This window comes from Paramormyrops kingsleyae, chromosome 24 (assembly GCF_048594095.1).
Source record: "Paramormyrops kingsleyae isolate MSU_618 chromosome 24, PKINGS_0.4, whole genome shotgun sequence".
In the NCBI taxonomy this organism is placed as follows: Eukaryota; Metazoa; Chordata; class Actinopteri; order Osteoglossiformes; family Mormyridae; genus Paramormyrops; species Paramormyrops kingsleyae.
In genome coordinates this window covers 23,799,392-23,871,480 of record NC_132820.1, presented here as the reverse complement: position 1 = coordinate 23,871,480, position 72,089 = coordinate 23,799,392, and the positions used below count along the sequence as shown (strand labels likewise).

Sequence of the window (72,089 nt, the reverse complement as noted above, 5' to 3'; positions counted from 1 at the left end):
TGCTTGCTGGTGCCCTGACTGATCCACATATATCCCGGAGCAGTTCGGAGACCACTGGGACTCCTTTTGTAGTCCCCACTTCAGCTCCAAGCTGTTTCCCGCCCCCTCCTCCTCCTCCACCTGCTAGTATCCAGGGCCCCAAGCAGAGTCATCGTCAGGGAAGTGGCGCAGGAACCACCAAAGGCCCCAACATGGTGGATGTCCTGGCGGAGCTGCCCCGTGTTAAACTGCGCCTGGTGCTGAGGTCGCCAGGTGGGACGCCAGTGCCAAGGAGGGGACTGACACAGGGGACGCCCATGGCCTCAGACGACATTACCTCCATCTTATCAGAGGCTCTGAAAAAGAAGTTCAGGCACCAGAACCACTCTGATGAGTAGGAGAAGCGGTCCTCTGAGCCCTTAAACTTTTTATACTCATATCATTTTTATACTTGATTTTTATACTTATATACTTTATATACTTAAACTTTATATACTTATACTTTATGTACTTACATGCTTTATATGCTTATATTTATATACTTATACTTTGTGTACTGATTCTATATACTTATGAATAAATAATATATTTATATCACTATTATTTTTAAAAGATTTGCTGATTTTGTAATACTGCTGCAGCATTCTCCACATACTAATCACGGCCCCACATCGAATTGGCACTTTGCTCTGCCACATATCACTTCACTACCCCCTGTTGAATGTTGCATCGTATGTTGTTAGATATCTCGTAGTAGTAAGTACTTCATTATTAGGCTGCACAATATTGGAAAAGATGTATTTCTGCAATGAGTATTGCAGTATTTATTTAAATTTAAAATGCTTAAAACAAACCAATTTCTCACAAACACATCTATTCATGAGTGATTTAAATGGCAAGGATGAAAATGATTAGGATTAGCTCTTATGATTAGCTCTTATGATTAGCTCTTATGATTAGCTCTTGCCAAAATAGGGCTTGTAAACTTTTGTGCTAGTCAGAATTAACCCAAACAACTATGACTATACCCCACGGAAATCTTTAGTAAAAAGCGAAAGATTTATACGGGATGAAGAGAGACCCGAGTCGATATGGGGCTGCCGCTTACCGGGTCGCCGTTAGCTGGGTCTCCGTGCCCCCCCCGCTCAGAGTAGAATGCCCAGGGGTGTCGCAGCCGCCAGTGTCGGGGCCCCGACTCCTCCCTGTCCTCCTGTCCTCTCAAGAAACAGCAATCATTTAAATAAACATGAGGGAAAATTCCAAAAGGCAAAGATGATGTCATGCCTTACCTCAGCACAGCTGCCCACCGCACAAACAGCGTGTCACCTTACTTTAAAAAATAAAAATAAAAAAAAAAGAAAACCGGCAGGAAACGAGGGCCACGCACGGATAGGGCCCTTCCCTTACAGCACATGCGGCTAATTAGCTGGCCATCCAGAGGCACTCAGTCTATTAGTCACCCACTCAGTCAGTCAGTCAGTCAGTTCTGCCTTTGAACAACAGGGGGCAGTAGAGGTGCAGCGTTCCTGGAAGCACTGCAATACCGGGTCAATGCCTGGAGCAGACGGGGCAAGCCCCACTTCCGGCTCCCTGTTCCAAAAATCTGTTTAATATGTGGTCCCCTCCATGGGGGACGTATCAAAATAACCTTTTCATACCAAAACACAATGTAAATCAGCTCAAATACATGAATAATAAATATTATGCTTGTACTACTTACATTAACACATAATCACAATCTATAAAGCTGAAACATTCCCACACTATGCAAATCATGCCAACACAGTACAATAAGACTTTCAAAGATAATATTAAACAAACAGAACTACCTGCAGAACTATTACCAATAAAACAGGAAAAGGGCAATAAGACCAGCAAATACAATTATACACCATTTAAACCTAATTACAATTATATGGTCAATAAAACAATTAAAATGTCACCTTATATGCATGCTATTAAAAAGTTAAGACCTCTAACCCTCTGGAGTCGACGGCATCGTCGGCAATGCCGCGATCTTTCTTGTGTATTTCAGTTCATAACTCGCTGAAATCTTATTATAGAAACATGAAAAAAATGCTGACTAAATCTGTAATCTGCATTCTTTTCAAAATGTCCATTGTTGGAAGTATTAAACTTTTTAAAATTAGGTTAAATTGGCAAAAAAGTAAACCATGTCACCTTACTTTGTTTTATCTGCATTGGGGGTGTGTAGTACCGCTCTCACCCGAAGATCGCTATTCACATTCTAAATAGCTGCATTAGCGCGTATTCTGATTGCATTCGCATGGTAATTTGATGAACAACGCAACGGTGAAACGCGATCCAGATACGTCCCCATCAGCGCCATAAAAGGGGGAGGGAAGTGGCCAGGTGACAATGGCTCATTCATTCACATGAAAGTTGCTACATATTCAATGAAAGGAGCCAGAAATAGTTACATGAGTTAGGTTTTTCTTGTTTATTTATCCAAATAAATATTGCAACTACACCAGTTAGTCATCTTCATGTAGCCAAGACTTTGGTGATCAGATATCTGGGATCAAAACAAACTGCCAGCATTGCTTACAATGTAGTTTTATAATGTTTCTGCAAGTGTTCCAAACTGCATTTTGCAATGTCTATACTTTGAATATCATATTACAAACTTCACATAAATCTAACATATTTACAAAGTACACTAAGATTAAGATGAGTTTGTTGCCAAACCAAATATATAAGAAATAATTTATTTGCCAGGAATTAAGTTTTTGATATTGAATGAAATGTGTGAGCATGCCCCAGTTAGTGAAAGTGTGTTTCCTACCCCTAGACTCCAGAGGGTTAAAAAGGAACACATCCGCAGACTTCCAAGCTCTGCACAAGAGTTGGGCTAAAACGGCATCATACACCTTCCCAAAACACATAAAATCAGTAACCTTGGGAATAAAATAGGTTAATCGCACAATAAACAGCACAACAGATCAAAATGTTAATAAATATTAATAAAGTTAACATTGATGAATAAGTGCTAACAGTGATCAACCAAAACAGTGCTCAGTAAAATCTTTACATGTCAATAAATAAAATCCATACCAAATAAAACACACGCACAGAAAAACAAAACACACTTACCTAAAACCCGACGTGTCCTCTGTGTGCTTCAGGAAAATGCATCATGTCAACCCTGTAGGATGGAGTGTCACCACCTAGACGTACCGGGGCAGCTTTCGCCTAGGATCAAGGCAGTTGGATGGATGTCAACTTACCTCTGGGGGTAGGTCGTTTAAGTAGATGGCAGCTTCCTTCTGGGGCCTGGGGGTTTGGGTGAATGTCAGCTTACTTCTGTGATCAGGGTGTTTGGGTGGAAGCGAGCTTACCTCTGGGGTCAGGGGATTGAGTTGAAAGCAGCTTGCCTCTGGGGTTGGAACATTTGGGTGGATGTGAGCTTACATGAGGGGCCTGCATTTTTGGATGGACAGCAGCTTGCCACTGGGGTTAGGGCATTTTGGTGGATGTGAGCTTACCTCAGGGGCCTGCGTGTTTGGGTAGACTGCAGCTTGCCTCTGGGATCAGCATGGTTGGGTGAATGGCTGATTACTGGGAACAATGTGTTTAAGTGGATGGCAGCCTACATCTGGGATCAGGGTGTTTGGGCGGACAGCGGCTTGCCTGTCTGATCAGGGTGCTTGGATGAACAGCAGCTTACCTCTGTGGTTGGGCCGGTTGCGTGTTTGGGAGCTTACCTCTAGGGCCAGGGCGCTTGGTGGACGGCAGCTTACCTCTGGGATCAAGGCGTCTGAGTGGATGAAAGCTTACCTCTATTATCAGGGTGTTTGGGTTTATGTCATCTTAACTCTGGGGTCAAGGCGCTTGGTTGGATGCAGTTGGTTGGATTGGAGCTTTACCTCTGGAATTAGGGCATTTGAGTAGATGACAGCTTAACTCTGTGATCATTGTGTTTGGGTACATGTCAGCTTACCTCTGGGGTCAGAGCGTTTGTGTGTAGGGCAGCTTATCACAGCTAACTATCGATTAGTTTAACTGAATTTATCCAAAAATTATTATTATTTCTATACCTGACAGACAAAATATTGTGACTTACATATAATGTGACATGTTGTTAATGCAACCAGTAATCAGAAGACAGTGTGACACGTGCTGCACACCAGGGCAATTTCAGAATCACTAATCAGATCTGCAGTTAACACCAAGTTATGGTAAACCAAGTGACGCCTATATAATATACATGTATGGAAATCACACAATCCGAAAAATAGTTTCCCGAAATATTAACACAGAGGTATTTCTCACTCACTATAAAACACGATGTAAATTTCCCTGTAGTAATTAATAGATTAACAGACAAAAAACCCAGAGTCACACCAACGAAAACACAACGCAATGCTAGGGCCAACTAGCAAGAACTGGCTAACCAGGTAAAAATTCGCAATTAACTTCTAAATTATCGAAACTCAGTTACATCAATAAGTACATAAGTTACCACGAAACATACATGTATTAGTTTAATAAAGTCTAAGCAGAAATTATCAAAATAAATACGGTTTTGGTTTTGTTTGCCGGAGCTCAAACGTCGGACATCTCCCTTAGTAAAAGGGTGTGGACTCTGGCCGTTGACAACCACGTGCCGCTCGCGCCACACAACGTCGTTGACCGCAGTCTGTCATACTCTCGCGTGTTACGTCTGACTGACGCGCGCCGCAATAGTGAGATTTAGCAGTACTAACGTTAAAAAAAGCTCTTACTGACCTCATTTTACTGTATCATATGCGCAGTAATTTATCTTGCTTTCTTAAAATAACCAATACATTTTGGTGCTACTGCTCTGTTTGAGTCCATGAATTATGTCCTGCATAGAAATGTGTAGTGGCAGAACATTTAAACAACTGGATCGCATTTTAAAACATAATCTTATGTAGACATCACACCTCTCCCGAAAGACTCCCGCAAATGAACCACAGCTCCCTCACACCCCCGAATAATGTGCAGCATCCTGGAAATTTGTCCACACAGAAATAAAAGCAATCAAACGCAGGGAAGTGGCCACGTGCCTACAGATCGTATGTTGGGCGTGGCTACGGATCGTCTGTCGCCGCCCCCCAACTTTCACAGTCAGCACCCCCTCCCTTCCCTAAGGTGGGATAATTCAGACATCCCAACCTGCAAAAACTCAATTCAGGGAGGTGCCCCCAACCCCCCGACAAGGAGGGAGATAACTTCAACAAACTTGATTTCACAGTTTAATTTGTTCATTAATTTCCTCTAGGCAGCGCACTAAATTACGAAGGTCAAAATTATGTATTTTGACAATAATATAAGTAGATTATTTTACCATTTATGCAAATTCCTTAATTTTATTCCATTGCTACTTTACAAAAGTCTTCAAGGAGTCTTTCATGACAGCATTAGCAACTAACCAAGTGTCTAACTAGTGTAGACCTGAATAATACAGCACATGAAATGACACTTGTTAAACTCACCTCAACATGCCTTTTACAATCGTTTAAACCGTCATGGGCAATGCTGAAATCACTGTTGCAAACAGTACAGCCTACTTTAATGTAAAATCAGACAGATTGCTTAACTTGCAGCTGCCCAATTACACGTACATATTTTATTGCTGCAGATAATTAAGGCAGGTAATACAACGCTGAAGGTTAGAGGTATAGTACGATTACATATGTACAACGTGGTCATTTCAGTCAGACAAACGTTTAAAATGGAAAACCAGCTTTTACCGGCAATTTCCAGAGCACGTCCTAGTCGAAGTACTACACTGCCATCTATTGGACAAGTCAGGTTACTGAATCGTGAAATGTGTCTGTACTGAAATGGATAAAACAAACATAATATCTTCAGTCATGTTTTCTTTTAGGACCACTACAAGAGGATTATCAGTATGAAGGTTTATCAATAAAAATAATTTATTAAAATAAATATTACAGGGCTCTCCCTGAAAATAAGATGCTCTTAGCTTCCAAAGCCAAGGACACATTCTAGTGATTTTCCAGGAGACTGGACCTAACTAACCTGGGGCCTTATGAAAAACAATCAATCAGTTCATGTTGAAGCTCACAAGGTGTGGAGAACAAGAAACACAAGTAAGGGAGAAAGGCAAGGTGCAAAGCATACACAAGCAGTGTAACGACATATCAGTTACAATGTATGATTAAACATACATCATTTCTCACAGTATGAATAGTGGCCCGTTGCTCCTACTATAGCCTCACGCCTCCAGGGTCATGGGTTCAATCTGCACCCCTGCTGTAATAAACAGTGACATTATTACAGTAACATACTGTTTAAAATAGTACAATACTGTAGAAAAAATGATTTCTGGGCAATATTTATGAGAACCTTGCCGATAAAATACTGTAATGTACTGTAATTCTGTGCATGAACTTCAAAAAAATAAACTGTAGAATTTACTCAGATTGAATGATGTAACAATTTGCACTCACTTTTTTGGGTTGACTTTAAACCCTTTTTAAGTAAAGTATACCCAATTCTAGGAAACATTTTAAATAAATAAAGCTATAATCTACCTACTGTCACAGTACCATCCTATAAGATTTACTCAAATCAATTAATATTTTAATATTAATATTAATTAATTTGAATATTAACATTAATTAATATTTCAAATCAATATTTGTACTCACTCATTTGGGTAAATTGGGGTATTATTTTTTATGAGTAAAGTAAACCCAAGTTTATCAAATAACATACCTAATGTATTTAAAGGGCCCTTTTCAGCATTCAACGCAAAGTGGTACCAGGTTTGAAACAAGGGTCTTTGCCAGCATGGCCTGATACAGTTTTCTGTCCCTTTGGGAGTAAAGGTCTTTGCTCAAGAGCTCATTAATGTGGCTATTCTGCCAAGACTGGGCTTTTCTGCAGCTGTGGTATATTTCACCCACCGTCATGAAGGAAACTCTCCCAAATACTGACCTTGCAAGATGTTCTCTGTTGAGATAAAAAAAAAATGGAATAGCTGTGATTGCTCATGTAATGCTTTTTTGGGGTGATGTATTTGTTAATGTAAGGCCATTTTGATTACCCACACTTGGCCTTGTAGCCTTATATTTGCAGAAAAGAGCCTGAGCTGTATGTATATGTATATTTGCATAGCATGACATGGTACTGCCTTTGATTTAGTAGATTTTTAATTCACTGTTATGATGTTGAATAGGACAAGCGCATAAAACCTCAAATATATTGGCTACCACAGCTAAAATGGATCTTGGTGGTTCGTATTCTATGGAGTGATCTTGGGTGGGAGGCTAAGATTGGATGTAGATAGAATAAATAATCTCAATGTCTTCTAACATCCCCCCCATAAGAACACACATTAAGTCCTGCTCATACTAATTCTGGTATCTAAACCATCAGCTTTTCAGGACTCTTTGGCAATTATACATCTCAAAACACACCAAGCCAACTGATACAGAGCAATCAATTTAAACAACCAAAGGAATCCTGAAATAAAACAAGCAATGATATGTCGTGGAGACTAATATCTGTGGCATTCCATTCTCAACTGCGGTGGGATTCTAAATATTATGTAAACATGGATATCCAAAAATGAAGCCTAATTAAAATCGAAATATTAAATGAGCAAAATTAATAAATTTGTTGTTGTATCCCAAGTTGTGATTAAAAAGCAATGAGGCTGCCACCCATTATATCTGCTCTAGGGAAATGCACTTCTGCAGCCACTAGGGGAGCTCTCACCTTCTCTCAGTCCTGCTAAATAATGTTGCATAGTCTAACAAGCGTTATAATTTGTGTCAATGAGCACTGCCTTACCGGAAATGCTTTCCCTGGGAATTATTGTAAACATGTATTACGTATTATAGGAGAAATACTTGTAAATGAATTAGATTTATTAACTGGCTCCTGAAATTAAGAACTGTAAATGAACTGATCGTAATGAGTATTAATTAAATTAATTCAGAGACATTGCAGTTCATTCCACATGAAAAGTTACAACTTAAGCTAAATCCGCTTAAATCATTTAGAATGTTTAATAACACATAATACACAAAAACATAACACATAAAAACAAATAATGATGAACTCAAAGTAATGGCTATATTTCCAGCTCCTGAAGGCGTACTTCTCACTCGCTATGCTCACTTTGTTTTTGTTTGAGCTGGTTTCTCATGCATGTAGGTCTCCCGTAGATGACGTCGCGCGTGCGACTGTCAGACAGACATCTGCCTGCCGCTGACAGGTTACTGTGAATTATTATTTCTGTTTTTACAATATAGATGTTAAAGCACTTGATTTTATTGGTAACGCAGCGGTAACATAAAGTTACTTGAAATTGTAACAGTAATCTCATTATCAATTTTAAAATTATAACGCGTTAAATTACTCCGTTACTAAAAACGAATCAAATTCCAGCAACACGTTACTATAAGTGACAATGTAAGAGACAATAAAAAGCAAATGTAACCATTATGTAAATATTTCAGATATTTTACTGAAAGGTATATCACAGGGTACAAAAAACAAACAGCACTGTTAACATGACAAAATACAAGACAGCATATGAAAGCTCACAGAGAAATGTCCAGTCAGGTGGCAGTCCAGGCTTTTGAGTTGAGTACAGACTTTCATTGTCCAGTTGCCCATGCCTTGACAAGCGACATTCTGTTGGTTTACCAAGAATTAACCCACACGGAACAACTGATCAATACTTCCACACACAGATAAGGGAATAACTTTCTCAAAAAGTTTGTTCTCCTTAACTCTCCGGATACACGTTTCGACATGAACCCGCAAACGGGCGATGGACTGTGTTTGTTCAACATCCTGTTTACTCATCTGAGTTTTCTTTGACAGGACAGCAGGCCGGTAAACCTTGCAGGGTACAAGAGTGTGCACAAGAAACCCCATGTCCACCATAATGCCCATGTCAGCTGTGCAGAACAAGAGATGATGGTGTTTGACAAAAGATTTCTGTACAGTCCAGCATCACTTGTGTGTTTGCATATGGGGAAAACTCTGGTGGTAATTGAGCTTGTATGGCTTCTTTTGGTAGCTACAGACAGATAGAACCAAGCAGGTGGTACCAAAAGTGTGTCCAGGTCGTTATAATTCTGCTGGCAGTGGTGCGGTGGATACCAAAATGGTTGGCATGATCGCAGAGAGGCAGAGCCACGGAGAGATGCATTAGGAACAGAAGCAACTCGTCTATGGGCGCAAGTTTCTGTTAGAGATAAGAAAGAAAGTTAACTAAAATTAGCAAAAGTAGAAGCTACACAAGCTAATATCACAGGCAAACGGTACAGTTTACCCACCACAATAACAAAGCGGCCATTGGGGTCCAATATTGTTTCAGAAGCTTCAAATGATACTGATTTGTTGATCAAGATTCCAGCCCCCCTGGCCCTACTCCGAAAGGTTGAATGGAACACTTGTCCAACCCAGCTTCTTTTTAAACTCAAATGATCTGACCTGCGCATGTGCGTCTCAGTTAAGAAGGCTATATCCGTTTTTAAAAACTTAAGATGAGCAAGGACCTTGGTGCGTTTGATAGGATGATTTAGGCCTTTCACATTCCAATTAGTAAACTTAACTGACTGGCCACTCCTCCCAGGAGCCATATTTGAATTAGCCATATTTAATACTGGTAATATCCAGCAGACATAATCTGAGTTGCAGTAAATTAATTCTGTGACTCTGGTAGATGTCATGTTCGAAACAAAGTGTAACCACTAATGGACAAAATGAAAGACAAAAAAAACAACAAAATAAAAAAGAGACTTTAAGTACAATAACACCACCACCCCCACCCCCCAGCACTATCCCGAACACAGTGCATATCCCAAGAGCAAAACACTGCAAAATTCTAACTTGGGTCTCTAATTTAACCAAAAACTACCCAAAGCACAGCGAGCAATCACATTCAGAAATATATATACGGTGGTACCTCGGTTCTCAAACTCACTAGAACTCGAATTTCTTGAAAGTCGAACAAACCAGTTTGACCTAGAACTCGATCTGAATATCAGAAGTCGAACCATGAACACTGACCTAATATAAATTGTACGTGCCATGAGTCATACTACAATGCAATTCTTACTTGAATGCCTTCTTCCCAGACTGGATGATTAACCAAATAAAACAGCGCAACATTACAGTAATAATAAATAAACCACTAACTTACGTGTACTATTAGAGCATTTATGTCATTTATTTAAACTTTATTTTACCAGGTAAATTAACTGAAAACCACTTCTCACTGCTTTACGTGATATTCGGGAGAAATAGCAGATTACGCATCAGAACTGCCTAGGATACAAACGTCATGCATGTAACTAAACTCTTCAGCCAATAAGGGCAAAGGTGTGTCGTCACGGAGGCGGTTCCAGTTTGTGCAGCCGGGTGAGAGGTCGCAATGCATCTAATCGTAATGCATTGCGTCAGGATCAGAATGCGTTGCTTTAAGCCAGCGCTGTAAGCAAGTCGAACGCACCCAATGACCGGACTGGGGAAACAAAATTTACAAGCGGACTTAATACAGAGGACTAATGACAACAACCAGAAACAGCTGATCACATGGGGATCCCACACGAGCTTAACGAGGGGGCGTGGCACACGGAAGGAGCGGACGATCGGGGCAGGACAGGGGTAATGTTGGGATAATATCTTTATCGTTTTGGAAGTCATTAAGAAAAAAAATGCTCTTCTTGTTTTATCCTGTTCATTTTGTGTTGAAATGCTTAAAAACACACACACACACACATATTTAGGTGTAATTTTGGGGGGCCGGGAACCAATTAATTGGTTTTCCATTATTTCTTATGGGAAAAATTAGATCAGAACTCAAACTTTTTAGGATTCGATCTGGAGTCCGGAACGGATTAAGTTCGAGAACCGAGATACCACTGTATAGTGCAAAATACCATGTATTTTGTAATGTCTCAAATGAAGTAGGCCTAAACTAATATTAGGCCACTAAACATAGTGTACTATCAAAGAGCAGCCCATTGGTTTTCAATTCAGTAGCCTAATGTGAAATACTATGGTTTAATGGTTTAAAATTATAGTAAACAAAAGCAGCTCAAGAAAATCAACTATTCATATGTTATAGCCCATTTATATGAGGAAGAGAACAAGAATTCCCGGCATGTTGAAAAAAGTGCCTACACCAAACCTTTCCATAGACTAATAAGAACCGAGAGAAAAAAGGGAAAATAAATGTCTTTCTCATAAATTGAGCAACATAGCACTGTCTGCATTTAGTAGGCTATAGACCTGGTTAATTCAACTTTGACACTGACGGTGAAATAAACCTGTACAGTTCGGTCACTTAAAAAACACTGACCGTTTTTGAAAGTTATGTCTGTACCTGATCATGATGGAGGAGAATGGTAGTCTTTATATACGAGATGGCCCGATGGGGATCGGTAAAGATTTTTTCCTCGCCATCAAATGTGATACGGAATGTAGCTGGATAACGGAGACCAAATTTCACATCCTTAGCAGTTCTAAAGCTGAAAATTCTGATTATTAGGTAGCTGATTATGAGAAAGACCTTGGTGTGTATGTTGATGTTTCCATGTCTCATTCTCGCCAGTGCGGGGAAGCAATAAAAAAGGCCAATAGGATGTTGGGGTATATCTCCAGGTCAGAGCATGTGAGCGGAGTGGAGGGGTGAGAATTTCCGCTCCTCGCTCACGAGGCTGTTGGCTCCGCCCGCTCCTCCGCTCTAATTCGCTCCGCTCAACACCGCTCCTCGCTCCACTAAAATTTCCTCCCGCTCCAGTCAAATCGCTCCACGCTCGCTCCAATTTAAAAGAGGGACAAATAATCTGCATGCCTAACAACTGTCACCTTAAACCGATGCCTTATATCATAAAGAAATGTGAGCAACGGCACTCAGAAAAGAAAATATTTATTTTTAAACAACATATAGGCAACAACGGACAGGTTTGGCAATGGCATTCCACACAATATAGGCTTTAAAATAAAGGAATCAGTGGGCTTAATAGCCTAAAGAATATACAGGCTAAGCGCATCCACGTTTAAATTCCTGTTATTTTCTGTTGATGCTGCTGCTGCATCTATCTCTATAAAATAAAATTTCACTGACAGGGTTACGTAAATTTAAAAAATCCTGTTAAACCTAATTTGAATGACAAACAAATTTATTTGATTACCAAATTATAGGCTTTTATAATTTTATTTACTTTATAGACTTGATATGCTACAACCATATGAATTCTGGGAAGATTTGTACACGCCTCAGAGTCGTAGTGTGAGCGGTATCGGAGCGAAATTGGAGCGAGACAGAGCGACCGCTCCAGCCTTAATTAAAAAACCGCTCCGCGCTCTGACCAAATTCCGCCCGCTCCGCTCCTCGCTCACGCTCCACTGCACTCCGCTCACATGCTCTGCTCCAGGTTGTAACAATGTGATCATGTGACTCATGTTGTAGCACGGACTCTTTAGTAGGTGACACTGTTTTTAGGAAGGTAACATGGCTGTTCAGTAAACCGAATGTTATAACCGTCCTGGTAGTTGCCTGAGTTATTTATATATTCACTCTTGAGAATGGGACGAGTGAAACATGGTGGCAGCGGTGGGATTTCCTTTTTCTTTTTTCTTTTCTCTCTTCTCCCCGACCGCGACTAAGTTGAGTTTTAGTGCTTAGCCGTGCAGAGCAGAGTTAGCCGAAAAACAAAAACGTGCTTGTGAAGATACGAATCCTGAAGCGCTGATACGAGTCTCGTCGGACAAGATGGACGGCACACTCGGACTAAAACCACCGCCAACATTGACGCTGGACTCAAGCAATCTGGCAAAGACATGGAAGGCGTGGAAAGAGGAATTTCAGCTGTACCTGGATCTGACCCTGTCAGGGGCGTCGGAAAGCACGAAGGTAAAACTCTTTTATTACTTGGTAGGAGAAACAGGTAGAGAGTTATGCGAAACCTTACTGGGCTCATCAACGGAGGGCAGGACAGTGAAGTCACTAATAGAAGCTTTTGATCTACACTGCAACCCAAAATTAAATGAAACCGTTGAGAGATATCGTTTCTTTATGAGAAATCAAGGAACGGATGAAGGATTCGACAAGTATGTGACTGAACTGAAAATGCTTGCTAGCACATGTAATTTTGGCGACATAAAAGATTCTCTAATACGGGACAGGATTGTGTGCGGCACGAATAGCCCAAATCTGAGAGAGAGATTGTTGAGAGAGGAAAATTTGACTCTGCAAAAGTGTGTACAGGTTTGCAGGGCTGCTGAGTTGTCCAGAGAGAACAGCAAAACCATTGAGGGAAAAGTGGTGGAGGAAATTCATGTTTTAAAGCGGGTACAGGCACACAGGACAGGGAAAGATGACCAACAGAAAACGGTCATTAGTTGCAAATTCTGCGGGAAGACGCACGAAAGAGACAAACGGAAATGTCCAGCTTATGGGAAAACATGTCGGAAATGTGGCAAAGATAATCATTTCGCCGCCTTGTGCAAATTAAAACGTGAACAGGGAAAAGTTGTACACAATTTAATGGAAACTGGGAGTGAGCAATATGAGGATATATGGAGCGTCACGACGGCAGCTGTGAACAAAGTTACTAAGAGCCAAGATGGGAGGCCGTGTCAACTGTTCGCCGCTATGCTGCTCGAAAACAGTTTAGTCAAATTCCAGTTGGATTGCGGTGCAACGTGTAACATTATCCCAATAAATTTAGTAAATCCAGATGTACAAATACGGAAGACGGACCAAGTGCTTGTGATGTACAACAAAAGTACACTAAAGCCAGTAGGCAAATGCCATCTGAAATTGAGAAATCCGTGTAACAAAAAACTGTACAGACTGGAGTTTATGGTCGTTGATGCACACTCTGCAGTACCGTTACTAGGAAGCAGAGCAGTCCAGGGCATGAAGCTGGTTGAAGTACAATCGGAGAATATCCTGGAGGTGGATAATGTTATGACAAGGTTGGACAGTGATGACACGGTCGGGCAATGGACAGTGAAACAAATTACAGGAGAGTTCATTGACGTTTTCACAGGAGATGGCTGTCTACCAGGCCACTATAAGATAGAGATAGATAAGGGGGTGGAGCCAGTGAAACTGCCAAAACGGAGAGTACCAGTTGCAATGATGGGACCACTAAAGGAGGAGCTGAACAGTCTCCAGGAACGAGGTATAGTCACACCGGTAGAACGGAGCACGGACTGGATAAGCAGTCTGGTTGTCGTGAAGAAACCCAGCGGCAAGTTGAGGATCTGTATAGATCCTAGACCGTTGAACAAGGCTTTAAAAAGGAGCCACTTCCCTCTGCCCACAATTGAGGACATTTTACCTGAGCTGTCAAAGGCAAAAGTATTTACGGTCAGCGATGTAAAGAACGGTTTCTGGCATGTCCAATTGGACGATCCGTCGAGTTATCTTACAACGTTTGCAACGCCCTATGGGAGATACAGGTGGTTGAGAATGCCTATGGGAATAAGCCCAGCACCTGAGGTCTTCCAGAGAATGCTGAATCAGGCATTAGAAGGACTTCCAGGTGTACACATAATCGCAGATGATGTGTTGATAACGGGGGAAGGTGAGACACAGGAAATGGCGTGTAAGGACCATAATGACAAATTGAGATTGTTTTTAGGCAGATGCCGAGAGAAGAATATTAAGTTGAACGTCGACAAATTCAGACTTAGACAAAGTGAAGTGACATACATGGGACATTTGCTCACGTCGGAAGGCCTAAAAGTAGATCCAGAGAAAGTAAGGGCCATAAAGGAAATGCCAAGACCAACTGATGTGAAGGGTGTACAGAGAATTCTGGGCATGGTAAATTATCTGTCCAAGTTTTGCGGACACCTTTCAGATCACTGTGAAGTGCTCAGACAGCTGACACACAAGGACAGTTTGTGGGACTGGTCTGAGGTCCATGAAGAGGCCTTCGAGAACATAAGAGACCTCATAACCAAGGCACCGGTATTGCGCTACTACAGTCTCATGGAACAGCTGGTTCTACAGTGCGATGCCTCGGAAACAGGCCTTGGTGCAGCATTATTGCAAGGTGGAGAACCTCTTGCTTTTGGAAGCCGCTCACTGTCTCTGACTGAAAGGGGCTACGCCCAAATAGAAAAGGAGTGCCTAGCCATAGTGTACGGCATGGAGAAATTTCACCAGTACACATATGGACGACCGGTGATCATACAGTCTGACCATAAACCTCTCAAGAATATTGTCAAGAAGCCACTGCTGAGTGCACCCAGGAGGCTTCAAAGGATGTTAATGAGATTGCAGAAATATGACTTCACCATTACATATGTTCCAGGAAAGGAGATGCTGCTGGCTGATGCGTTGAGCCGAGCGTATCTGGAGGACACAGCACAGGAAGGATCTGTGGAAAAAGAGATCGAAAGTGTGAACATGATTCAATTCCTCCCAATATCGGAAGAGAGAATAAAGGCGATCAGAAGTGAAACGGACAAAGATGACACACTTCAGACGCTAATACAGACAATAAGAGACGGATGGCCAACAAACAAAAGAACTATACCAGGTACAATAGATCACTACTACTCAATCCAGGACGAACTGTCCATACAGGATGGTATTGTGTTCAGAGGGGAAAGAGTTGTGATACCAGATGCTCTCAGGACTGACATGATACAACGAGTTCACTCAGCACACCTGGGTATTGAAGGATGCTTGAGGAGAGCGAGAGAATGCCTCTATTGGCCTGGAATGAATGCGCAGATAAAGAGATACATAGAGAAGTGCGATCTGTGTAGAGCACTGGGAGTAAAACAACAGAAAGAATCACTCTGCCCACATGAAGTGCCTGAAAGACCATGGTCTAAAGTGGGCACTGATCTGTTTGTTTTCAATAACCGTGATTATCTGATCACTGTGGACTATTTTTCAAATTTCTGGGAGGTGGACTACTTGCAAGACACAAAGTCTTCCACTGTGATTAACAAGTTGAAAGCCCATTTTGCCAGGCAGGGCATACCGGACATTGTGTTTTCAGACAATGGGCCACAATATACGTCAACCGAATTTCAACATTTTAGTAGACGTTGGGAGTTCCAGCATAAAACGTCCTCACCTACTCACCCGCAGAGTAATGGGAAGGCGGAGTCGGCTGTCAAAACAGCAAAACGTCTGATGCAGAGAGCCAAGATAGCGGGACAAGATCCCTACCTTGCGATGTTGGATCACCGAAACACTCCGTCACAGGGTCTAAATGCAAGCCCTGCTCAGAGACTGCTAAGCAGGAGGACACGGACGCTACTCCCGACACACAACGATCTGTTGAAGCCGAAAGTGATAGACACAACACAGGGACTGAGACAGAATCTACAACGACAAGCAATGTACTACAACAGACACGCGAAGGACATGACCACACTGAAGCCAGGGGACCACGTAAGAGTGCAACCGACACAGCCACAGAGGGTCTGGCAGGAAGCTACAGTTATAGAACCGGTCAACACCCGGTCTTACAGGATTGAACTGGACTGTGGAGGTGTTCTGAGGAGGAACCGCAGGTACCTAAAGCACACGGGCCGTCGAGACCCGGTTATGGGACAAGAACAGTGTGCTGAGAGCACTAGCTCAAAGGATCCTGGTACGCCACCCAGTGGTGACACTAGAGATGCTGTTACTACCAGATCGGGGCGGATTTGTGCCAGGCCACAGTATTTGAAGGACTATGTTACATAAGTTATGTGTTGACTGTTGTTTGGTTTTGTAGTTTCTGACAGTGTACAGTATGTATACAAGTTGAGAAAAAAAAAAAAAAAAAAAAGGAAGGATGTAACAATGTGATCATGTGACTCATGTTGTAGCACGGACTCTTTAGTAGGTGACACTGTTTTTAGGAAGGTAACATGGCTGTTCAGTAAACCGAATGTTATAACCGTCCTGGTAGTTGCCTGAGTTATTTATATATTCACTCTTGAGAATGGGACGAGTGAAACACAGGTGTGTGGAGTTTAAGTCAAGGGAGGTAATGCTAAGATTATACAATTCCTTGGTGAGACCTCACCTAGAATATTGTGTGCAGGTTTGGTCACCATATCTTAAAAAGGACATTGCGGCCTTAGAAAAGGTGCAGCGTAGGGCCACAAGAATGATTCCTGGTCTTAGAGGAATGTCATACGAGGAAAGGTTAGTTGAGCTAAATCTGTTCAGCCTCAAGCAAAGGAGACTGAGGGGGGACATGATCCAGGTCTATAAGATTCTAACAGGTTTAGATGCTGTTCAACCGAATAGTTACTTCAGCATTAGTTCAAATACAAGAACTCGTGGCCATAGGTAGAAATTAGCGGGAGAACATTTTAAAACAAATTTGAGGAAGCACTTCTTTACACAGCGTGTAGTCAGAGTATGGAATAGTCTTCCTGATAACGTAGTGCAAGCTGAATCCTTGGGTTCCTTTAAATCAGAGCTAGATAAGATTTGAACAACTCTGAGCTATTAGTTAAGTTCTCCCCAAGCGAGCTCGATGGGCCGAATGGCCTCCTCTCTTTTGTATAGTTCTTATGTTCTTATGTACCAGTAGTTTGCTTTAAATTTACATGACAATTTTTTGCATATATTTTAAGGGGCCAGGCTGCAGCTGAGGGCAGCGTGTGGCTCAGCAGACTAAGTATCTGACCATATGATCCAAAGGTTCATATCCAGCCTCAGCTGAGTAACTCCATGTCTTTGGACTCTTGAGCAAAGCCCTTGATTCCCAATGGGGCAGAAAATGTGCATCAGGCTTGTGTGAGCAAAGACACTTACATCATGCCTGGTACCACTTTGTATCAGATGCTGATTATGGTCCTTTAATTGGCATTGGGGAAATTGGGGAAAGCATTTGGGTTTATTGTACTGATAAAAAAAGATTTACCCAAATTTCCCAAAATTTGCGAGTGCAAAAAATGTTGCCTTAATTAATATGAGTAAATCCTAGAGGATATTTTTTTCAGTGTGGTACACCCTCCATGCACAAGATGGCGCCTCTAATGTTCGAAATCTGTGTGGTGGGCGGGGGTACTTCCTGACCCTGATAGCGAGATGGAAGTAACGTTACCACTGGACCATGACTATCCTGTAACTCTTAATGCTTGAATTAAGACTTAATGCTGTAACTCCATGACTATCCTGCATCCGACTTGGCAGAAGAGAATTAAATTTTGAAGAAAAAAATTCAGGAGCTACAACTGCAGTCAAGATTTGGCCTAGAACATCTTGCCGGGTCTGATGAGGACATTCGTTTTTACACAAGGAAGGTCCATGTCCTGAAAAATCGTTTTGTTATCAAGACGTCCCTCATTGCATCGAATTAATGTATATTGTTAATATAAAGTTAAATTAACCCCAATGTAACTGTTTCATTGCTAGATTTGCATCATGTCAGCATAACTGCTTTGGCTCTCAGCGGAGGAGGACGCACTTCTCTCCCTCTCCCTCCCCTCATCTTCCCTGCTTTGCTCCTCTCGTCTCGTCTAGTCTACTGTCTTTTATTTTGAGAGACTCTCTCAGCCCTGCTCTCCAAACTAAGAAAAATCATGGATTTGATCAACTGGTCTCTCAGCGCAATTGACACCATCTTCTCGGGGGAACCTGACTGTCCTGCAGGAACGTACGCAGCTGGCTACACGATGGACGGATGGGAGAAGTGGAGGGTCGTGTGTCTGGCAGCTCTTTCTGAGGAGGAAAGGCACTCCTTCGACCATTAAGATAGCTCTCACCTTTCCTCAGCCCTTTTATACCAGAGATGGTTCTCAAGAAAGCTGGTTCTTTCATACCCTAACTGAAGACACCTTATTGATGCTCGAATATAAACATTTATAACAACAGCTTTTCAATATATTCCAACTTACATGAGCACAGTTCTTTGGGTATAAAGAGCTGAACTGGGGGGGGGACTTGCATAAAAAGAGAAAAGGCTATGTTGGTCTGAATCTTTCTCATATTGGTGGGTAAATCTGGGCTGGCTCTTCTGATGAAAATGGCGCCCCTCGAGGCAGACGTGTTTGCTTGCTCCGCTCTCAAATGCCGGTTTTCTTTAGTCTTTTGTGTGTTTTTTGTTCTTTTTGCACTGGATAAATGTTGTGCACTGGTAACTTACACAAGACAGGCACTACTGGACATCGGTAACTCACACAATGATCTGGACTTTACTGTTTTCATACCACCGGAGCTTCATCGTCACCACCGCCACCCCCACTCCCGGGTATACCCCGAGGCGTCGAGTCCTGGCGAGCCGGCTGACCCCAGGAGAGCGCTTCGGAGACGGCGACGCAAGCGAGGCAAGAGGGGGGGGCTACATGCTAGGCTAAAGGCTCGGGCTAGCCGACCACCGCTACCCAGCCTCTTACTGGCCAACGTGCGGTCCCTGGAAAACAAACTGGACGAACTACGAGCCAGGATCACAACGCAACGGGAAATAAGAGAATGTTGCGCTCTTATTTTCACTGAGACCTGGCTTTCAGACAAAGTTCCGGAATGCGCCGTTCAGCTACAAACACACTCAGTACACCGGGGAGATCGCACTGCAGCCTCCGGTAAGGCTATTGGGGGAGGTGTGTGTGCATTTATTAACAACTCGTGGTGTGTAGATGTACAGACTGTCCACAAGTACTGTTCGCCAGACTTGGAGCTTTTAATGCTGAAATGCCGCCCCTATTATCTGCCACGGGAGCTCTCGGCTGTGTTTTTGGGCATTGTTTACATCCAGCCGCGAGCTAACTGCACAGCGGCACTCGGCAAACTCCACGACGTCATCAGCTCGTTAGAGTCAACTCATTTAGACGCTGCTTTTATCGTCGCTGGTGACTTTAATAAGTGCAACTTACGGACTGTACTTCCAAAATACTACCAACATGTGGACATTCCCACACGGGACAAGAACACCTTAGACCACGTCTACAGTAACATACGCGGTTCATACAGGGCTGTACAGCGCCCCCCCTTTGGACAGTCAGACCACATCTCTCTGTTTATGTACCCAGCTTACAGACAGAAGCTGAAACAATCAAACCCTGTCATCAAACCTGTTACACGCTGGAGCTCAGAGACTGAGAGCATCCTGCAGGACTGTTTTGCCCAGACAGACTGGGATGTGTTTGAAACTGCAGCCACTATGGAGGACTGTTCTATTAACATACAGGACTATGCTGAGTGCGTGACTGGGTACATCAGCTTTTGTGTTGACAATATCGTGCCCACCACACAAGTGAGGAAGTTCCCCAATCAGAAGCCCTGGATTAACAGTCAGGTACGACATATGCTGCGCGCTCGCTCTCTTGCATTCAGATCAGGCAATGAGATGGAGTACAAAGCTGCGAAGTACAGACTGCGGAAAGCAATCACAGAGGCTAAGAGGCGGTACAGAGAGAAGCTGGATGGCTTCTACTCTTCTGCTGACCCCGGGAGGATGTGGCAAGGCCTGCAGCACATCACAGAGTATAAGGCCACTACCAGCACCATCAGTTCTGCAGGCAGCCTGCTGGATGACCTCAATGTGTTCTATACTCGTTTTGAGACCTCCCAGACCTCCAAGAACTGCCAGACTTCTCAGACTCTTCGGAACCAGACCTCCCAGAACCTCCAGATCACCCAATCCTCCCCCCCAGTACTTACAACAGACCAAGTATGCAGAGCCCTGAGGAGAATCAACCCCCGCAAAGCAACAGGACCAGACAACATTCCTGGACGGGCCCTTAAAGCATGTGTTAATGAGCTGGCTGATGTTCTCACCTCCATTTTTAATCTTTCCCTCAGCCAGAGCACCGTTCCCACATGCTTCAAGACAACAACCATTGTCCCCCTCCCCAAGAAAAGCCCAGCCACTTGCCTAAATGACTATAGACCAGTTGCACTCACTCCTATCATTGCAAAATGTTTTGAGAGAGTGGTGCTGGCCTACATCCAGAGCAACATCCCAGACACTCTGGACCCTCTGCAGTATGCCTACCAGCCTAATAGGTCCATATCAGACGCTATTGCTGCTGTCCTTCATTACTTCCTCTCCCACCTGGAAAACAAAGACTCCTACATTAGGGTACTTTTTGTTGATTACAGCTCTGCCTTTAACACAGTCATACCCCACAAACTCACCCACAAACTGACCACGCTCGGCCTGCACCCCACCCTCTGTGACTGGCTACAGGACTTTTTGACTGGCAGACCTCAATCTGTCAGGATTGGCAACAGGACTTCAGCCAGCATTATTACAAACACTGGCGTCCCGCAGGGCTGTGTCCTCAGCCCCATCCTCTACACCCTGTTCACCCACGACTGTGTCGCCACCAGTAAGGACAACATCATCCTGAAGTTCGCGGATGACACTGCAGTGATCGGTCGCATCACTGGAGGGGACGAAACGGCTTACAGGAGAGAGGTGGCCGGCCTGGTATCATGGTGTGAGGACAATAACCTCACCCTCAACACTGACAAGACAAAGGAGATGATAGTGGACATGGGGAAGACGAGGAGCCCCCGCCTGCCACTGTTTATCCGGGAGCTTGAAGTGGAGAGGGTGAGCAGCTTTAAATACCTGGGCATCTACATCTGTGAGGACCTCACCTGGACACTGAACACCACACAGCTGGTCAAGAAAGCTCAACAGCGGCTGTATTTCCTGAGGAGGCTGAGGAAGTTTGGCATGTCACGCAAGATCCTCACCAATTTCTACAGCTGCATTGTGGAGAGCACACTGACCAGCTGTATCACCGCATGGTATGGCAGCACAACTGCTATGGACCGCAAACGCCTGCAGAGAGTGATAACAACTGCGGAGAAGATCATTAGGACTCCACTACCCTCTTTGCAGTGCATTTACCATCGCAGAGCACTGAGGAGAGCTGCCTCCATCCTCAAAGACCCGACACACCCCCAACATGGACTGTTCACACTCCTGCCCTCGGGACGAAGGTTCAGAAGTGTGAAATCTAGAACATCCCGGCTAAACAACTCTTTCTTCCCTACTACAATCAGACTCCTAAATAGACGACCTACCTCATTTACATAACAGATCACTTTGCATATCATGACCTACCTCATTTGCACAACAGGTCACTTTGCACTTTAAGCTCTTTTTGCACTATTTTTTCTCAAGTATGCTCTTTGTACTTGTAATTTAATTTAACCTGGCATTTGTGAGTGGGCAGCAAAGTAAGAATTTCATTGTACTGAGAAATACTACTTTTTCTGTACATATGATAATAAACGCTTTGAATCTTGAATCTTGATCCTCATGACTTGTGCGCATATTAAAATGGGGCAGATGTTTGGAGGTGGAGACTCATTGACTTACCTTATGGTGTAAATTAAACACTATTAGAGTTAATAAAGATTAATACTTTAACTCAATTGTTCAAGTTGCTGCCAAAGCAAAACATCTGTGCAACCACTGTCCACTATTGAATTAAGTAAATCCAACATGTTCTTTTTTTCAGTGTACAGTATATGGAGCCCATCAAGGGCTCATCATTAGCAAGGTTATTATAGTTTTGCATTTTTAAATTCGTTTTTATTTTAATATCGTTTTCAAATTTGCTATGAATTTTAGTTTAGTTTTAGTTTGTTTCATTAATGGTTTTCTTAGTTTTCGTTTCGTTTTTATTTTGTGAAAACATTTCTATTTTATTTTTATATATTTAGTTTCAGTTTTAGTTTTAGTAATTATAGTTTGGCACAGTTAGCAGAACACTTCCAGTATGCAGACCAAAGACAGGTATTTATTTCAGCAACATTTAGTGTTTGCACAGTTGACATTTAACTGTGGTTAACTCTGAATAACAAAAATAACATAAGGGTTTAAGATACAAAAAAAGAACCAAACAAATTCAACTTAAAAGTATAAAAGAAAAGCATGAAAAAAAAATAGATGAATACATCATAACAATGAAATCCTGTAAAAAATGTAGTTTCCATTTTTACATGTACAGTATAACAGTATCAGTGTGACCACTGGTATATCAGTAAATATTTAAAGTCAGCTACAACAAAAACAACCTGCTGTAAAGTGAAATTAAGTAATGAACAGTTTGTGCATTGTGTTTGTATGTCTATAGTGTTCAATATTACTTAAGCAAGAACAGACTAGAACACAATCTTCCAAAGTTTCAAATGTGTATATGCACTTTTAATATTACTTGAACAGACTAGAACATTTTCTTCAAATAAGTCAAGTGTGTGTGTGAAGTGTTTGATTTTACTCAAGCACAAACAAACCAGAATAGAATCTTCAGAATCATCAAATGTGCTTTTCTTCATTAGATGTATTGTGGTTGGTATTTTCTGATTATATTTTAGTTACAGAATTTTCTGTTAACTTTTAAGAAGACTCTTTGCTCCAGGGAGGTGGTCATTCTGTTTCTCAGTCCAGATGAAAGCTGTCCACAAACAGAAAATATTCTTTCTACAAAGGCTTGAGATGCAGGGGCACATACCAAATCCATTGCAACAGGGGCAAGTTTTGGATACACAGTTATCCGTCCTTGCCAGTACTGTAGTGGCTTGAGTCCAGTGTTGTCGTGCTTCACTTCATTTTGGTATTTTTGCATTTCATGCATTGCATTGCCAGAATTATTAACTGGATTCACCTGGTTAGTAGTACTGAAGATCTTTGTAGCGAGGAACGTGTATTTCTGAAGGGCTTTGTTGGTGCCTCCAGAAGTTGATGGTATTTCTGTCATGCCCCGCTCCGTCCGATCCTAATGTGTGCCACGCCCCCTCGTTAACCTCATGTGGAATCCCAGTGTTTTACAGCTGTTTTGGATTGTTGTCATTAGTTCAGTGTATTTAGTCTGCGTTTCCGTTTGTATCCCCAGTCCGGTCATTGACGTTGTGACGTTGTTTTGTTGTGTGCTCTGTGTTTTGGAATTAAAACTCCGTATTTCCCGATCCCTGGCTTCTGTTCGCCTGCTTCCCCGCGCCGTGCTACACACGCCGTGACAATTTCACATGCATCATATTCCATTGTGGCTGAAGTTTGGCTGTATCTTAAAGCTTGATCCAGGACAAACATCTCTGCTGCTCTCTTTAGATGCTGCATCTCTGGAGATGTAAGAGCTAGGGAGACCAATGGGTCCATAAGAGATGCTGCAGCTGCTGTTGGATCAAACTTTTCATGTGTGGGATCAAGTATGCCTGCAAAGCGCTGCCGCATCGACCTAAGGAGGACTTGAACGGTCTGTTTTTCCACTGTGGTAGCCTGCAGATGTGCTTCCAGATTGAGCAGGGATGGCACTACTTCAGATAGGGACTGGCTATCTGTCTGAAGCTGATCGGTGTGTGTAGCAAATGGTTCCAGTACTTTCAGGAGATTTTCTAGCTTTGCCCATTCACTGGTCAGGAGAGTGTCAATCCCAAGCTCTTGTAGGATTTCATTGAGGATAGGTCTGGTTTCAGTCAGTCGTTTGATCATGTCAAACGAACTATTCCACCATGTGGGGCAATCACGGATGAGTGTTCGTCCACACCTTAAAAAAAATGAATATAAAAATCATTTTCCGCTCTACAAACTATTGTTGTAGATGTCTTTTATATCAGATGCATATCAGTTATTGTATTAATAAAATAATGCATATATTTAATTTTTAAACTTTAAAATGATTTAAGTAAATTATGTAAATTCATGTTAAATGTTGTGTGTCTGTGTGTAAGATTTAACAACTATGGTTTGTGAGGACACTTAGATGTTACAAATGTAATTGCTAATAACTGCAATACCACCTGGATTTTGTCATCTCTAACAGTGGTCTGTTTTCGCAGTGATTGCAGAGAGTAAATATGGTCTATGGAGAGTCTTCATAATCATAATTTTTGAAATATAAAATATAAACCTTACCTTTGAATCATTCGTTCATTTGCCACTGAAGACTTCCGTACAGCATGAACAATTGCCCTTGCCTTGCTGAGAATGGTACTTGTGCTAGGAACTTTCAGTGCATCCTTAACTGCAAGTTGCAACGTGTGTGCCATGCATGGCATGCGTTGAAACTTCAAGTCCCCATCTTGAAAAAGGTCAGTCAAGGCTGTCATAAAAGAAAGTTAAACACATTTAAGGTCTATACTGTACATGTCAAGTCAAGTCACTATTATTTATATAGCACGTTTAACAATACAGATTTTGTCAAAGCAGTTTTACAGCATTAAATAGGAAAATAATGTGTCAATAATGCAAAAGGACAATAGTACACACTCAAAAGTATAGTAAACATATATTTTGTACATGCTGTTCTTTTCTAACCCTTACAGTTGTAATGTCACAATATAGCAATAAAGTTAATAAAAGTTGTTAAATAGTAACAAACTTACCTTGATCCTCATCAGTAGCACATTCATCCTCTGAGTCTGATTCAGATGTATCCAAGTCATCCAAAATATCATGCTGTGCCACTTCTGTGCTGTCCCTGTTTCTCTTTTTTAGAAGCTCCACAGCTTTAATCATGTTTGAGCCATTATCAGTTACAATGAGCAGTATCTTGCTCTCTGGAATATCCCATTCATTCAAGGTGCATTCCATGCAATTGGCTATTGTTTCTCCATTATGTGGATGACAAATGCGATGCAAATTTAGCAAAGCATGCTGTGATTGGTTCGAAGGCCAATGGTAAAAGCACGCAGAGATACCCAAAAATGAAGCGGTCAAACCTTTTTTGCTCCATCCGTCTACACATATAGTGACTTTGCGGCTCTCTCTCAGCATTTCTTTCACACGCCGAGTTGCGGTTTGCATTTTTAGTGCAATCAAGGAATTGATTCGTGCAGCGTTGGGGGTAATGAATCTTCGGTCTAGAGCAGCATTAAAAGTTTTGAAGGCTACCGAATCACAAAATCTAGTAGACATGCCAGTTTCAACAAACAAATCTACAAGTGCGTTTTCACGTTTCTTATATTTATGTGAATTTGTTGGCCAAACCTCCGCTTTTTGTAAGCACGATGTCAGAGTCTGCTGCTTGCCAAGTTGAATTTGAGAGCTAGCACTCTCGCCGACTTTATCATCAGTAGTTTTCCTTTCTGAATCTTTTGCCATGAACGACTTGTATTCTTCCCGATGGTTAGTTTGGAGATGTACTTTAAGGTTTGTGGGGTTTTTACCCTTAATTTCAACACCACAGTTTGTGTTGTTGAACATAACAATGCATTTGCTTTTTCTAGTTTCTAAATTGAATTCGAAATAGTCCCAAACAGGACTCTGTCGTTTCCTACCGGCAGCCATCATTCATGTCCGTCTTCTTTATCTATCAGTTAACTAATCTCGCTGTCAGCCTCAGTTGCATCATTCGCCATCTACAGGTGATGCACAAATAAAGCAGCCTGTTGGTTTAAACTAAACAGACACACGTCCGATTTTCCGAAGTGGATGAACGCTTATTAATTACGAAAACGATTATTTATTTTTTGGCAATTATTATTTTATTTTAGTTATTTTTTTAATAGCTGTTGCTAGTTTCGTTTAGTTTTAGTTTTTCAGTTATTATGAATTTTTAATTTTATTTCAGTTTACGAAAATGTTTTTTAACCAATAGTTTTCGTCTTAGTTTCAGTTTTCGTTTACGAAAATAACCTTGGTCTCTCCTACATTCATCTTACCGTCCGTCCATGCCTACTTTAATGTAAAATCAGACAGATTGCTTAACTTGCAGCTGTCCAATTACGCGTTTTATTGTTGCAGATAATTAAGGTAGGTAATACAACGCTGAAGGTTAGATGTATAGTACGATTACATATGTACAACATGTGGTCATTTCAGTCAGACAAACGTTTAAAATGGAAAACGAGCTTTCCGTTTTTACCGGCAATTTCCATAGCACGTCTTAGTCGAAGTACTACAAGTCAGGTTACTGAATCGTGAAATGTGTCTGTACTGAAATGGATAAAACAAACATAATATCTTCAGTCATGTTTTCTTTTAGGACCACTACAAGAGGATTATCAGTATGAAGGTTTATCAATAAAAATAATTTATTAAAATAAATATTACAGGGCTCTCCCTGAAAATAAGATGCTCTTAGCTTCCAAAGCCAAGGACACATTCTAGTGATTTTCCAGGAGACTGGACCTAACTAACCTGGGGCCTTATGAAAAACAATCAATCAGTTCATGTTGAAGCTCGCAAGGTGTGGAGAACAAGAAACACAAGTAAGGGAGAAAGGCAAGGTGCAAAGCATACACAAGCAGTGTAACGACATATCAGTTACAATGTATGATTAAACATACATCATTCTCACAGTATGAATAGTGGCCCGTTGCTCCTACTATAGCCTCACGCCTCCAGGGTCATGGGTTCAATCTGCATCCCTGCTGTAATAAACAGTGACATTATTACAGTAACACACTGTTTATCAGTAAAATCGTACAGTACTGTAGAAAAAATGATTTCTGGGCAATATTTATGAGAACCTTGCCGATAAAATACTGTAATGTACTGTAATTCTGTACATGAACTGCAAAAAAATAAACTGTAGAATTTACTCAGATTGAATGATGTAACAATTTGCACTCACTTTTTTGGGTTGACTTTAAACCAGGGGTGGCCAATCTTATCCGCAAAGGGCCGGTGTGTATGCAGGTTTTTTGGATAACCTGTAGGTCAGCTGTTCAAACCCAGGTGTGAGGACTCTTCAGCCAATCAGTCCTCTAATTAATGTCCTAATTAGGGAGTTGCAGCAAAAACTTGCATACACACCGGCCCTTTGCGGATAAGATTGGCCACCTCTGCTTTAAACCCTTTTTAAGTAAAGTATACCCAATTCTAGGAAATATTTTAAATAAATGAAGCTAAAGTCTACCTACTATCTGTCAGGGTCAGCCCCTGCTGTGGTCCTACCGTGTCCCTTCCCCGTTTGACCAGCAGGCGTTGCTGGTCATCCTGTCCTTCATGTTTGTCTTTGAGTTTCCCCTGTTCTGTTGGTCTCGTGGCTCAACACCTTGAGCGTCCGGTTGTCTTTGTACCTTCTGTCCTGTGTTTGAATCCCACCTCCTGTTTTTGTATTTTGCTCCCTAGTGTTTCAGTTGAGTTTGTCTAGTTATTGTATTTGGTGATTTTGTATATGGGTTTTGGTTTTGTTCCTTCTGCCCCTGCTTGTGTCTTTACCTGTTTAAATTCCCTAGTGTTGGTTTCTGTTTCCCTGTGTCCCTGTTTAGTTCCTTTGAGTTTATTAGTTTCACCTGTGCCCTGTTTCCCTGGTCTTTGTTAATTAGTCTCACCTGTCCTGTGTTAGTCTCGTTACCCCTTTAGTATTTTAGTTCCTGCTTCTGTTTAGTTCCTCAGTGGTTCATTGTTTTTGTGTGATTTGTTGTTTGCGATGTTCAATGGTTTTGCTATTTTCAGTGTTTGATGTGTATTTGGTTTTTGTGATTTAGTCTTAGTTTATTCCCTTTAGTTTTTGACCCCTCGTGGTCCTTTTTGGTTTGTTTGGTTTTGTAGCTTTTTCTGTTTTATTTAATAAACCCTGTTTGTTTTTCTTTGAGCCGCAAGTGGGTCGTCCACCCTTTTTTGTGCCTGCACCATGCCTCGCTCCCGTGCCCGAGCCGCCCGCAACCTTGACACTATCACAGTACCATCCTATAATATTTACTCAAATCAATTAATATTTCAATATTAATATTAATTAATTTCAATATTAACAATTAATATTTCAAATCAAAATTTGTACTCACTCGTTTGGGTAAATTGGGGTATTATTTTTTATGAGTAAAATAAACCCAAGTTTATCAAATAACATACCTAATGTATTTAATGGGCCCTTTTCAGCATTCAACGCAAAGTGGTACCAGGTTTGAAACAAGGGTCTTTGCCAGCATGGCCTGATACAGTTTTCTGTCCCTTTGGGAGTAAAGGTCTTTGCTCGAGCTCATTATTGTGGCTATTCTGCCAAGACTGGGCTGTTCTGCAGCTGTGGTAGAGACTAATATCTGTGGCATTCCATTCTCAATTGTGGTGGGATTCTAAATATTATGTAAACATGGATATCCAAAAATTAAGCCTAATTAAAATCGAAATATTAAATGAGCAAAATTATTAAATTTGTTGTTCTATCCCAAGTCTTGATTAAAAAGCACTTCTCACTCGCTATGCTCACTTTGTTTTTGTTTGAGCTGGTTTCTCATGCATATAGGTCTCCCGTAGATGACGTCGCGCGTGCGACTGTCAGACAGACATCTGCCTGCCGCTGACAGGTTACTGTGAATTATTATTTCTGTTTTTACAATATAGATGTTAAAGCACTTGATTTTATTGGTAACGCAGCGGTAACGTAAAGTTACTTGAAATTGTAACAGTAATCTAATTATCAATTATCAAACGCGTTAAATTACTCTGTTATTAAAAAAGAATCAAATTCCAGTAAAACGTTACTATAAGTGACAATGTAAGAGACAATAAAAAGCAAATGTAACCATTATGTAAATATTTCAGATATTTTACTGAAAGGTATATCACAGGGTACAAAAAACAAACAGCACTGTTAACATGACAAAATACAAAACAGCATATGAAAGCTCACAGAGAAATGTCCAGTCAGGTGGCAGTCCAGGCTTTTGAGTTGAGTACAGACTTTCATTGTCCAGTTGCCCATGCCTTGACAAGCGACATTCTGTTGGTTTACCAAGAATTAACCCACACGGAACAACTGATCAATACTTCCACACACAGATAAGGGAATAACTTTCTCAAAAAGTTTGTTCTCCTTAACTCTCCGGATACACTTTTCGACATGAACCCGCAAACGGCGATGGACTGTGTTTGTTCAACATCCTGTTTACTCATCTGAGTTTTCTTTGACAGGACAGCAGGCCGGTAAACCTTGCAGGGTACAAGAGTGTCCACAAGAAACCCCATGTCCACCATAATGCCCATGTCAGCTGTGCAGAACAAGAGATGATGGTGTTTGACAAAAGATTTCTGTACAGTCCAGCATCACTTGTGTGTTTGCATATGGGGAAAACTCTGGTGGTAATTGAGCTTGTATGGCTTCTTTTGCTAGCTACAGACAGATAGAACCAAGCAGGTGGTACCAAAAGTGTGTCCAGGTCGTTATAATTCTGCTGACAGTGGTGCGGTGGATACCAAAATGGTTGGCATGATCGCAGAGAGGCAGAGCCACGGAGAGATGCATTAGGAACAGAAGCAACTCGTCTATGGGCGCAAGTTTCTGTTAGAGATAAGAAAGAAAGTTAACTAAAATTAGCAAAAGTACTGCAAACGTACAATTAGTTTTACTGCTTATATAAAAGTATATTTACCACCTAAATGAAATAGTTAAAGATGAAACTTAAATGGCTTGGGGCTATATAACATGATTAATTGCAGCCTTTGTGATCACCTTTGCATTAGTTCATATTTCCATTAAGCACCAATAGGCTAAGCTTTCAGGCTAAAGTCTTATTTAGTGTAGTATGCATTAATCCACGAGACCCTGATAACACAGCTTAGCTGCACTGGCCCTGGTGACCCGCACCATCTTGGTCTTCAAGGCTGGCTGCACAAGTTGCCAAAAGGCCTGGAAGTGATGATGATGATGATGACGATGATGATGATGACGAAACCCTTTATTGCTGTTGCAATACACCATGTTACTAGTCACAAGTACAAGTGAAAATAACTGCCCATCAACCCGACCATACATATACACAAACATCACATTGTAGGGGGTAGACAGGTCAGGAAGACAGGGGATATAGGAAGAACAGAGAAAACAGAATTACATGAGAAGAGAGGAGGAGAATTAAAACAGCCCCCAGACTGTACTCCAGTAGGGAGGACATTGTAGGAACAGAAAAAACACATAGAACATAAGAACATAAGAACTATACAAACGAGAGGAGGCCATTCGGCCCATCGAGCTCGCTTGGGGAGAACTTAACTAATAGCTCAGAGTTGTTAAAATCTTATCTAGCTCTTATTTAAAGGAACCCAAGGATTCAGCTTGCACTACGTTATCAGGAAGACTATTCCATACTCTGACTACACGCTGTGTAAAGAAGTGCTTCCTTAAATCCAGTTTGAAATGTTCTCCTGCTAATTTCCACCTATGGCCACGAGTTCTTGTATTTGAACTAATGCTGAAGTAACTATTCGGTTGAACAGCATCCAAACCTGTTAGAATCTTATAGACATGGATCATGTCTCCTTTGCTTGAGGCTGAACAGATTTAGCTCAAATAACCTTTCCTCGTATGACATTCCTCTAAGACCAGGAATCATTCTTGTGGCCCTATGCTGCACCTTTTCTAAGGCCGCAATGTCCTTTTTAAGATATGGTGACCAAATCTGCACACAATATTCTAGGTGAGGTCTGACCAAGGAATTGTATAATCTTAGCATTACCTCCCTTGAAAGGTTACCCCCGAAATCACAGAATACACCTCAAATATTGAAGACCACAATGCAGTCATACTTGGACATGACCAAAAAGTGTGAAAGAGAGTAGCAGGTGCTTGTCTACATCTGTCACAAATAGGATTAACCCCCGGGTAAATCTTGGATAACTAAACCCCAGACATGTGAAGTCTATGTACAATCTTGAACTGAATGAGGCAGTGCCTCGCACAAATAGAGGAGGAGTGGATTCTTTGAAGTATGTTAGACCATTGACCATCATTAATAGTTGTACCCATATCCTTCTCCCAATTTACTTTTACTATTGTCAGTGAAGAACCTTCCATGTCAAATATATTTGTGTACAGCTTTGAGACGGTTCCCCTAACCTCTGGCTGAGTTTCTATGATTGAATCAAGAAATGATGTCTGAGGTACAGTAGTGAAGGAAAATGACTGACGTTATTCTGTGTGAAATGTCTAACTTGTAGGTATCTGAAAAAGTGATTTGCTGGCAGAGCAAACTCCTGTCTAACCTGATCAAATGACATGAAGACGCCATCCTTATATAACGTCTTAATATTCAACACTCCATTTTTAAACCATTGTCTGAATGCATTATCTAATAGAGAAGCTGGAAATAGCAGGTTGGCCATGACAGGGACGTAAACAGACATGGAGGCTAGGCCATAATGTTTACGAAATTGAGACCAGATCCTTAGTGCAGGGCTTAAAGTATTCCGGCACCGTGCCGGATCTCCGGCGTGCGGCCGTGAGGAAAAAAATAATAATATTTTAGAGCCTGCGCATGCGGTTTAATATTTTCGAGCCAATTTATTTCACCTACCAATCATATGAGAGGAACGCAGCTTTAACTAACGTTACAAGCCTATCAGAAGTAGAGAAGGGCGGGTCCTTGCAACACGGTATGATTGACACCCATACGTCAATGTCACGTTAGCGTTGTCGGAGAAAAAAAAATGGAGCGCAAGTTTATGAAGCCTGGGGATGATGTCCTAGCAATTTATAAAGGACTCAAAAATAAATGGCGCTGGGCGTGGATTGAAGAAAGTAGAGATGGCGAGCCTTTTGGCAGTTGGTTCGCTTTTTTGATAATGAAAGCAACAGAGTAATAACACAACATCTGGCAAGCAGAAAAGTCAACATTGCAAATGCCCCAAACCTTATGCTGGAACTTAAAGATGTCATGCAGACTTATGGTCTTGAGTGGAGACAAGTTACCAGCATCCTCCTTGACAACTGTGCAGTCATGAGAGGAAAAAAGTCTGGCCTTGAAACTCAAGCAAGGAAGGAGAACCCATACCTCCTTGATGTATCTGGAGACACCGTGCACATGGTTTCCAATGCTGCCAAGGCCCTCATGAGTCCGTTCAGCACAGAAGTGGAAAATTTCTGCTCCGATGTCTATTATGATATTGAGAAGTCACCAAAACAGAAGGAGATTTTCTCAGAGTTTCAGAGTCTGCTCCATCTTCCTTCCAAGAGCTTGATAAGACCTATTAGCAACAGATTTCTTCAGATGCTGGAGGTGTGCACCAGGCTGAATGAACTCATGGATGTACTGGTGGTGCATTATTACTATGTGCTGGATCCAAATGAAGAACACAAATACAGGTAATGCTAATCATTTTGTAGTATAAATTAAGTATTTTTTAATGTGCTGTCTCTGCAGTTAACTATTTTTATTGTATTATATTGCATGTAGAGTGATGTGCTAGTTTAGTGTTGTTAGGTTTTATGTAGGAATAAGCAATGAAAATAGCCACAGTGGTGTGTGTGTGTGTTTGTGTGATACAGAAGGCTTCTTAACGAAGTGCTGACGAGATATGCACTAACAGTTGAGGAAAAGACCAGAATAGAAATTCTTCAACAAGAACAAGCCACAACATCCCGAATGGGAACACAAGCCAACCTTGACCGGAAGGCACGAATCTCTGTGTTTGAGTTTGACCGATTCAAAGTCACGGTCGACATGTTCAGAGGTATCTTGTAGCAGGCTAACTTGTGTAGGCAAAAACTTTAGGCTAAATGTAATGAAAGTTAATAACAGTTGTTGTTTTTTACAAAGGGAACAGCCAGGTCTCTACTACAGCAATCATAACCAGCTTTAGAAGTTATGCAGAGTTATATAGAAGTGTTCAAATAAATAGCAGTTTATAGTTAAAAAAAAAGTGAATAAAGTGAAATTATTTTTAATCAGTATGTTATTTCCATATTTCAAATGTAATGGAAAGATTAGACATTCAATTCCAAGGCAAAAAATGTAAAATACTTTATTAAGTCTGCATTTTTTTTTACAGGAAATGAAGAAAAGGAATATTTATCTTAAGAAAAAAATATAGCAGTGTTGCGAATTTTTTCTTTTCTCTTCAGCCACAAACATTGACATACACTTAAAACATTTTAAAGATTTAACTGATAACATCTGATTATGATCTGATTAAAATCTGACAAAAACAATGATTATGCACCAAAATATTACTTCAGTAATTTAAGTTAAGTTAAATCTTGAAAAAAAGACTTTCAACATTTCAGGGATTTTTAAAAAAAATGCAACATGAAAAACCAATGGCGCGCTTGCTGCACGTGGAGATGGTGGCCCTAGTTCGAGAGCTCCTCAGCAAATTTATGAAGCTGGAAGCCATCCCACTGAGTGCAAAGGATATCATCAAGGTTGATGTCCGGAGTAAAGATTTGCAACTATAAGACAAAAGGTTGTCTGTTGGAAGATACTGCTACTCTGCACTAAACAAGGCCCGTGTGGAGAGGAAGATATGGGTGAGAAACATTTACAACTCTCTCAGATAAGGATACATGAAGTCATCAGAGTTCCTTCTCAAAAACCTTCCTCTGGACAACAAGATAATCACCTCACTTTCTGCACTCACTCCCTCTCTGATTCAAGATGACTCCATCTGTGGGGCTTTTATCACATTAGGAGAGGCCTTGCCTAATGTGGTCGCACCAGAAGAGATTGGTCAGGTGGAGGAAGAGATACGGGCGTACCAAATAGAGGTGGACCTGGTAACGTGTGCCCAGAACTACATTGAAGAGGAAGGCCGAGTTGATGTAGATTGGTGGAGCAGAGTTGTATCCATGAAAAATCCAGAGAGAGGTGTGAGATTTCCCATTCTGGGTCAGCTGGTCAAAGCACTACTTAGCATTTTCACAGGCCCCCTGGTTGAGGGATCATTTAATCTCATGGGTGATATTCTTGAAGCAGACAGATGCTCCATGAATGTGGAAACTTATGAGAGCCTTGCAATTGTAAAATCCACGATTAAAGCAAGGGAGTGGACAGCATCGGCAATGACAATAGACCAGCCATTAAGGTGGTCTTGCCTGTCATCGTATCAAACATATCAAAAACATCTGCAGAAAAAGAAAGAGGCACAACAGGCACAAAAGAAGAAAAGGGTGAGTGAGGCAGCAAGGATTCACAGATGGCAAACAAACTCATACAGCAGGCCAGGAATATCGCTGGATCAGCCAAAGCCTCCTCTAGACGAGCCAAACACTCATCCTCCTCCACTGGACCATCCAAACCCTCACCAACCTCCTCTGGACCAGCCAGACCCTCACCAACCTCCACTGTACGATCCAGACCCTCACCAACCTCCACTGGACCATCCAGACCTTTTTCAACCTCCTCTGGACCAGCCAGACCCTCAGCCTCCTTCTCTGGACCATTCAGACCACAAGCAACCCGGCAGCAGGGAGCCCCCCCCCCCCCCCCCCCAGGCGCAGACCGGGAGAGACCCACCCCACCACGCCCGATGAGACCCCAGCTAGCAGCCAAGGACGGGACAACCCCAGACCCCCCGGCAAACGGGGAGCCGGTCCAGCCAGGCGGGGTGACCCCCGCCCCCCGGCCACCCCAGGCCCCCCCCCAGGCGAGGCAGAGGCTCCCCCCACCGCCCCCCCCAAACCACCCCACAGTGTCCGAGGGCCCCGCACCGGAATCGCCAACGGCAGACAACGACCCACCCCCACCAGGCAACGGGCCCGGGCAGACCAAGCCCCCCAGCATGCGGGCGACCACCCGCCTGGGAGCCGGAGCAGCGGCCCCAGCAGATAGAGCCCACGCCCCCAAACCCACGCACCCCAGGCGGAACCCAGAGGCCCCACCCCCCGATCCCCCCCCAGCGCACCACCCACCCCGGGGGGGCAGAACCTCCCATCCCCCGCTCCGCCCCCAACAGGCCAGGCCAGCGGCCACCCAGAGACACTGACCACGCGCCCTCAGCCAAGAGAAACACCAGAGGACCCCAACAACCCAGCCCCCAACCCGGGACGGTGACGGCAAGGCCCCACCACCCGTGACGACATTACATTAAAAAATTAATTATTGGAGTCCAACTGTCTTCAACTGTCTTCATCGATCAAATGATTTTTCTTACAGGCAGACATCCTCTCCATGGAAACATAATCCAAGAGTAGATTTTTTAACAGATTTATGTTTAAATTCTCTTTTGACTTCCAGTTCAGGAGGATTGTTTTCTTAGCAACGGTTAGTACTGTGAGAAGCATGCAAGATTTATTCGTGTCCATATTAGTGTTAGTGAGGTCCCCAAGCAGGCAGAGTGAGGGGGAGGGTGGGATGGGATGCCCTAGGTGTGTAGATGAGTCTTCACAAATCCTTTGCCAGAATTCGTTGACCGGTGTGCAATACCAGAAAGCATGCAGGTAATTATCTGGTGCATCCTTCTTACAAGTTAGGCATATGTCAGTATCTCTGATACCCATCTGGAACATCCTCTGCCCTGTGTAGTGTGTTCTGTGTAAAATTTTGTACTGTAATAGCTGCAGGTTGGAGTTACTTGGCAGATGAAATTTAACACAGATAAATGTAAGGTAATCCATGCAGGGAACAGAAATATTCAGTACAGATATTTTATGGGTTCCACTGAAATAAAGGTAGCTGATTACGAGAAAGATCTCGGTATGTATGTTGATGCTTCCATGTCCCACTCTCGCCAATGTGGGGAAGCAATAAAAAAGGCGAACAGAATGTTGGGTTATATCTCTAGATGTGTGGAGTTTAAGTCAAGGGAGGTGATGTTACACTTATATAATTCCTTGGTAAGACCCCACCTAGAATACTGTGTGCAGGTTTGGTCACCATACCTCAAGAAGGACATTGCTGCCTTAGAAAAGGTGCAACGAAGAGCTACAAGAATGATTCCAGGTCTTAGAGGAATGTCTTACGAGGAGAGGTTAGCGGAACTGAATCTGTTCAGCCTTGAGCAAAGGAGACTAAGGGGGGATATGATTCAGGTCTATAAGATTCTAACGGGTCTGGATGCTGTTCAGCCAAATGACTATTTCAATATTAGTCTAAATACTAGAACTCGTGGCCATAAGTGGAAATTAGCGGGAGAACATTTTAAAACAAATTTGAGGAAGCACTTCTTTACACAGCGTGTAGTCAGAGTATGGAATAGTCTTCCTGCTATTGTAGTGGAAGCTAAAACCATGGGTTCCTTTAAATCAGAGCTAGATAAGATTTTAACAACTCTGAGATATTAGCTAAGTTCTCCCCAAACGAGCTTGATGGGCCGAATGGCCTCCTCTCGTTTGTAAATTTCTTATGTTCTTATGTTCTTATGTTCTGATTCATTCGAAAGGTATTCAAGGAAATTTGCCTCCAGAAGTTAGTGTCTGGATTGATGAGCAAATCCCTTTCCCATTTGTGGGTAGGGAGTGAGAGCGTTGTATCAGATTCTGCTAGATGCACGTAAATCCTAGACAGTAGTTTTTTAGTTGGAGTTATTAAAAAGTTTGCTATTTTTGGTGAAAGCTCCAGATCTAATTGCTTACGGCACCATCTATTATGTATTATTGATTTAAGTTGAAGATATTCTAAGTATTTGTTTTTCTCAATGTTATAAGTTTCTGTAATTTTGTCAAATGATATCATGCAATTGTCTTGGATTATATGTTCGAGGCGCTTGATTCCTTTATTATGCCAAGCCAGGAAGTTTATCACTTTTTTTATTTAACAGGATGTCAGGGTTGTTCCAGATGGGTGTCAGTTTGCATGGGACCAGTGAAATCTGGTTCATTCTATTTGGTTCACTGAGAACTATTTATAAGCTATCATCAGTCCAAGGAGTGACGCCGATGTTTCTGTTCTGCCTTATTTGCTGTATCTGTAGTTCCGCTTTTTGCCAGCAGGCTGCGCACAGACAGCGTTTCTGTGGGCAGCACATTGTATGTTGTTAGATTAGTATTTCATAACTGGACTGCAGGGCATTGCGTAAAATCATTTTCTGCAGTAAGTATTGGAGTGTTTATAAAGGATCTTTTTTTAAAAATAAATAAGTTTCTCACAAACACCTCCCTTCATGACTGACTGAAATATCAAGGATGAAAGTGATTAGGATCAGCTCAGAGAGCGCATGCCGAGCTGTTGCTAAAGTAGCAGCAGTCAACTTTAAACCAATGTTAAACAAATACTAGTTAATACTGAAAACAATCAGTCATTAAAATTAAACACTTGCTAAGCTGTGTTTCCTTTAACAATATAAATGTTATAGAAAAATGGAAACCCCACGCTCTCCGCGAATATTAATCACCAAGATTTATAAAAACCGCAACTGTACTGAAAAATAACGTTGCTTATGAATGTTGGCAAGTAAAAAAGTATTTGTACTTTGTGATCAAGTGCCATTCTTGGCACATCACACAACGACGAAATGTGTCCTCTGCATTTTAACCCATATGTCACATATTAGTGGGCGGCTATATTATTTAGCTTCATTCTTAAAATAATAATAACAAAACCATATGAAGCCAGGTCTATAAAGCTAAAGTACCATAATGATTTGAAGCTATTATAGAGCGTAATTTGTAAAGAGGGAGACATGAACCTTACAATAAGTGTGTGTATACCAAAGTGGGCAGCTGTCTCTTTAAGACGTTCCTGAGTGCCGAAAGGTAGGGTGGGAGTTTTTTTTCCGGCGGGTTTTTCTAGACAGAGGAAGGCGGGTAAAGAGAGCGGAAAGAAGAGTGAACGGCAACTTAGAGAAATAAACGTATATATCTACATATATATATATTTGTGTAGATATCAACGTTTAGAGCACTGTTTATTTTTTTTGGCCGAAGCATACAATTGCAGCAATTAGTGGATAGAAAGATTTTGGTGCAATTGCTCTCTTTTGGATATCCTGGTAGGTCAATTTACCTGTTTGGTTAAATGTTAAGGAAAATATAGATATAGGGATCATTAGTGTGAAGGAAAAACAGTCAGGATATGAATGTGAACCTTTGTTGATTGTGTGGTTGATTATTTTCTTTGCTAATGTATCATTTTTTGTAGTTGTATGTAAAATGCTAAAGCTACCTATAAGGCTACTTGCTAATTGATCGGAATACGTTGACTGTGATATGGTGTTATTCAGTTTAGCCACCCTGTTAGTACCATTGCAGGTTGAAATGTTTATAATGTGCATATATAAATATATACATGTATATGTGTATATTAATGTTATTCAGGAAATCTGTATAGTATGGCCTAATGTGGATCTGAGATTGCGCTGTATGTTAATGGATGATTGAAAAAAATATAATTTTGTGTGATGTTTAGGTAAGACATCTAACTCTCTGTACTTTGTGTGCAGACTGTTTTTTTTGGATTTGATTCCCTTCCGAATTCAGTATTTTTTCGACCAAGGAAGATCGCTTGTTTCACAGAGTCGCCCCCTCTGCGATGAACTGCGCAATGTAACAAGTTTTTTGCACCTGGAGATTTTTTTCTTTCCCAGCGCTTTGTGAAGACATCCTCAAGTGTTGCAACGGGGGTTACTATAAATGGCAACGCCCCTGCAAAGGTCGGGAGTGGCATCCACCTCCCCAGTGGACACGGGGATCACGGGGATCAGTGGGCGGCAGTTTGGGAGAAGATTGCAGCCCTCGAAGACGAGGTGGACCGTTTACGGTCCGAGATCTCCCAGCTTGCTGGTGCCCTGACTGACCCAAATATGCCCCGGAGCAGTTCGGAGACCACTGGGACTCCTCTTATAGTCCCCACTTCAGCTCCAAGCTGTTTCCCTCCCCCTCCTCCTCCTCCACCGCCTCCTCCTCCTCCGCCTGCTAATATCCAGGGCCCGAAGCAGAAGACGAGTCATCGTCAGGGAAGTGGCGCAGGACCCACCAATGGCCCCAACATGGTGGATGTTCTGGCGGAGCTGCCGCACATTAAACTGCGCCCAGTGCTGAGGTCGCCAGGTGGGACGCCAGTGACGAGGAGGGGACTGACGCAGGGGACGCCCATGCCCTCAGAGGACATTGCTGCCATCTTAGCAGAGGCTCTGAAGAAGAAGTTCAAGCAAAAGATCCACTCTGATGTAGAGGTCGACCGATATATCCGCCGGCCGATATATCGGGCCGATATTTAGCATTTTTTAATGTATCGGCATCGGCCGATATCCGAGTGCACGTCCCAGCAAACAAGGGACATCCAGAGGACGTCCTTAGGTCGTCCGCAATACGTCCCTTTTTTGGGGATGTCCTAAGGACGTCCTTAGGACGACCGTGTTATTATGAACACTAAAGAAATCCTTCAAAAGCAAGTTGTTGTGACAGTTTCCAGGAATAGCATTTTAAATAAATAATTTTATCTGAAGTACTTCCTTTTATTAATGTTCCATCAGGATGTCCAGAACTCGTCCTTTGAGGACGATTTCCGGACCAAAAGAGGACATCCTGAGGACGACCTAAGGACGACCGTGTTACTATGAACAATAAAGAAATCCTTCAAAAGCAAGTTATTGTGACAGCTTCCAGGAATAGCATTTTAAATAAATAATTTTATCTGAAGTACTTCCTTTTATTAATGTTCCATCAGGATGTCCAAAACTCGTCCTTTGAGGACGATTTCCGGACCAAAAGAGGACATCCTGAGGACGACCTAAGGACGACCGTGTTACTATGAACAATAAAGAAATCCTTCAAAAGCAAGTTATTGTGACAGCTTCCAGAAATAGCATTTTAAATAAATAATTTTATCTGAAGTACTTCCTTTTATTAATGTTCCATCAGGATGTCCAAAACTCGTCCTTTGAGGACGTCCTAAGGATGACCCAAGGAAGTCCGTGTTACTATGAAAAATATAGTAACAAAAAGAGGTCGCACGGTTTTATGTAACGGTTTATTAACTTGATTTATTCTTTTTTTTTGTGGTCTAGCTCTCTAACAATTATAGAACTATAGGAGTGAAGCCCGTTCTTCTGTGCCACTATGAAAAATAAAGAAATCTTTCAGAAACAATTTATTATGACAGCCCGCAGGAACAGTATAAATATATAAAAACTGACTGGATATGCATGGCTGTCGAGTGAATTGCATGCTACATGCTAGTGAATTGCAGTCAGATTCAAACTTAGGCCAGCTGCGTTTTAGGATTGGTTGCTATGGAGACGCTTTTTGCGGCTCGCGCTCCCTCGCTCACCCTCACGCGCAGTTCAAAGCACTGTCACGGGTAAGACGCGACACTCTTCTTTGTGCATAAAACTTTAATAAAATCATATTAACGTGTATAAAGTCATAAAATACGATGGGTTGAAACACATTTAGGCGTAATCCTACATTATTTTTTAGTGTCATTGGTATTAAACCGATTAAATCAACATTTAAAAGTCCTGTCAGAATGAGCTAACGGTATCGCTATGAATTTTCTAGGACGAGCTGAAGAGATATGTATCGCCTGTGCTGACATTCAGGTATGTTCACTAAAATTGTCAGTTTATCACACAGTATCAAAGTACGTGTTAATTGTTTATATTATTTATGTGTAAAGGAAAATATTGCTGTATTTTCTTACATAAGCTATAGCGTACTTTTGGTCATTCGAGTGCAACTTCCAAAGCAGGGCTCTTAAAGGAGACATCACCCGCTAATGCTACCGCTTAACCATGCAGCATTACAACTATGACCCGGTAACATATAATAAGAGAGGCAATTTAGTGTTTAAAAGCTTGTGTTCTACTTCAGGAGCCCACCAGAGGTACAATCCGAAGGTCACGGCCTCTGCAATTGAAGATGCTATTGCAGACTTATTACGGCGCACACCACACAGAGAAGGTGGAGATAAACACAAGGTAAACATTTAAATGACATTTCATATTCAGTGCACTTATCATTGCATGTCAACCTATTACTATTACTTTTTCAGTGAATTTTCTATTTGCATACAAATTGTATAATTGTATAAATTTGTAGACTTGTAAAGATAGTTGCCACATAATTATTTAGTTTTAATTAGCAGTAATGAAGTAATCAATGGATTGGGATCAAACATTCCATAAATGCTTTTGTTACAGGGCACAGGTTCTGAAGTAAGGACGCAATATCCGGCCATCGATACTGATGACTCAGAATGTTCACAAGAAGACCATTAAAATGTGTTGCCTTAATATTTATGTTCTATTTTTCTTAATGCCATTTGTTAAATTAGAAACTTAAAGAAAATTTCTAATGTTCTTACAATAAAAATATATATTTCAACGAATTTCAAAAAAAAAATTCAAAGAAGGTCAAAGCTGAAGGATATCCTGTGGCTGTCCTCTGGACATCCTAATGGAACATTAATAAATAGAGAAATACTTAAGACAAAATTATATCTATTTAAATGCTATTCCAGCAAGCTGTCATAATGAATTGTTTTTTAAGGATTTCATTACTTTTCATGAAAGAATGAATGAAAGTTACATTATATAGAACTATAGACACCCAAAGTGCTTTATAGATGCAATAGGGAGCCACTTCAGCCACCTCCACTGTGTAGCACCCACCTGGATGATGTGACATCAGCCGTTCTGCCCCATTACGCTCACCACACAGTAGCTAAGGTGGTGAAGGAGCAGGAGAGAATTTACCAGTTAGATAAAGGGGATGATTAGGAGGCCAGATTTGATAAGCCACCTTAGGTAAGATTTGATAAGGCAACAGTGGGCAATTTTAGCCAGAACATCAGGGTACCAACCCTACTGTTTGGAAAGATGCCCAGGGATCTTTTATAACCTGGGACAGTCAGGACCTCGGTTTTATGTCTATCTGAAGGACGGCAACACTTTACGGTACAGTGTCCCCATCACTGCACTGAGACATTGGGATCCACACAGACCACAGTATGGGGTAACCTGTTGGCCACAGCAGCACGTCAGTAACATGGTCATCCTAAGAATGTACCCAATAAAGGACATTGAGCTGGCCCTCCAAAGGACATCCTCAGGCTGCCCCTTGTTTATGTCCCTAGTATTACTGGTAAAATGTCAAATATTAATTATTTAGAAAAAGGGATTTACGTGGGCTTAATGCCCATAATATGTTCACACAATATGTCCTTAAAATGTTCCCGGAAAGTCCATAATATGTTCTCGGAATGTCCATAACTGGTCCTGAAAATGTCCTTAAAAGGTCCATAACTGGTCCTCTAGACGTCCTTAGGACGTCCTTAAAAGTCATCCTAAGGACGTAAAAAAAACTTTCCATCAGGACGTCCTTTGAGGACAAGATCCGGACCAAAAGAGGACGTCCTATGGACGACCTAAGGACGACTTGCTGTTTGCTGGGACTACGCCGATTTTCAGACAGGCACGTCTGCGGGCAGCCCAGTGTTATTGTTGCTGTGGAACACGTGACCCATGCTGCCTTGCGCAGGACCACAGCCAGAAGTTTTGGAAGAGTCCTGGGATAAAACGGTAAGGCTTAAATTCTGATCTTTCAATGACCTGTTTATTTAAGTAGTTTGCTATGAAATGTTCCTTTAAAAGAAACCGCGAATTACGCTATTGGGAACTGGGGTAATGATAATGAGCCTTCAACCAACTGTAGCTTACAGGTAACATTAAGGATCATTGATTCTAATAGAGTTCGTTTTGTGCGCTTATTGGTGGGCTCACAGACGTTTTTTAATCGTTAAAAATCATTTTAATTGTTAACATTTTAATTATTACCATATCAGCCCGATGTTATCAGTTATGTTTTTTTTCTTGTGTCGGAGAGTTTCACTCTGTGAGTGTGTGGGGCGGAGCAGGCAGCTCTCAAATACTGCAGCGTGTGTGAGAGTTGCATTACTCTGCCCTGATCACAGACAGCGCCGTCCTCGGAGACACAGAGCTGCTAAGAACAATGCATGGCGGAGAAAAGTGTTTGTTCGAAAGCGTGGTTACCATTTACTTGAGCTGATGCTGACAATGGTCCTTCTGTGCAACTTTTTTTCATTTGAGACCGGAGATTCAAACAATTTGTCAGACGTCTAGATAAAAAGTGCATGACTTTGCGCAGTTAGTTTCCTCATTAAACATGTCTATCCTTTATACGGGCTTATACGTAGACAACGTCACAATCACTAGGGGCTTATGTTGTCCTTGCATACAAGGCTGTGCAATACGACAGTTATTTTATTTTATTTTCCGGGATCACTAGATTCTGATTGTGAATTTGGCTTTAAGCTATGTTTGTTTTTTGTGTTTTTTTTTTTCTTCAAAATGTATTAGAGTGTAATTGTTTTAATGTGCATGGAATACTGGAATTGTAGAATTAATTGAAGATGAAGGTACTATAATAAAAATTCTAACCTTGCATTTATTCTTCTGTTTTAGTAATTGCTGTCTGATGGCTGAACAAAAATCTAATCCTGTATGGCAGCATTTCACAAAGCCAACACCAGGAAAAGCCAGGTGCAATATCTGCAGCAGACTGGTGAGCTTGGGAGCTGAAGAATGAGTTTGCTGCTAAAGAGATTCTAATGCTGCTATCTTTATTGTTTATAAGTTTAAGTTGTTTATAAGTTGTATTGTGTTTTTGTTATTTAAGTTTATATTTAAATTTACACAAGTCAGTATTCAATAAATGCTAAGTTGAGAAATTTTGTGTTTCGTTTGTTATTATTAATGTGATATTTTATCATGCAAATAGAGGGGAAAACGTCCAATTGTCGGCCAAAAAATATCGGCAGCATATATCGGCCATCGGCTGACCCTGACTCCTAAATATCGGCATCGGCTATTGAAAAACCCATATCGGTCGACCTCTACTCTGATGAGTAGGAGCAGCAGGCCTCTGAGCCCTTAAACTTTTTTTACTTAAATTTTTTATACTTATAACATTTTTATACTTATAACATTTTTATACTTATATCATTTTTATACTTATATACTTTATATACTTAAACTTTATATACTTATACTTTGTGTACTGATTCTATATACTTATTAATAAATAATATATTTATATCACTATTATTTTTAAAAGAGTTGCTGATTTTGTAATACTGCTGCAGCATTCTCCACATGCTAATCACTGCCCCACATCGAATTGGCACTTTGATCTGCCACATATCACTTCAGTACCCCCTGTTGAATGTTGCATCGTATGTTGTTAGATATCTCGTAGTAGTAAGTACTTCATTATTAGGCTGCACAATATTGGAAAAGATGTATTTCTGCAATGAGTATTGCAGTATTTATTTACATTTAAAATGCTTAAAACAAACCAATTTCTCACAAACACATCTATTCATGAGTGATTTAAACGGCAAAGATGAAAATGATTAGGATTAGCTCTTATGATTAGCTCTTGCCAAAATAGGGCTTGTAAACTTTTGTGGTAGTCAGAATTAACCCAAACAACTATGACTCTATAATCCTCTATAATCACACTCACTCTGTCACACTTGAATCAAACTCCAGACCTCGCATGTAATGTGTGGGGGAGGATTAGGTGGACTAATGAAATCGTGGTTCCGGATGAGGTAGTGTTCTCAGAAGAGTGCCGGTCAGAGCACTGGGATCACAGCCAAGGTGGGTTTAAGGTTTTTACTCGCAATTCTGTGGTTACAGCCCAGCAACTAACAATAGGCACCATCCAATCCAATATGTGGGCGTGGTTCTGAAATAAACCAATAAAGGGAATAACGACTGAACATTCTGGAAAAGGTAAGCGAATTATGGTAGTTTCAAATATGTCCACAAGATGGCACTGAAGGATTACCAGTAAACTATAATAAGTTGGAGGTGCTCCTTTAACTTGATTAATAGCAATAACAAATTATAATTACCACATACAAATGCTGACCCACGACAAATTGCTACATCAACGATAACAGGGCATGTAAATCCAACAAGCTGCCATATACGCAATCTAGTAACACTACACCGATACTGCGCATACAGAAAGAAATCAACTACATTAAAAGTATAGAAAACATTACTTACTGAACATCATACACGCACACCCGTAATCACGGACAGAAAATGAACTACCAAACAAGAGGGGCACATAAGAAAATAACTATGAAATGTCTCTGGAGCGCAGGTGAACTTCTGGAACTCTTGCTCTTTGGAGGCTGCGACCAGGCAAGCAGTGTGCCGTAAAACAATCCAGCGCTGCTGCAGACTGACGTAACTCCCAATTCCGCTTCCGTCTTAACATAATGAGCAAAGTTTTCTTCTTTATTCAGCAATCCAGCATAGTGTTCCAGCCACACTCGGGTACAATGCGCAATGCACCCCGCACCCAGAAATCAGCAGGTTAATATACTATAAGACGAATTCCCCTATATGGACTTCTAAGTCCCGATTGGTTACCAAACATCTGCAAACCAGGTTTCGACCATACAGCAAACATAATACGCCACTATTGGTCTACTTCAAGGATGTTGAGCTTCCAATCCTCGTTAGGCCTAGGCCTCCTATGAGTCCCACACATAAGCCTGTCTATCCAGCCTAGGAAGGAGGGCAAAAACCCTAAACATTAGGGAAATTCCACTCCCAACCCAGCAAAAAGGTGCAACCCCCCCTTCGGTGTCCATGGCTGGCTTGGCTCACAATGCTATCAGTAAGGGAAACCCCAACCCTATATTACCTAAATAAAGACTTCCGCGTAAACATATACAACCCTTATGGATACATAACTTGCTTGTGTGTTCAAATGCTACCATACAACAAACTGCATCTAGCATAGTATAGCAGCTACATTTCAAGGCTTCCTGCAGGTCCCCTTTCTCCCCCCGGCGATGTTCCCTTCAGCCCAGTTCTCCAAGGTCTGTGGCCTGCAAAGCTGGTTCCGTGCAGGTGGCTGTGAGTCAAGGACACACGGCACCATCCCCAAAACAACAAAACCTGAGACACAAGAACAATCCTACAATGCCTCCCAACCCTGGCCTACCATCACTTTAAATTTCCCTTCCACACTTTGAACTAATGTTAAACATATACTACATAATCCTGAAAAGGAGCGGTCACTAAAATTAAACAGCTCGCAGATCTTCACACTGCAAGAAATGCAAAGATGGAGAAAGCGAAGAACAGTGAGAGTACGCCACTGCCTATGGTGTCCTCGTCGACCCTTATGAAATGCCAGCAAACACATGGACAAGGGATCCCGATGCGCTACCTTGGCTTTCTTATGGGGACACTGTCAACCACCTAGTGTCTGTCATTAGAGCGTACACTTTTAAAGAGTTTAAAAACTACAAATCTCTTGAAGCGCACGAACAGTTCACAGCTGGCTGGGCACATTGTCATCGTCAAAGATTTTAGGCATGTTTATTTATATAGCACAATTCAGGCACAAGGCAATTCAAAGTGCTTTACAAAGACAAGGATACAATCAAATTAAAACTTCAAAATCACATTTCAAAGATAAGTGAAAAAGAAATAATAATGAAAATAAATAATTTTATTAATCAATTACAATGAACGCATAGATAATAATAAGAAAAAGCCAAAACAAATAAATAGGTAACTGAAAAGACGTCACATTTTAATGACAGAAAATGACTGGTGCTGCACTAGGAAACTCTGACCATGCAACAATTTATCTAATTCCAGCATACAGACAAAATCTGAAAACTGCTAAACCTGTCGTTACTAGAGTGAAACACTGGACATGTGGAGCTGTAGAGCAATTAAAATCATGCTTTGACTCGACAGACTGGAATGTTTTCAAAACTGCTACTAACAGCTTGGATGAATACACGGACACTGTAACATGGCACATAAGCTTCTGCGAGGACTCTCGCATTCCCAAAAAGTCTGTTGTCAGCTATAATAATGACGACCCATGGTTTACAACTGAACTCAGGCAGCTTCATAAAACAAAAGATGTAGCCTACAGGAGTGGTGACAAAAACCTGTTCAAATTCTACTGCGGGTTTGAAAAGCCACATTCGCGCATCATACAGCCCTCACCTTTTCAATGGCCTTCTTCACACCTGGGTACCTTCACACCTGACTTACCTGAACGGAGATGTACGGAGCAGACTCTCATATGCGCGGGGATGCTCTGGAATGCAAGGTCTTTACGCCCCACCGCTAGAAGCTACGCCATCCGACGCCATTTCGTCAACTCTTCCACTTTTGCCTTTTGTTTTTTCCAATCCGGAAAGGAGAAGAAACGTATACCGGTCCTGAAGACCGAAGAGAGACCCGAGTCGATATGGGGCCGCCGCTTAGCGGGTCGCCGTTAGCCGGGCCTCCGTGACGCCCCCGCTCGGAGTAGAATGCCCAGGGGCGTCGCAGCCACCGGCGCCCTCCCTGTCCTCCTGTCCTCTCAAAAAACAGCAATCATTTAAAAAAACATGAGGGAAAATTCAAAAGGCAAAGATGACGTCATGCCTTACCTCAGCACAGCTGCCCACCGCACAAACGACAGCGTGTCACCTTACTTTTAAAAAAAAAGAAAAACGGCGGGAAATGGGGGCCGCGCACGGACAGGGCCCCTCCCACACAGCACATGCGGCTAATTAACTGGCCATCCAGAGGCACTCAGTCTATTAGTCACCCATTCAGTTAGTCAGTTCTGCCTTTCAACAACAGGGGGCACTGCAATACCGGGTCGGTGCCTGGAGCAGACGGGGCAAGCTCCCTGTTCCAAAAATCTGTTTAATATGTGGTCCCCTCCATGGGGGACGTATCAAAATGACCTTTTCATACCAAAACAAAATGTAAATCAGCTCAAATACATGAATAATAAATATTATGCTTGTACTACTTACATTAAGACATAATCACAATCTATAAAGCTGAAACATTCCCACACTATGCAAATCATGCCAACACAGTACAATAAGACTTTCAAAGATAATATTAAACAAACAGAACTACCTGCAGAACTATTACCCATAAAACAGGAAAAGGGCAATAAGACCAGCAAATACAATTATACACCATTTAAACCTAATTAAAACTATATGGTCAATAAAACAATTAAAATGTCACCTTATATGCATGCTATTAAAAAGTTAAGACCTTTAACCCTCTGGAGTCGACGGCATCGTCGGCAATGCCGCGATCTTTCTCGTGTATTTCAGTTCATAACTCGCTGAAATCTTATTATAGAAACATGAAAAAAACGCTGACTAAATCTGTAATCTGCCTTCTTTTCAAAACGTCCATTGTCGGAAGTATTAAACTTTTAAAAATTAGGTTAAATCGGCAAAAGAGTAAACCATGTCACCTTACTTTGTTTTACCTGCATCGGGGGTGTGTAGTACCGCTGACACCCGAAGATCGCTATTCACATTCTAAATAGCCGCATTAGCGCGTATTCAGATCGCATTCGCATGGTAATTTGATGAACAGCGCAACGGTGGAACGCGATCCAGATACATCCCCTTCAGCGCCATAAAAGGGGGGAGGGACGTGGCCAAGTGACAATGGCTCATTCATACACATGAAAGTTGCTACATATTCAATGAAAGGAGCCAGAAATAGTTACATGAGTTAGATTTTTCTTATTCATTTATCCAAATGAATATTGCAACTACACCATTTAGTCATCTTCATGTAGCCAAGACTTTGGTGATCAGATATCTGGGATCAAGACAAACTGCCAGCATTGCTTCCCAGATAGCAAAATCTTTCTGGCCCGGATGTGGCCCACATCACGCATAATCATCTGGCCCACATACCGCATGGAATGACGGCGATTGAGCGGACCGCTCTCGGTTGCCGCATCAGGTTAACATCTGGGCCAGAGCAGGGCCTTATGTTAGCCACGAGTGGCCAGGCTCTGTCTGAGATCTGGCCATATTATGGCCCATTACCAGTTTCTGAACCTCACAGATGTTAACCTCGTAAGAGCTACTTTTCAACAGGAACTGAATACAGTCCCTGATCAGGCTTCAAATGTGTTTAGAAACAACAAAAGTCCAATGTCTTAAAGGATTTTGAATTTGAGGAAAAAAACAAAAAACAAAAAAAAAACAAAACAACATCCGTGGATGTCTGGTGCTGGGTGGGTACTGTCGTTTTGAGGTGGACACACCCTTTACATTTACAGCATTTAGCAGACACTTGTATCCAGAATAACTGCCATTTTCAATTTGGGGTTAAGGGTCTTGCAAATGAATCCAGCTTCAGTTGTATAAATGCATGTTTATGGGCCCTTGAGTCATGAAAAATAATGAATGTAGTGAATTACTATATTCTCAAATTACTTTTTGTAGTTTTGTGAACAACATCATTTATTAAACAAACAAATCTGAATTGGCAGAATGAAAAATTAAAAATGAAAATAAACTATTATTTAATTCCTTGGAACAACAACCTGTGGAAAACTGTGAATTTTCAATATTTTCCTTGAGACTTGAATAATGTTAATATTGATGAATAAGTGCTACAGTGATCAACCAAAACAGTGCTCAGTAAAATCTTTACGTGCCATTAAATAAAATCCATACCAAATAAAACACACACACAGAAAATCAAAGCACACTTACCTAAAACCCGAAGTGTCCTCTGTGTGCTTCAGGAAAATGCATCACGTCAACCCTGTAGGATGGAGTGTCACCACCTAGACGTACCGGGGCAGCTTTCGCCTAGGATCAAGGCAGTTGGATGGATGTCAACTTACCTCTGGGGGTAGGTCGTTTAAGTAGATGGCAGCTTCCTTCTGGGGCCTGGGGGTTTGGGTGAATGTCAGCTTACTTCTGTGACCAGGGTCTTTGGGTGGAAGTGAGCTTACCTCTGGGGTCAGGGGGTTGAGTTGAAAGCAGCTTGCCTCTGGGGTTGGAACATTTGGGTGGATGTGAGCTTACATGAGGGGCCTGCTTTTTTGGGTGGACAGCAGCTTGCCTCTGAGATCGTCTGCCGCCGCCCCCCAACTTTCACAGCCAGGACCTCCTCCCTTCCTTAAGGTACAGTAGAATATTTCAGACATCCCAACCTGCAAAAACTCAATTCAGGGAGGTGCCCCCAACCGCCCGACAAGGAGTGAGATGTAACTTCAACAAACTTGATTTCAGTTTAATTTCTTCATTAATTTCCTCTAGTCAGCGCACTAAATTACGAAGGTCAATATTATGTATTATTTTGACAATAATATAAGTAGATTATTTTACCATTTATGCAAATTCCTTAATTATATTCCATTGCTACTTTACAAAAGTCTTCAAGGAGTCTTTCATGACAGCATTGGCAACTAACCAAGTGTCTAACTAGTGTAGACCTGAATAATACAGCACATGAAATGACACTTGTTAAACTGACCTCAACATGCATTTTACAGTCGTTTAAACCGTCATGAGCAATGCTGAAATCACTGTTGCTAACAGTACAGCACGCAACACTGTCATTATTTTCATCCTTATTAAACAAGGATACACTTTTGTGTAGTCTGAAGTGAAATACGTTTTATATTTCCGTTTTTTGGGGCACTCTCGCTCTGTCATGATGCTCCACTGAACCGATAACTTCGGTCCTCGAGAGGTTAAATAAAAGCCCGCCCGCATTGAAATCTGATTGGCTTATTTTGCTAAGTAAACCAATCAGGATGCTGTCTATCTAGCACGGGCTACAGGCACACACGCAGGGATCCACACATATGCACGTTCTCTCTCTTTCTCTCTCTCTCTCATTCCGTCGTACGCGCGCGTCTCTCAAGTGCGCGATGCACACACTACTGGCCCAATCCCAAACTGGTCCCTACACACTCCGCCTCACCACTCCGCCTTCGTTTGCGCGTTCCCGAGACCCGTCGCCATGTTGAAGTGTGTCTCAAAGCAGCAAGGGCTAAGGGTGAGTGGTCGATTATGCCCTCCTTTAGCGAGTCAGCAACGATGGTGGCTCGCGCGATTCCACTACCACTTCCATATCCCACAATTCCTAGCGCACAGGAAACAGAGCAGCGCGATAATTTAATAATTGGATTCTAACAGCACTGTGAAATACATATAGAAAGTCTATGTTACATGTTATAATTCATCGCTGCAGAAAAAAAATTAGGAAAGCAGTTATTTATAGCTGGTCAGTACAGATAGATTTTATCGTGATCCGATTACGAGAGATTTTGTGTACTTTTCAAACTAGAAACCACGGGAAGAAACATTCGTACGCAAACTCGATCAACATCACACCAGCAATAACAATTTATGTTTCATATTTGCCTGTTTTTTCCTCTACTGATCTGGATCTGGTATTTGGTACAGAAGTAATGCGTAATGTTTTATGCGTGTAAACTTATTAAGTTTACACGCATGGTAGAAATTGTACAATCGTCAATATGACATGTGTACATACTTAAAATTGCTCAGTGCAATAAGACGACGTAGCCGTCGTCTTTTCGCATTAGATAAACTTTGTGCTTTTTTAAAATAACTGATATATGTCATTAAAGAAAATACAATACAGCTTCTTGATGGATCCATTTCACTCCATGTCAAATCACTACGTAATGCATTTCCTCTTTCCGGTAAAGAAGACTGTAAAAAGGCGCTGCGAGGGCAAGTCTGTCTCAAATCTTTCTTGTGACAGTTTCCTTCAGTTTAAGTGCATAGGGCGTGTTGTGAGGGTGACTCGGCGGGAGTGTGACTCGAAATGAAGGCGGAGTGTCGAGGGTATAGTTTGGGATTGGGCCACTGTCTCGCATGCATGCTCTTGTTTACTTGCTCTTCTTTCCGGGATATTTTATTCAATTTGCGGGTATCAGGGAGTCGCTGTCAATATGTGGGAGACTCCCGGAACTTCCGGGAGAGTCGGGATGTCTGGATAACTGCTTATTTGTACTATAATGATAGCTGTTAATTTTCAGGGAGCTGTGATGATATTAGAAATTGTGCAGGGTTATATAAGTACTGTGAAGCTGTCGTTATCCAGTTAAATGTTTAAAAATATTTATTATTTTATCATATTTTATGTATACTTTCAGCTTATTCACAGGTCTCTCCTACATTCATCTTACCGTCCGTCCATGCCTACTTTAATGTAAAATCAGACAGATTGCTTAACTTGCAGCTGTCCAATTACGCGTACATATTTTATTGTTGCAGATAATTAAGGTAGGTAATACAACGCTGAAGGTTAGATGTATAGTACGATTACATATGTACAACATGTGGTCATTTCAGTCAGACAAACGTTTAAAATGGAAAACGAGCTTTCCGTTTTTACCGGCAATTTCCATAGCACGTCTTTTTCGAAGTACTACACTGCCATCTATTGGACAAGTCAGGTTACTGAATCGTGAAATGTGTCCGTACTAAAATGGATAATATCTTCAGTCATGTTTTCTTTTAGGACCACTACAAGAGGATTATCAGTATGAAAGTTTATCAATACAAATCATTTATTAAACTAAATATTACAGGGCTCTCCCTGAAAATAAGATGCTCTTAGCTTCCAAAGCCAAGGACACATTCTAGTGATTTTCCAGGAGACTGGACCTAACTAACCTGGGGCCTTATGAAAAACAATCAATCAGTTCATGTTGAAGCTCGCAAGGTGTGGAGAACAAGAAACACAAGTAAGGGAGAAAGGCAAGGTGCAAAGCATACACAAGCAGTGTAACGACATATCAGTTACAATGTATGATTAAACATACATCATTTCTCACAGTATGAATAGTGGCCCGTTGCTCCTACTATAGCCTCACACCTCCAGGGTCATGGGTTCAATCTGCATCCCTGCTGTAATAAACAGTGACATTATTACAGTAACATACTGTTTATCAGTAAAATCGTACAGTACTGTAGAAAAAATGATTTCTGGGCAATATTTATGAGAACCTTGCCGATAAAATACTGTAATGTACTGTAATTCTGTACATGAACTGCAAAAAAATAAACTGTAGAATTTACTCAGATTGAATGATGTAACAATTTGCACTCACTTTTTTGGGTTGACTTTAAACCAGGGGTGGCCAATCTTATCCGCAAAGGGCCGGTGTGTATGCAGGTTTTTTGGATAACCTGTAGGTCAGCTGTTCAAACCCAGGTGTGAGGACTCTTCAGCCAATCAGTCCTCTAATTAATGACCTAATTAGGGAGTTGCAGCAAAAACTTGCATACACACCGGCCCTTTGCGGATAAGATTGGCCACCTCTGCTTTAAACCCTTTTTAAGTAAAGTATACCCAATTCTAGGAAATATTTTAAATAAATGAAGCTAAAGTCTACCTACTACCTGTCAGGGTCAGCCCCTGCTGTGGTAATACCGTGTCCCTTCCCCGTTTGACCAGCAGGCGTTGCTGGTCATCCTGTCCTTCATGTTTGTCTTTGAGTTTTCCCTGTTCTGTTGGTTTCATGCCTCAACACCTTGAGCGTCCAGTTGTCTTTGTACCTTCTGTCCTGTGTTTGAATCCCACCTCCTATTTTTGTATTTTGCTCCCTAGTGTTTCAGTTGAGTTTGTCTAGTTATTGTATTTGGTGATTTTGTATATGGGTTTTGGTTTTGTTCCTTCTGCCCCTGCTTGTGTCTTTACCTGTTTAAATTCCCTAGTGTTGGTTTCTGTTTCCCTGTGTCCCTGTTTAGTTCCTTTGAGTTTATTAGTTTCACCTGTGCCCTGTTTCCCTGGTTTTTGTTAATTAGTCTCACCTGTCCTGTGTTAGTCTCGTTACCCCTTTAGTATTTTAGTTCCTGCTTCTGTTTAGTTCCTCAGTGGTTCATTGTTTTTGTGTGATTTGTTGTTTGCGATGTTCAATGGTTTTGCTATTTTCAGTGTTTGATGTGTATTTGGTTTTTGTGATTTAGTCTTAGTTTATTCCCTTTAGTTTTTGACCCCTCGTGGTCCTTTTTGGTTTGTTTGGTTTTGTAGTTTTTTCTGTTTTATTTAATAAACCCTGTTTGTTTTTCTTTGAGCCGCAAGTGGGTCGTCCACCCTTTTTTGTGCCTGCACCATGCCTCGCTCCCGTGCCCGAGCCGCCCGCAACCTTGACACTATCACAGTACCATCCTATAATATTTACTCAAATCAATTAATATTTCAATATTAATATTAATTAATTTCAATATTAACAATTAATATTTCAAATCAAAATTTGTACTCACTCGTTTGGGTAAATTGGGGTATTATTTTTTATGAGTAAAATAAACCCAAGTTTATCAAATAACATACCTAATGTATTTAATGGGCCCTTTTCAGCATTCAACGCAAAGTGGTACCAGGTTTGAAACAAGGGTCTTTGCCAGCATGGCCTGATACAGTTTTCTGTCCCTTTGGGAGTAAAGGTCTTTGCTCGAGCTCATTAATGTGGCTATTCTGCCAAGACTGGGCTGTTCTGCAGCTGTGGTAGAGACTAATATCTGTGGCATTCCATTCTCAATTGTGGTGGGATTCTAAATATTATGTAAACATGGATATCCAAAAATTAAGCCTAATTAAAATCGAAATATTAAATGAGCAAAATTATTAAATTTGTTGTTCTATCCCAAGTCTTGATTAAAAAGCACTTCTCACTCGCTATGCTCACTTTGTTTTTGTTTGAGCTGGTTTCTCATGCATGTAGGTCTCCCGTAGATGACGTCGCGCGTGCGACTGTCAGACAGACATCTGCCTGCCGCTGACAGGTTACTGTGAATTATTATTTCTGTTTTTACAATATAGATGTTAAAGCACTTGATTTTATTGGTAACGCAGCGGTAACATAAAGTTACTTGAAATTGTAACAGTAATCTCATTATCAATTTTAAAATTATAACGCGTTAAATTACTCCGTTACTAAAAACGAATCAAATTCCAGCAACACGTTACTATAAGTGACAATGTAAGAGACAATAAAAAGCAAATGTAACCATTATGTAAATATTTCAGATATTTTACTGAAAGGTATATCACAGGGTACAAAAAACAAACAGCACTGTTAACATGACAAAATACAAAACAGCATATGAAAGCTCACAGAGAAATGTCCAGTCAGGTGGCAGTCCAGGCTTTTGAGTTGAGTACAGACTTTCATTGTCCAGTTGCCCATGCCTTGACAAGCGACATTCTGTTGGTTTACCAAGAATGAACCCACACGGAACAACTGATCAATACTTCCACACACAGATAAGGGAATAACTTTCTCAAAAAGTTTGTTCTCCTTAACTCTCCGGATACACGTTTCGACATGAACCCGCAAACGGGCGATGGACTGTGTTTGTTCAACATCCTGTTTACTCATCTGAGTTTTCTTTGATAGGACAGCAGGCCGGTAAACCTTGCAGGGTACAAGAGTGTGCACAAGAAACCCCATGTCCACCATAATGCCCATGTCAGCTGTGCAGAACAAGAGATGATGGTGTTTGACAAAAGATTTCTGTACAGTCCAGCATCACTTGTGTGTTTGCATATGGGGAAAACTCTGGTGGTAATTGAGCTTGTATGGCTTCTTTTGGTAGCTACAGACAGATAGAACCAAGCAGGTGGTACCAAAAGTGTGTCCAGGTCGTTACAATTCTGCTGACAGTGGTGCGGTGGATACCAAAATGGTTGGCATGATCGCAGAGAGGCAGAGCCACGGAGAGATGCATTAGGAACAGAAGCAACTCGTCTATGGGCGCAAGTTTCTGTTAGAGATAAGAAAGAAAGTGAACTAAAATTAGCAAAAGTACTGCAAACGTACAATTAGTTTTACTGCTTATATAAAAGTATATTTACCACCTAAATGAAATAGTTAAAGATGAAACTTAAATGGCTTGGGGCTATATAACATGATTAATTGCAGCCTTTGTGATCACCTTTGCATTAGTTCATATTTCCATTAAGCACCAATAGGCTAAGCTTTCAGGCTAAAGTCTTATTTAGTGTAGTATGCATTAATCCACGAGACCCTGATAACACAGCTTAGCTGCACTGGCCCTGGTGACCCGCACCATCTTGGTCTTCAAGGCTGGCTGCACAAGTTGCCAAAAGGCCTGGAAGTGATGATGATGATGGTGACGATGATGATGATGACGAAACCCTTTATTGCTGTTGCAATACACCATGTTACTAGTCACAAGTACAAGTGAAAATAACTGCCCATCAACCCGACCATACATATACACAAACATCACATTATAGGGGGTAGACAGGTCAGGAAGACAGGGGATATAGGAAGAACAGAGAAAACAGAATTACATGAGAAGAGAGGAGGAGAATTAAAACAGCCCCCAGACTGTACTCCAGTAGGGAGGACATTGTAGGAACAGAAAAAACACATAGAACATAAGAACATAAGAACTATACAAACGAGAGGAGGCCATTCGGCCCATCGAGCTCGCTTGGGAAGAACTTAACTAATAGCTCAGAGTTGTTAAAATCTTATCTAGCTCTGATTTAAAGGAACCCAAGGATTCAGCTTGCACTATGTTATCAGGAAGACTATTCCATACTCTGACTACACGCTGTGTAAAGAAGTGCTTCCTTAAATCCAGTTTGAAATGTTCTCCCGCTAATTTCCACCTATGGCCACGAGTTCTTGTATTTGAACTAATGCTGAAGTAACTATTCGGTTGAACAGCATCCAAACCTGTTAGAATCTTATAGATCTGGATCATGTCCCCCCTCAGTCTCCTTTGCTTGAGGCTGAACAGATTTAGCTCAAATAACCTTTCCTCGTATGACATTCCTCTAAGACCAGGAATCATTCTTGTGGCCCTATGCTGCACCTTTTCTAAGGCCGCAATGTCCTTTTTAAGATATGGTGACCAAACCTGCACACAATATTCTAGGTGAGGTCTGACCAAGGAATTGTATAATCTTAGCATTACCTCCCTTGAAAGGTTACCCCCGAAATCACAGAATACACCTCAAATATTGAAGACCACAATGCAGTCATACTTGGACATGACCAAAAATGTGAAAGAGAGTAGCAGGTGCTTGTCTACATCTGTCACAAATAGGATTAACCCCCGGGTAAATCTTGGATAACTTAACCCCAGACATGTGAAGTCTATGTACAATCTTGAACTGAATGAGGCAGTGCCTCGCACAAATAGAGGAGGAGTGGATTTTTGAAGTATTTTAGACCATTGATCATCATTAATAGTTGTACCCATATCCTTCTCCCAATTTACTTTTACTACTGTCAGTGAAGAACCTTCCATGTCAAATATATTTGTGTACAGCTTTGAGACGGTTCCCCTAACCTCTGGCTGAGTTTCTATGATTGAATCAAGAAATGATGTCTGAGGTAGTGAAGGAAAATGACTGACGTTATTCTGTGTGAAATGTCTAACTTGTAGGTATCTGAAAAAGTGATTTGCTGGCAGAGCAAACTCCTGTCTAACCTGATCAAATGACATGAAGACGCCATCCTTATATAACGTCTTAATATTCAACAATCCATTTTTAAACCATTGTCTGAATGCATTATCTAATAGAGAAGCTGGAAATAGCAGGTTGGCCATGACAGGGGCGTAAACAGACATGGAGGCTAGGCCATAATGTTTACGAAACTGAGACCAGATCCTTAGTGAATGAAGCACTACTGGATTCCGGCAGGTCTGAGGTGCATGTAAAGGAATAGATGAACACAAAAGAGCTGAAAGTGAGATTGGACCACAAGAAGTAGATTCGATTTGCAGCCAGCCTGGAAGATCAATAGAGGATGTGTCCCAACGCCAATACAGTAGGCATTTGATATTAGCAGCCCAATAATAAATTAGAAAACTTGGCAGAGCCATTCCTCCATATCTTTTAGGTCTTTGCATTTGTTTTATTATTCCAGATAAAAGTTGAAATAACTATCAAGTTTTGTAAAAAATGTTTTTGTACGAAAACAGGGAATACACTGAAATAAAAATAGGAACTTGGGAAGGATGTTCATTTTAATTATACTAATTCGCCCAGCTAATGATAATGGCAGTGTGGACCAGCGTGTAAGATCCTTTTGGGTGCGCTCCAGACGTGGGGTGAAATTGGCTTTCATAAGCTGAGAGTGGAACCTTGTGACACTTACACCCAGATAATTTAGTCTATTAGTAGTCACTTTAAATGGTGATGAATGAAACAAAATCTGCCTGCCAGCTGTATTGATGGGTAGGAGCTCACTTTTGCCAAGGTTGAGTTTATAGCCAGAGAAGCTACCAAAAACTTTGAGGGTAGTAAGAATATGTGGCATAGATGTAAGAGGATTAGACACAAAAAGAAGTACATCATCCGCATATAAAGAAATTTTGTGTTCCTTTTTTGATCTTAAAATCCCCTTCATATTATTATGGTGCCTAAAAGTGGCTGCAAGAGGTTCCATTATAAGTGCAAAAACCAATGGAGAAAGGGGACAACCTTGTCTAGTCCCACACTGAAGAGGGAAGTATGGTGAATAAGTGTCTGTCATTGGTTCTAACTGAAGCCAAAGGCGAGGTGTACAGCAATTTCACCCAAGAAATAAAAATACCCCCAAAGCCAAGCTGCTTCAGAACATAAAACAAATAGTTCCATTCAACATGATCAAAGGCTTTCTCAGCATCTGAAGATAGGAGTACCTCTGGGCACTTAGACAAAGATGATGTGTAAAGGATATTAAATACACGCCTAATATTTAAAAAACTGTCTATTTTTAATTAAACCAGTTTGATCAGATGACACAATGGAGGGTAATACAGATTCAAGACGGAGAGCCAACACCTAAGCCAGTATCTTAACATCAACATTAAGGAGACTAATTGGACAGTAGGAGGAGCAAGCGAGGGGATCCTTGCCCTTTTTCAGAAGTAAGGATATTGGTAAATGGTAAATGGACTGCATTTATATAGCGCTTTTTACCAAAGCGCTTTACAATGTACGCCTCACATTCACCCATTCACACCACACATTCACACACCGGTGGTGGAGGCTGCCATGCAAGGTGCCAACCAGCTCACCGGGAGCAATTTGGGGTTCAGTGTCTTGCTCAAGGACACTTCGATGGGGTCAGGAGGACCCGGGGCTCGAACCTGCAACCCTCCGGTTGCCGAACGGTAGCACTACCGCCTGCACCACCATATTGATGCCTGACGTAGAGTTGGAGGCAGGCATTGGGACTTTAAGCTGTCATCAAATACATCCTTGAGTAAAGGGTTTAATTTTGCAGCAGACGTTTATAAAATTCTGTAGGAAAGCCATCTGGGTCTGGACATTTCCTACTCTGCATGCATGTGATAGCTTTATGAATTTCATGTAAGGAAATAGGATTCTCTTACATTCTCATCCACGGTGGGTATATTCAGGTCTTCAAAGAACCTATCCATTAAACTCAGATCAAAAGGGTGTTTAATACAAATTAAAATAGAAATCACTAAACTGCTTATTAATATCTAAGGGATCTGATAATAGTCCTGTGTCAGAATAAATCTGGGCAATTACTTGAGTACTAGATGTCTGTTTTAAACTACTGTATAAGCCAGAGCCCTGCTTGGTTTCTCCCCATACTCATAAGACATGTGTCTGGTTTTTAACAGAGCCCGTTCCGCCTGTCCAGTTGAGAGCAGATCAAATTCAGCCTGATACATCATCCCCCGTTTATATAGCTCTGGAGATGGACCAGTGGCATAGGCTTTGTCTACTCTAGAGATGAATTCCAAAAGTTATGTTTGCCTAGCTACCTGTGCTTTATGAACAGAGGCATTGTAGGAGATAATTTGGCCCCTCAGGTAAGCCTTGAGCGTCTCCCAAAGTAAGGAAGGCGAGGTCTCTTCATTTACATTAGTTTCTAAAAATATATCTATATGAGCATTTACGAAGGCAATAAATGATTCGTCTGACAAAAGAAGTGAAGTGAGCCTGCATCTGAATCTGCTAGGTCTATGATAGGGGAAGGTCAGGACCAGTGTTACAGGTGCATGATCTGATATTACTATACTGTTATAAACACATTCTTTTACCAATGGGAGTAGAGATGTATATATGTATAAAGAAATAATCTATACGTGAATAATAAAAAGAGTATTCCCTCTTTGTAGGATAAAGAAATCTCCATGGGTCAGACACCTTGCAAGATTGTAAAAAAGTCTCTATGCATTCAGCTGTTTCTGAAGCACCAATTGGGCGATTGGAGGATCTATCCAATACTGGGTTAATTACACAGTTACAGTCACCAGCTAAAATAAGCTCATGAGTGTCCAGGTATGGTACGGTCAATAGAAAATTGTTCATGAACTTAAAATCGTCCCAGTTTGGAGCATATACACAAGCTAATATCACAGGCAAACGGTACAGTTTACCCACCACAATAACAAAGCGGCCATTGGGGTCCAATATTGTTTCAGAAGCTTCAAATGATACTGATTTGTTGATCAAGATTCCAGCCCCCCTGGCCCTACTCCGAAAGGCTGAATGGAACACTTGTCCAACCCAGCTTCTTTTTAAACTCAAATGATTTGACCTGCGCATGTGCGTCTCAGTTAAGAAGGCTATATCCGTTTTTAAAAACTTAAGATGAGCAAGGACCTTGGTGCGTTTGATAGGATGATTTAGGCCTTTCACATTCCAATTAGTAAACTTAACTGACTGGCCACTCCTCCCAGGAGCCATATTTGAATTAGCCATATTTAATACTGGTAATATCCAGCAGACATAATCTGAGTTGCAGTAAGTTAATTCTGTGACTCTGGTAGATGTCATGTTCGAAACAAAGTGTAACCACTAATGGACAAAATGAAAGACAAAAAAACCAACAAAATAAAAAAGAGACTTTAAGTACAAAAACACCACCACCCCCACCCCCCAGCACTATCCCGAACACAGTGCATATCCCAAGAGCAAAACACTGCAAAATTCTAACTTGGGTCTCTAATTTAACCAAAAACTACCCAAAGCACAGCGAGCAATCACATTCAGAAATATATATACAGTGGTACCTCGGTTCTCAAACTCACTAGAACTCGAATTTCTTGAAAGTCGAACAAACCAGTTTGACCTAGAACTCGATCTGAATATCAGAAGTCGAACCATGAACACTGACCTAATATAAATTGTACGTGCCAGAAAATGAGTCATACTACAATGCAATTCTTACTTAAATGCCTTCTTCCCAGACTGGACGATTAACCAAATAAAACAGCGCAACATTACAGTAACAATAAATAAACCACTAACTTACGTGTACTATTACAGCATTTATGTCATTTATTTAAACTTTATTTTACCAGGTAAATTAACTGAAAACCACTTCTCACTGCTTTACGTGATATTCGGGAGAAATAGCAGATTACGCATCAGAACTGCCTAGGATACAAATGTCATGCATGTAACTAAACTCTTCAGCCAATAAGGGCAAAGGTGTGTCGTCACGGAGGCGGTTCCAGTTTGTGCAGCCGGGTGAGAGGTCGCAATGCATCTAATCGTAATGCATTGCGTCAGGATCAGAATGCGTTGCTTTAAGCCAGCGCTGTAAGCAAGTCGAACGCACCCAATGACCGGACTGGGGAAACAAAATTTACAAGCGGACTTAATACAGAGGACTAATGACAACAACCAGAAACAGCTGATCACATGGGGATCCCACACGAGCTTAACGAGGGGGCGTGGCACACGGAAGGAGCAGACGATCGGGGCAGGACAGGGGTAATGTTGGGATAATATCTTTATCGTTTTGGAAGTCATTAAGAAAAAAAATGCTCTTCTTGTTTTATCCTGTTCATTTTGTGTTGAAATGCTTAAAAACACACACACACACATATTTAGGTGTAATTTTGGTGGGCCGGGAACCAATTAATTGGTTTTCCATTATTTCTTATGGGAAAAATTAGATCAGAACTCAAACTTTTTAGGATTCGAGCTGGAGTCCGGAACGGATTAAGTTCGAGAACCGAGGTACCACTGTATAGTGCAAAATACCATGTATTTTGTAATGTCTCAAATGAAGTAGGCCTAAACTAATATTAGGCCACTAAACATAGTGTACTATCAAAGAGCAGCCCATTGGTTTTCAATTCAGTAGCCTAATGTGAAATACTATGGTTTAATGGTTTAAAATTATAGTAAACAAAAGCAGCTCAAGAAAATCAACTATTCATATGTTATAGCCCATTTATATGAGGAAGAGAACCAGAATTCCCGGCATGTTGAAAAAAGTGCCTACACCAAACCTTTCCATAGACTAATAAGAACCGAGAGAAAAAAGGGAAAATAAATGTCTTTCTCATAAATTGAGCAACATAGCACTATCTGCATTTAGTAGGCTATAGACCTGGTTAATTCAACTTTGACACTGACGGTGAAATAAACCTGTACAGTTTGGTCACTTAAAAAACACTGACCGTTTTTGAAAGTTATGTCTGTACCTGATCATGATGGAGGAGAATGGTAGTCTTTATATACGAGATGGCCCGATGGGGATCGGTAAAGGTTTTTTCCTCGCCATCAAATGTGATACGGAATGTAGCTGGATAACGGAGACCAAATTTCACATCCTAAACAGTTCTAAGGAGCTGCTTTGCTCTTTAAAGGCAGCTCGCTTCTTTGCTATCGCCAGAGTGAAGTCCGGAAAGATGTGCACACGCTTCTCCTTGTAAAACAGCTGCTTCTTCTGGCTGGAGAGGCGAAGGATGCGATCCTTCACGTCACCATAATGTACACGGATTATGAATGGTCTTGGCCTCTTCTCTTCCCACGGCCTCGGTGATAATGAACTGTGGCCCCGGTCCAGACATGGAGTTTCCTCCAGGTTCAGTATCTCCTTCAAAGCAGTTGCGCAGAATTGCCGCGGGTTGGTCCCCTCTTGGCCCTCCTCTATTCCAACAATGCATTTAGTTGTCAGGTTACACACATCTGACTGCAGTTTTTTCACGGCAGTTTCCAAAGTAAAGACTGTAGAGCTCCACACCGTGGTAGACTGCTCGAGGTCGTCCAAAAGCTTGGAATGCTGTGCATTAGCAGTCTGTAAGGAGCTAGCCGTAGAATGCAACTCTGGGCGGATAGAAGTTATTTCTTGCCAGAGGACAGCAGTTTGTGTATCTATTTTCGTGCCCAATAGTTCAATCGCTGTCATAATTTTCTCAACCGAATCCGAAGAAAGTTGCTGTGCATCGCCCTCAGTGTTAGCCTTCTTGCTAGCTGTAGCAGGTTTCTGTGAGCGACTAGCCATTTTTAAACGAGGAGGAAAACAAAACTTTTAAACGCGTTTTCTTGCTGCCTTAGTCCTTCAATTAGTGATGTTAAACTTTTCGGATAAATATTTATCTATCAATATGGCTTCTGCAAGTATGTAAATATAATGAAAATGAAATTGCTCACTGAGCTCCAGGACCTCACAGCCTCACGTGTCGAACGTCAACCGGAAGTCCCCATGCAATTGTTTCTTAAACATACCTTTACCTATCTTATCTTATCCTATGTTATCTTACGTTATGTGAAGTGTCGCTATTTACATCTGACAGATAGCCCATCTCCACAGCCATCTCCAGAACCCCAGGGATGTCACTCAGCTGGTCCAGCACATCACTAGGAAATTTGACCTCATCTTCATCAAGTCTCGGTCGCAGGGGCACCCTCATTATCCCCGTACGAATAGTGAGCCTCAGAGTTTCCATTCCTCTGTTGCTTACAGATGTGAGCTGAGCTCATGAAGTCGTTCCAGAACTGCTGGCACCAGTAATGAGCAGAGCACTTGGCATCATAGGTCATCATAGGTCAAAAAACGGTGAAGAAAGGTTATTTCAGCTTAATCTGTTCAGCCTCAAGCAAAGGAGACTGAGGGGGGACATGATCCAGGTCTATAAGATTCTAACAGGTTTGGATGCTGTTCAACCGAATAGTTACTTCAGCATTAGTTCAAATACAAGAACTCGTGGCCATAGGTGGAAATTAGCGGGAGAACATTTCAAACTGGATTTAAGGAAGCACTTCTTTACACAGCGTGTAGTCAGAGTATGGAATAGTCTTCCTGATAACGTAGTGCAAGCTGAATCCTTGGGTTCCTTTAAATCAGAGCTAGATAAGATTTTAACAACTCTGAGCTATTAGTTAAGTTCTCCCCAAGCGAGCTCGATGGGCCGAATGGCCTCCTCTCGTTTGTATAGTTCTTATGTTCTTATGTTCTTATGTTATCTTATTGTAGTTGCTTATATAGTAATGATTGAATTTTTCCATTTTTTCAATAACAAGAGAAGGGGACAAAAACGGTGGTGTTGGACCCATGACCAGCTGAGATGAGGGGGCCTGCACCAGAACGTGAGGCAGAGGGGTGGGATGAACTACGGCTGGAGCTGAAGATGGTTCTGGAGCTGGGCTAACTGGTGAGGCTACGCATGGGGATGAAGGAGGGGAGTCCATAAAAAGAGATGGAGAAGGAGGTAAAACAAAAGAGGATGGGACTGGTGAGGGAACTAAGAAGGAAGTTGATGATAAGGCTGGTGAGTAGGGCTCAGGGTGCGATGTTGCTGGGACTCGATGCAGGATGGTAGCGATCCCACATGGGTTGAATCGAAGGGGTTACTGGAGAATAGCAGCTTTTGTAAGTTCTTGGTATATGGCCCCCTTCCGTCCTTTAGGTTTCCTCCTTCGTCCTGATAAAAGAATGACGGTACAATTATGCAAAATAAAGTGTAAAAATACAAGAGTCAAATCAATTGATGGCTGTTAGTGACAGACAGACAGCACACTTGGCAGTCAGTACTGCACATTGAGAAAAATACTGCCGTCTCATTGTCTCATTGGAGACAGGAAGCGAATGCTTGGGAGACTTACGCGCTGGTCTCTGATTGGGTCGTCTGCATTTCCGTAGGGGTACTTCACCTATAAAAACACACCAGTCAGTGCACAGATTGCCTGATATGCAGAACAGCATTTACTATAGAGAATGGCAACGCTGGAAAGGTTCATGTGCACCAAGGCTAGCAGCCCACTCAATCCAAATGCTGGCATCAAGAACTGACTATTGAATCAAATCATTTATATAAGTAAGTGAACTTTATTGTCATTCACTCCATACAACAGTACAACAACGGAAGCATAGCTGAACAAAATTGCATATCCCCAGGCTCAATGTGCAGACATAAAAAGATGCACATAGTCAACATAAGGATAACACAAAGCAAATTTCACTTCTTACACAGAAGTAATTAAGACTGTGTAAGACAGCATAAGGCAGCACAGGACAGACACTAAATATACAAACCAATATACATACCCAGCAGGCATCCAACATTGTCACAACGTTGAATGACAGTTGAAATCCTGTCTTTATGTTGACAACATTGTTTCAACATAAATATGATGTTGAGATTTCAATGCCTGCTGTGAGCAAGCAGGAACAGCATTGGCACTATGCTGATCTTGCGTCGAAATATAACAATATAATATATTTTTTAAAAAAGTTGAAAAAATCATTCTGGTAGCACTCTGCAAACATTTATTAATATTTTGGAGGTATATTTTTTTAAAATGCTGTAATCTCTCGGTTTGGACTGACCGCCGAACCGCCTTCGCGCATGCGCACTTCCTGCATTCTCCAACGGTCTCCTGCTTGAGCGCTGCTCTGGTTTTGCAAACACTTGGAAGCTGTCGAAGAGGTGGATCCTAGGCACAGGCAATCCAAAAGGTAAGCATAGGCAATCATGAAGTTGACCAACATCTAAAGTAAAAGTTATTAATGTTCATTCATTGATTTGTTATTTGTGAGGCCAATCGTTCACGCTCTTTTACACAGCCCCATATCTGCCCCATTTTAATATGCGCACAAGACGTCATGAGGATCAGAAGAGCCATCTCAGATTTACCCACCATCAAGAGAAAGACTCTGACCAAACAGGATCTTACAGCTTTTTCTTGTTTCATATTAAGGTTTTACTGGCTTGGTTCTGATTGATCTTGAAGAATAGAGAGCTGTGGTCTTATAGCATCTTGCTATTGAGTCAGAGAAAAAAACTCTTGGAGAAGTTTAGGGTATCTCTCCGGAGTAGTCTATATTTTAATGGCGTGGGGATATGTTTGATTGCCAGTCCTTCCCTTGGATGATTAACATATGTAGAAAGGTGTCAGGAAAGTTGTGATACTCTTTTTTTTGTGCAGCTCCTGGTACCACCTCCTCCGCAGTAGACCAGTGGTGCTGGATGTATATTTGCATAGCATGACACAGTACTGTTGTTGATTTAATAGATTTTTTTTTTTTTAATCCACCGCGATTGTGATGAATAAGGCAAGAACAAAAACCCCAGAAATGGCTCCTGCGTGCCAGCCAGGGACCAGGAGGGATGGTTTGGCCTCTATGGCTTAACAAGAGAAGGTATTGGCTGGGTGAAAAATGCTACAGAAAACCAATCATTTTGTTTCTTTTCTAAGCCTGGGCCCTCCAGGAAGATCATTTGGACATTATGTGCCTTGTCAATTGAGATTTCTTTGGGGATGCAGATATATAAGAACTACACTGCTCAGACAAATCAGCTTACACCAACACAGAAAAACACATATGGTAATTTAGTAAAGATTAATATCAGTGCCATACCATCCTCAATCGAGGTGGGTTTCTAAAAATTAAGCTTAATGAAAGTCTTAATATTAAATGAGCAAAGTGATTTGATTTGTTCCTCTATCGCAAGTTGTAGTCTAAAAGCAATGAGGCCACCACCCATTGTATCTGTTTTAGCGAAATACACTCCTTCAGTCATTAAGATAGCTCTCACCTTCTTTCAGCCCTGCTAAACAACTATGTTATGCAGTCTAACACAGATTAGCTTCATAGTCGGTGTTTGGTGCCATATATTTCACACACTTTTATACCACAGATGGTTCTCAGCACAGTTTGTTGGTTATTAAGAGCTGAACTGAAATGAAACTTGCATAAAAAGATAAAAGGCTATGTTGGTCTGAGTCTTTCTTATTATGGTGGGTTAGTAAAACACAGCAGCTGAATGCCCAAATGAGCTCAAATGAGAGACATTAAAATAGGGCAGATATGGGCCACCCATTTTGTACCTGTGTGCCACCCTTATGGGCTTGCAATCTGGAAAGAGGTGGAGACACATTGTCTTAACACTCTAGGTTGTAAATTGAACACTATAAGAGTTCATAAATATTAACACTGTACAAACAACAGTCACTGCACACTGAAAAGTGTTAAAGACAACACTGAATGGTGTGGACCCATATAGACACCATGCAGTGTTAATTTAACACTGGCACATTTGCTGTGCAGAGCAGGAGGTGATGGCAAACACAAAATGAATTCCAGTTAGGAAAAAACCCAAGTGTCTTTGATACAGCATATGTTAAATCTTAATTCTTCTTCTACAACCAAGATGAACATTTACATTTTTTTGGCAGTGTTAGTGGTACTGCACTATTTACATCATTTACTGCCTTAACTGTTGCACTGTTTACATTAACTAATTCTGTTTACATTTGTTGTATAAACAAAGTTGAATCTCAACATTGAATCAATATGGAAATATTATGTAAACCAACACTCTGATAACGGTTATTCAATGTTGAGAGACAACGTTGTAACAACATCTTTACAACAGAAAATGCCTGCTGGGGAACTATTACCCATAAAATAGGAAAAGGGCAATAAGACCAGCAAATACAATTATACACCATTTAAACCTAATTACAATTATATGGTCAATAAAACAATTAAAATGTCACCTTCTATGCATGCTATTAAAAAGTTAAGACCTCTAACCCTCTGGAGTCGACGGCATCGTCGGCAATGCCGCGATCTTTCTTGTGTATTTCAGTTCATAACTCGCTGAAATCTTATTATAGAAACATGAAAAAAAAATGCTGACTAAATCTGTAATCTGCATTCTTTTCAAAACGTCCATTGTCGGAAGTATTAAACTTTTAAAAATTAGGTTAAATCGGCAAAAAAGTAAACCATGTCACCTTACTTTGTTTTACCTGCTTCGGGGGCGTGTAGTACCGCTGTCACTCGAAGATCACTATTCACATTCTAAATAGCCGCATTAGCGCGTATTCAGATCGCATTCGCATGGTAATTTTTTTCTATTTTATTTTTTATTTTTTTTTTATAAATATTCCCTCCTCCACCCCCCCTCTGCGGAGGACTACTTTATTTGTATTTATTTATTTATTTTATTATTTATTTATTTTTAATTTTTATTTACTTCCTCGAAAGAAGGGGGGGGGAACAAAGGAGAAGAAGGGGGGAAGAGAGGGAGGGAGAGAGAGGGGAAAGAAAGGGAGAAAAGAAAAAAAACAAAACAGATAATCTGCTTCCATGTCTGCTAAAAAGAGAAAGACCATACTAATACGGTGTTTGACCCCCTTTCACCTTCAGAACTGCCTTAATTCTATGTGCCATTGATTCAACAAGGTGCTGAAAGCATTCTTTAGAAATGTTGGCCCATATTGATAGGATAGCATCTTGCAGTTGATGGAGATTTGTGGGATGCACATCCAGGGCATGAAGCTCCCATTCCACCACATCCCAAAGATGCTCTATTGGGTTGAGATCTGGTGACTGTGGGGGCCATATTAGTACAGTGAACTCATTGTCATGTTCAAGAAACCAATTTGAAATGATTCGAGCTTTGTGACATGATGCATTGTCCTGCTGGAAGTAGCCATCAGAGGATGGGTACATGGTGGTCATAAAGGGATGGACATGGTCAGAAACAATGCTCAGGTAGGCCGTGGCATTTAAACGATGCCCAATTGGCACTAAGGGGCCTAAAGTGTGCCAAGAAAACATCCCCCACACCATTACACCACCACCACCAGCCTGCACAGTGGTAACAAGGCATGATGGATCCATGTTCTCATTCTGTTTGTGCCAAATTCTGACTCTACCAATTGAATGTCTCAACAGAAATCGAGACTCATCACACCAGGCAACAATTTTTCCAGTAAACCCTAGAAATGGTTGTGCGTGAAAATCCCAGTAACTGAGCAGATTGTGAAATACTCAGACCGGCCCGTCTGGCACCAACAACCATGCCACGCTCAAAATTGCTTAAATCACCTTTCTTTCCCATTCTGACATTCAGATTGGAGTTCAGGAGATTGTCTTGACCAGGACCACACCCCTAAATGCATTGAAGCAACTGACATGTGATTGGTTGATTAGATAATTGCATTAATGAGAAATTGAACAGGCGTTCCTAATAATCCTTTAGGTGAGTGTATATGTAGCATACACACACGTGACCGTACCCTTATATATGTATATTTCAATTCCTAAATCTATAACATACCCTAAAAAGTCATAATAATAATGATATTGATCGCTCAACCATTCTTGTATGTATGTGCAAGTGCAGGTGTGACCTGATTTGTCATTGGATGTGCTGGCATATGATGCCGTCAGGGGAGGTGACAGCACCCCCCCCCCCCCCCAGGCCCAAGGCGAAGGCAGGAGAACCAGGCAACCGAGGCCACCCTACCGCCTCCCTGGCACAAGGGCCCACAGCCACGCATCCCAGAGACAACCACCCGCCCAACCCGAGAGGGAGCCCGCGAGGGACTAAGGGGGCGCCAACCCCCGCACAGGGAGGCCCGCAGAGGGAGTACGGGCGGCGAGCCCCCCAGCCCCACTCGCAACCCCCCCACCGAGGCACGCGGGTCCAGGGCCAAAGGGCCCCACCAACCAGGACCAACCCCCCCCCCGGCGGACGGCCCCCCACACACCGGAGGGGCCCCAGCCCCCCCAGCCCGTCCCCCGGCAGGACGGGCCGCCGCCCACCGCAGCGACCCGGCACGCCTCCCCCCCAACACTGCAGGACGATCCAAGGGGGGCCCATACAAAGAACCCCCCCCCCCCACCCGGGAGCGGACCCGCGGCGACCGGCAGACCCCCCGCCCAGCCCAAACCGAACCCCGCAATCTGCCTAGCAGGGCCCAGAGCGTCCCAAGATTCCCCGGACCGCCCGCCAGGGCCCCACCACGGCGCAGCAGAGCCAAGCACCACCCGGCCCGCAGCCCAAGAGAGGAGGCCGCCCACACCCGCCAGGGCCGCCCGAACCCCCCCATGATGGGTCTTCCACCCGGCGGGCCACCCCCCCCGCAAAGGGCCAGAGACAGAGAGTTAGGGGGGGCTCCTCAGCCCCCATCCCCTCCCCGACCCATGTTGGTGTGAAGTGTGCATGTACATGTGTGAGAGAGTTGTGTGTTTATGTCTACAATGCATTAAAATTAGTGGGTGCAGTTCGGGTATGAGGGCTCCACCGCTGGCAGACGGCAGAGCCCCACCTGCCTCAACCCACCTCCTCAGCCCTAGTGTCATGTGGTGTCTAACATGCAAGTAAAAATTCTCGGCGCACCTCCCCACCGCCCCTCAAGGCCCTAGTGTTGTGTGAAATGTGATGTTGGGCCCAGGGGAGCAATAAGGGTGTGCCAGGAGTGGGCCCCCCCCCGACTGGAATCCCCGACTGGCCCCAATTAGTCCCCATCCCCGACCCCGCACAGCCGGCAGGGACGGCCAACCGAGGTGTTCAGGGGCGCCACAAGCAGCCCGGCAGTAGGGAACCGCCCCCCCCCCCCCCCCCAGGCGCAGACCGGGAGAGACCCACCCCACCACGCCCGATGAGACCCCAGCTAGCAGCCAAGGACGGGACAACCCCAGACCCCCCGGCAAACGGGGAGCCGGTCCAGCCAGGCGGGGTGAGGTCCCCAAGCAGGCAGAGTGAGGGGGAGGGTGGGATGGGATGCCCTAGGTGTGTAGATGAGTCTTCACAAATCCTTTGCCAGAATTCGTTGACCGGTGTGCAATACCAGAAAGCATGCAGGTAATTATCTGGTGCATCCTTCTTACAAGTTAGGCATATGTCAGTATCTCTGATCTGATCACCCATCTGGAACATCCTCTGCCCTGTGTAGTGTGTTCTGTGTAAAATTTTGTACTGTAATAGCTGCAGGTTGGAGTTCTGATTCATTCGAAAGGTATTCAAGCAAATTTGCCTCCAGAAGTTAGTGTCTGGATTGATGAGCAAATCCCTTTCCCATTTGTGGGTAGGGAGTGAGAGCGTTGTATCAGATTCTGCTAGATGCATGTAAATCCTAGACAGTAGTTTTTTAGTTGGAGTTATTAAAAAGTTTGCTATTTTTGGTGAAAGCTCCAGATCTAATTGCTTACGGCACCATCTATTATGTATTATTGATTTAAGTTGAAGATATTCTAAGTATTTGTTTTTCTCAATGTTATAAGTTTCTGTAATTTTGTCAAATGATATCATGCAATTGTCTTGGATTATATGTTCGAGGCGCTTGATTCCTTTATTATGCCAAGCCAGGAAGTTTATCACTTTTTTTATTTAACAGGATGTCAGGGTTGTTCCAGATGGGTGTCAGTTTGCATGGGACCAGTGAAATTTGGTTCATTCTATTTGGTTCACTGAGAACTATTTATAAGCTATCATCAGTCCAAGGAGTGACGCCGATGTTTCCGTTCTGCCTTATTTGCTGTAACTGTAGTTCCGCTTTTTGCCAGCAGGCTGCGCACAGACAGCGTTTCTGTGGGCAGCACATTGTATGTTGTTAGATTAGTATTTCATAACTGGACTGCAGGACATTGCGTAAAATCATTTTCTGCAGTAAGTATTGGAGTGTTTATCAAAGATCTTTTTTAAAAAATAAATAAATAAGTTTCTCACAAACACCTCCATTCATGACTGACTGAAATATCAAGGATGAAAGTGATTAGGATCAGCTCAGAGAGCG

General features: G+C 41.8%; 1 protein-coding gene, 2 long non-coding RNA genes and 2 pseudogenes across 3 annotated transcripts in view; 2 read left to right on the top strand and 3 right to left on the bottom strand.

The window, feature by feature from the left end:
* The window catches only part of LOC140582448 (uncharacterized), a 5,659-nt gene extending 462 nt beyond the window's left edge, over positions 1–5,197 (bottom strand). Inside the window, exons 1-3 of the long non-coding RNA XR_011985417.1 lie at positions 3,094–5,197; positions 1,088–1,189; positions 1–335 (exon numbers count right to left, since the gene is read on the bottom strand). The exon at positions 1–335 is cut by the window's left edge and continues 462 nt beyond it. This is a non-coding gene — a long non-coding RNA (uncharacterized lncRNA). The remainder of the gene's footprint in view (positions 336–1,087; positions 1,190–3,093) is intronic.
* LOC140582591 (U5 spliceosomal RNA) lies at positions 938–1,068 on the bottom strand (annotated as a pseudogene).
* On the bottom strand, positions 1,490–1,618 carry LOC140582571 (U2 spliceosomal RNA; annotated as a pseudogene).
* Positions 5,198–31,003: 25,806 nt separating the features above from the next.
* LOC140582226 (uncharacterized) lies at positions 31,004–33,634 on the top strand. The gene is made up of 3 exons (XM_072706454.1): positions 31,004–32,919; positions 33,103–33,287; positions 33,606–33,634. Exons 1-3 carry the CDS (start codon positions 32,471–32,473, stop codon positions 33,632–33,634), a joined length of 663 nt encoding a protein of 220 aa, XP_072562555.1. The 5' UTR covers positions 31,004–32,470.
* Positions 33,635–38,268: 4,634 nt separating this feature from the next.
* Positions 38,269–44,179, top strand: LOC140582307 (uncharacterized). Its single transcript, XR_011985238.1, has 5 exons — positions 38,269–38,480; positions 38,931–41,030; positions 41,302–41,408; positions 41,631–43,010; positions 43,914–44,179. It is a non-coding gene; the product is annotated as an uncharacterized lncRNA (long non-coding RNA).
* The last annotated feature ends 27,910 nt before the right edge of the window (positions 44,180–72,089 follow it).

Bases quoted from the DNA above. Each gene is read 5' to 3' on its own strand.
- LOC140582226 (XM_072706454.1), top strand. From the start codon at position 32,471: ATGCTGGAACTTAAAGATGTCATGCAGACTTATGGTCTTGAGTGGAGA. The intron at 32,920-33,102 runs GTAATGCTAATC...TGTGTGATACAG, and splicing joins AATGAAGAACACAAATACAG to AAGGCTTCTTAACGAAGTGC. The intron at 33,288-33,605 runs GTATCTTGTAGC...TTTTTTTTACAG, and splicing joins CACGGTCGACATGTTCAGAG to GAAATGAAGAAAAGGAATAT.